This window comes from Argopecten irradians, chromosome 7 (assembly GCF_041381155.1).
Source record: "Argopecten irradians isolate NY chromosome 7, Ai_NY, whole genome shotgun sequence".
Classification (NCBI taxonomy): Eukaryota; Metazoa; Mollusca; class Bivalvia; order Pectinida; family Pectinidae; genus Argopecten; species Argopecten irradians.
The window spans coordinates 40,226,888-40,298,976 of NC_091140.1; the positions used below are offsets into that span (position 1 = coordinate 40,226,888).

Consider the following 72,089-nt stretch of genomic DNA (forward strand, 5'->3'; position numbering starts at 1 on the left):
TAACATTCTGGAGGGGGTAGGTAACATAGGTTATCTATATAACATTCTGGAGGGGGTAGGTAACATAAGTTATCTATTATAACATTCCGGAGGGGGTAGGTAGGTTATCTACTAGGTTAACATTCTGGAGGTGGGTAGGTACATTAGGTTGTCTACTACTAACATTCTGGATGGGGGTAGGTAGGGGATAGGTAATGTATCTACTATAAAACATTCTGGAGGGGGTAGGTAACATAGGTTATCTACTATAAATTCCTGGTGAGGTATGGTAAACTTAGGTAATTCTACTATAACTAATCTGGAGGGGGTAGGTATACATTAGGTTGTCTAACTATAACAATTCGGAGGAGCCGTCACCATAACATCAGGTTACCTATACTATAACATTCATGAGAGGGGGTTAGTGTAACATAGGTTGTCTACTATAAAACAATTCTGGAAGGTGGGTAGGTAACATAGGTAATGTCTACTATACATCATTCTTGAGATGGGTAGGGTAAACATAGGTTATCTACATATAACATTCTGGAAGGAGTTATTAGGGTAACATAGGTTATAACTAAAACATATAAATGTATTGATTAGTTCCCTACACAGTCAATACTGTATAATGCAGAGAATGAACATTTGTAGTAAATGCTATTTCTATACAGATGATCCGGAACTACAAACTAATCCTGTAAGGGGTAGGTGCCGGAAGGAGTCGATGACGTACCATATATTTATCAGACGTTTGCAACTCCCGAGAAAGCGTTCTCATTACACCTACTGCAGCGGTCGACAGCATGATAGCGGAAAACAGTGATCCATCAACGAGATGACCAACAAGCAGCGATCTTAGATTTTTATATTTGAAGATTGTTACTGCTCAGAAAGCACTGAAGGGATCTGTCTCCATTTACATTGTAGGTTGATTTGTCCCTGATTGTGTATATTGCATTTCGGATATGATCGCATATATGGTGGCTTACAGGCAGCCATCTTGGATTTTGACAATGGGTGTTTAATACGGCTAGTTCTTAGTACTGAAAATATATAGGTATGTAGTAGTGTCGAAAGATAGCTATCTCAGATTTTGTATATTGAATATTGTATATTGAATTGAATATCATTTCCGTTATTGTTAAAAACATGTACGAGTGAATTTTCCTTTGATGTTTGTTTGTATAGGTTATCCCTGGTCCTGAAATGCAACATAGATGTGCGTGAAAAGGAAAATTTCAGACATACTTCTAAGTTACATACAAATATGCATCTTTATTTTATTCAGAGATACATTTATATTATTAAATTCAGTAATACATCTATATCAAATTCAGAGATACATCTATATCAAATTCAGAGATACATCTATATCAAATTCAGAGATACATCTATATCAAATTCAGAGATACATCTATATCAAATTCAGACATACATCTAGATTCTTTATCAAATTCAGATATACATCTACATCAAATTCAGAGATACATCTATATCAAATTCAGAAATTCAGAGATGCATCTATATTAAATTAGGAAATAAATCTATATCAAATTCAGACATACATCTATATCAAAATACAGAGATACATCTATATCAAATTCAGAGATACATCTAGATTCTATATCCAATTCAGAGATACATCTATATATATTAGATAAGGAAATAAATCTAATATAAAATATATAAAATTCAGAGATATATCTATATTAAATTCAGAGATACATCTTTATCAAATTCAGAGATACATATTTATCAAATTCAGAGATACATCTTTATCAAAGTCAGAGATACATCTTTATCAAAATCAGTGATATTTCCACATTTACATTATACATCAAGTTCCTACGTTACAAATCTCTTAAACATGCTCCATCGCCGACGGAACATAAATGATATTCATCATTTGAACAATAATTGGTGTTTAATCGTATATATATATGCCTAAATAACACAAAAAACATAAAATAATTTATTTCGCCTTTGGTGCATGCGCAATCATTACTTTATTCCATATAAGATATAGTGCCACGGATTTTTTTCGGGATGCAATTTATTATTTTTCATATTTTTATGAAGTAAAATAAGAATCTCAAACTTTTCAATGGTGGTAATGGTGTAAAGTAAGTAACTTTTGAAACTTAAGTAAAATACTAAATCGTCTGCTCCTGTTTTAGATTGAGAAAAAATACCATTTGTCAGCGGTGGAGCATCTTTAATGGAGAAGTAACGAAGAATAAAGCAGAGATAAGATTCATGTTTCATTTGTCTAATAAAAATCATCAATGGTGGGATCTTTTGTTCGATCATGGCGACAGTGTACAAACAGCATTCAGATTTATACACGTTTTATAATACATGTATTTATACTTTGTGGTGAACACGTTTGTACAATTGTATCACACACTGATATCGGTGTATACAGGTTGTTACCATGGTAAATATCCAAAAGTGCTCGCTATATCCTAGATAAAATTGGATGTGATTAGACGCATATCTACTACGACTTAGGTCTGAATGAAATGTTTTCATAGCTGACATAGGCCTAGCATTTATAATTACATGTATGTATATATAAATTTTGTGAGATACGTATCCTGTCAATACATTTCAAACTATCATGTTAGTATTAGCTTTTCCTTTGAGCTACTAAGGTCATCGCTTTTAGAGAAGACAACTTCCGGTTCCGGTTTGTCATTGACCTCTTTTGGTCTCCTTAGAAACGGTATACTGATAACATAGTTCATCTTCATACGACTGTGAATCACGGCGCACGTAGCAACCAGTGTGGCGACGTTAGAGACAGACAGAATACTAACCAGAAGGATATATCCTATTCTCTGATTCCTCATACTTTTCCTGCTAGCATTTTTCCATGCAGTACAATCATCGTCTGTTTCTGGTACATCGCCTAATGAAAGTAAGATAAATCTTCGTTAAAAACATTGTTAAATCACAAAGATATCACTTATAAGACATCTGAAGTAATCTCCATCTTTTACTGAGTTTATATTCTGTTGGTTCTAAAATACAAATATAAGGAACACTATTCAAATGTATTTTTCGTTTTGAAATTGTATCGCTGAGTCGAGAGCACATTAAAATTTGGCTATACATCAGAAACAAGTTCTAATATAAGTTAGTTTAGTTGGTTTTACTGTGATATGCCAGGAAAAAAACCTAGAGAGAGAGTGGAGAGAGAGAGAGCGATGGAAAGGGAGAGATAGAGAGATAGCAATAGAGAGGGTAGAGGGAGGAAGGGTGAGTGAAAGAGCTGTTTTACAACCAGTATGCTCCTCAAAGTGATAATATCACCTTCTATTATGGTATTATTTTAAAATATATCATTTCGATAAAGACGACAGATATTCTAAAACCACTTTTCATTCATAACTTTCAACTTATCAATGTTCATATCATCCATCAGATATAGAAAGACGAAGTTAAAATCTATTAGACTAAATGTCTTTGGTATATTACTGAGTGTGCATGAAGATTAATTCGTTTCCTCGAGTACTTAGGTTCGTATTTCCAAAAAGTAATAAAGTGTGGAACATATGAGTTAAGCTGTCGAAATAGAATGATTCTTTGGTCAATATATGAATTACAATTAAAAAAGAAATGCTGTGGATCTTCAACTAGGGAACCGAAATAACAGTTTTGGTCTTTTACAATATTAGCTCTGAATAAATGACTACGTTAAGAACTTAAACAATTTCTTAGTTTCGTATGTATTATATTTAGATTACGGTCTCCAAAATTAAAGAAATCGGGTACTACAGGTAAGTCTTGGTTCCGGATAGCATGTTTAAAACTAGAGAAAGACTCATAATGCCTGGTGTCTATAGGCAACTGGTTCCATAAACGAATGGAAGATACCAGTCTATTATTAGGAATTGAATAATTTTCTGCATGACGAAGAAGGTGTCGGGTGTTTTCAGCAACTATAAGCAGGAGGAGTGTTTGTAGATAGTTTGGGTTAGTCTATGATGTATTTATAAAAATAATTTCAGTTTTCTACGAGACTGTCTGTTAAACTCATTACCAGTTTTACAAGACCGTCTGTTAGACAAGGACTCCCAGCCAGTTTTAAAAGACCGTCTGTTAGACAAGGACTCCCAGTCAGTTTAACAAGACCGTCTGTTAGACAAGGCCTCCCAGCCAGTTTTATAAGACCGTCTGTTAGACAAGGACTCCCTGCCAGTTTTACAAGACCGTATCTGTTAGGCAAGGCCTCCAAGCCAGGTTTTTAAGACCGTCTGTTAGACAAGGACTCCCAGCTAGTTTAACAAGTCCGTCTGTTAGACAAGGCCTCCCAGCCAGTTTAACAAGACCGTCTGTTAGACAAGGCCTCCCAGCCAGTTTTACAAAACCGTCTGTTAGACAAGGACTTCCAGCCAGTTTTATAAGACTGTCTGTTAGACATGGACTCCCAGCCAGTTTTACGAGACCGTCTGTTAGACAAGGACACCCGGCCAGTTTTACAAGACCGTGTGTTAGACATGGACTCCCAGCTAGTTTTATAAGACCGTCTGTTAGACATGGACTCCCGGCCAGTTTTACAAGACCCTCTGTTAGACATGGAATCCCAGCCAGTTTTACAAGACCGTCTGTTAGACAAGGACTCCCAGTCAGTTTTACGAGACCGTCTGTTAGACAATGGCTCCCGGCCAATTTTACAAGACAGTTTTACAAGACCGTCTGTTAGACAAGGACTCCCAGCCAGTTTTTACAAGACCGTATGTTAGGACAAGGACTCCCAGCCAGTTTTACAAGTCGTCTGTTAGAAAAGGGCTCCCAGCCAGTTTTACAAGACCGTCTGTTAGACAAGGACTCCCCAGCCAGTTTTACAAGACCGTCTGTTAGACAAGGACTCCCAGCCAGTTTTACAAGACCGTCAGTTAGACAAGGGCTCCCAGCCAGTTTTACAAGACCGTCTGTTAGACAAGGACTCCCAGCCAGTTTTACAAGACCGTCTGTTAGATAAGGACTCCCAGCCAGTTTTACAAGACCGTCTGTTAGACAAGGACTACCCAGCCAGTTTTACAAGACCGTCTGTTAGACAAGGGCTCCCTAAGCCAGTTTTACAGTATATAGGAGTGGTAAACCCCGTAACAACACGACCTGCTTGTATTTTTTCTTCTAGAATTTCTGCATCAGCGACCTACACCCACAACTCGACCCAATATTTCCCAACCTATAGGAGGAAGAATAAATAACGTTTGCTTAATGTAATGTATGTCTAGAGAGAATGAATTTTAATTTCCGAAGAAGAGAGAACTCCTAAGTTGCTTTTGTAAGAGCCACCCCAGAATAAACATAAACTCCAAGATGTCGATGACAATCAATTAAAGCCAATATTTTACATTTATTAAAACAATATCAACAAACATGGTTTAAGTTCAAAATTCTATATTTGGATTTCCTGCGTTTTTACTGGATTAAACTTCACTTACCATTTCTCGGCCCAAGACGGGATATTCGAGAGATCATTATTTATTTTCTGTTCTATTACTTGTGGGGATTTATCAGTGCAGAGTACAGAAGTGTCATCAGTGAAAAGCTTAATAGACAGACTGTCTTTATAAAAAAAAAATAATAAAAGGGGACCTAGTACAGACCCCTGAGGCACCGCTGCCTTCGTAATTTTAATACCAGATTTAGCGTTCCCCAGACATACATGTTCTATTCCTAGCATAATTAGTTAACCATATCAATAATTTCCCGGTATACCATAGCCAATTAATTTTATTTCTAATCCCCTGTGCCACACTCTGTCGAACGCCCTAAACGATTGGTTGTCTATTTACCAAATTTTATAAAATATATATATTTGAAAGGTCTTATTTGTCACCCTTTTTAAATACATTGTGTTGGAAAGGAACTCAGTGTCCAATGAGGACAGAGAGATAATTGATAGAGGTTAGGCTACTGCAGTTTTTTTTAGCATAATGTGACTAAATGAATCGTGTGTCCTACTGTTTTCCTATTTTTTTTTAATGATTTTAAGAATGTCAGTAATGTCATTTACAGTAACTGGTACATCAGATATTAAAGTCAATTCTGGAGGATTCAGCAATAGGAACGTCTGCGTCGCCCCCCCCCCCCCCCCCTTCCCTCCAGTCATCAATACAGTCTGCGGATAAGTTTCCAAATATTCCTAAGATTTGATTTACTATAGTTATCGAATAGACCATTAATATCTGCATAAAACTTTTTTTCTTTTGATTGTTTACCTTATTGCGTTGTTTTCTAAAATAATTAAGATTTAGCGATTAGATTTAGTGATTAGATTTATATTTTTGAAGCAGTCTATCTCGTTTCCTAATTTCTCGTCTCATGTCCGATTCAAACCATGGTTTATCTTCTGGCCTAATTGTTGCAATTTTGGAAAGAATATATGTGTCTGCTATACCTAAATATGTATCTGAAAAAGCTTGGCCCATGTCATCTACATTAGGTGTTGAAGAAAAAAGTTCGGTCCAGTCAGTCGTCTCTAGTTTATTGTTAAAAAGATCGAAATTTGCATCATTATATCATCAGCTTTTACGTTTATAACTTTTAGTAATCGTTGTCTCTACAGTCAATGATACAGTATCACTGTGTCCGCGAAGGTGCAAGTGTGACTACACGTGTCAGACAGAAAAATGACGTCAATAAGTGTGTCGCACGTGCGCCCTATTCTAGTCGGACTGTCAGTTACATTGTGAGGTGAAAGTGATATTTTATGTTTTATGAAAGGATGATTTCTGTCTGTTGCACGAAGGTATATATTGATATTGCCTACAATGAGTGTATATAAAGTTTCGTTAAATGCTGATTCAAGGGAGAACCGGAAGGAATTTCACAAAGCGTGGATACAATTCGGAGGTCTGTAGACTGTACAGAGAAGGTATGTTTTATTTGGAAATTGGATCTCAGTCAACACAACTTCACCAATATGGAATTTTAAGTCGGCTCTACGACGAGTGCACAGGACATTTGAAGTATATACAATAATTCCCCCACCCGGAGTCCCGCGGTCTTTACGGAACATATTGTACCTATGCATCATGCATATGTCGTCGTCTGCTATCGATATATCGAGGTGAGTCTCAGTAACACATACTATATCAGAATCTAATGCTATATTCTCTAGATATGCTAACTTATTTCTTAGACTGCGAATGCTAAGATAATAAAGATATCATTAAAGTGTGGGAGGGGCCCGGATTTGGATGAACATCATTACAGGTGATCGACAATAACTGCATAATTAAGAAGAAACATGGATTGTCGATTAAAGATGCTCCACCGCTGATAAAATGGTGTTTTTTCACTATCGAAAACAGGAGCAGACAATTTATTATTTTTCTTCAATTACAAAAGATACTTACTTTATACCATTATCACCATTGAAAAGTTTGAGCTTCTTATTTTACTTTTAAGTTTAGAATATAAAAAATAATTAATTGCATCCCGTAAAAATTCTGTGGCACTATATCCTATATGGAATGAAGTACTGATTGCGCATGCACCAAAGGCAAAATGAATTATTCTACGTTATTTTTTGTGTTAATGAGACATATAAATATTACACGATTAAACACCAATTATTGTTCGAATGATGAATATGGTCTGTCGGCGGTGGGGCATCTTTAAGTATTAATTTGGTAGAATAGTACTTCAAGCACGAACATATTCCACTTAATAATCCAAGAAGATTCATATGTAAAAAAAAAACTGACTACGTGTCAAAACGTAATGTGTACACAAGTAAAAACAACCGATCGCCGCTCGATTTGTATTATATGCGTATTCAAAGTCACTGTCGTCTGATTACAAACTATACACTTTGAAATAAATCACAATGAAAACATCAGTAAAAGGTAAACCTTCTAATGCAATTGGTAAATGAATCTTAAACTTACATTTTGTCCTATATCTTAACTTAAACACAATTTTATATGACACTACCGCTTCGGAATTTTCCGCCTGGCAACGGAGAATGATGTTGAGATAAATTTGTAGCCGCAGTCACGTATTTTTGAATAAAATGAAAGTAGAAGTGTTCTACGCTATGTATATAGTTTTTTAATGCACGCAATTCAGCAAGGCTATGATTCTAATTTGAAAATGGTTTCTAGCAGTACAGTAAGTCAATGCACACAATAAGCAAAAAGTACGAAACACATGACATCAATAAGAGATCAATCGTCTGATGGGTCAGGGGAGATAACTCTTTCGTCGTTGGAAACCCTTTATATATATGTTATATTCTACCTGTCATTTATACTGCATTGGTAACAACCATATATTACTATTTGGTAACAGTTTATTATAAACAAACCCGAACAAAACAATGGATTAATTAACTGCTGTGTTCTTAGATAAGAACATACGTGACATTGGCTCGGGTATGAGTACAACGTACATAATGTACCTGCTTAATCGTATTGGAATTTCAAACGTATCCATTTAAAACGCTTAACAATGTCGTAGAATTTATTATTATTTATATGTTTCACAAATGGCATCAATGTAATGTTCATGTACAGAACAATACATTTATGCCATATTGTGCTTCGTGGGTATGTATTAAAGTTATATTAGCCCGAGATACTCTGGCCCTGACACCAGACTTAGACATTATGACAGATATGTACATCTATCTGTCATCTAATGTCTAAGTCTGGTGTCAGGGCCAGAGTATCTCGGGCTACAGTTATATGTGCCGTAACTGGGCGTATGCCTTTATAAACGTTAATTACAAAGCAGAAATTATGTGCCGTAAAATTGTTGTTGTTATGCCTTATGTATGTTTAGATGGAAACATTCCTGCAGAAATCACTTCACAATTACTAACAACACGGTAAAAATGTGAAGTGAAATTGTAGACCACAATTCGGCTTCATGGTCTGACCGTAGGTACTCATTTCGCTTCATTATAGATGCACATATATTATTTTTGGCACTACTGCTAAAAATCAGTTTTTTGCTCTCATTTGTATTTGTAAAATTAAAACCATTGAATTGAAAGTACTATGATTTTCAAAATGTTAGTAACTTTTGGTGATGATGAATAACATATTAAAAGCCTATCTTGATTCGTGAGTATGAAAAATACGGGACATATAACTTTTTAAAACAGAATTAGCCTCACTGAATTGTCCCTTTAAGTTGTTGTACGATTTATACGTGTCCAACAGTGACTTTTTTTTCACTTTCGCTTTGAAAATATTATCACACTAAACACTAAGATAGAGTACATATCGCTGATTTTAGGTTATTGTCAAATGGGGGACACAAACATAAATCTTTATTTAGGTTCTACTTGTCTGATAACCATTGGATGAATTGATAGATAACTGGCAGCCATGTTGACAATGATGATAGCTAACACAAAAAGCTGAGTGTTTGGTCCGAGCTTATATAAGAAATCCAAGACGTTGTTATATTTAAATGAGGGTCACAAAATCTGGTGAAACATAAAATGGCCGATGTCAGAAAAAAACCAGCTTCACTCACGACTTTTTGTACTTAGTATTTAGTTATTGTGTGTACCTACCGACAATGATGTTATTCGGCGCGTTTTGTAACTAACTATTACTAAGTATTAAATACAAATTCGTGAAAGGAAGCCGACGGCCATAATAAAAACCCGAGACGCCCTAAAGGTTTCCTCATGCCTTAGCGTAATTAAATTGCTATTTTCTTATGCTTTAAACAAAGATAAACTTAATTTTGTACGGAAATACGATCCAGGTTACATGATTGAATACAAAAAAGGAGACTTTATTCTCATTTTCACATACAATTGCGGGACATATTAAAATTCTAAGCTTTCACTCTTCACATCTTTGATAGATTTCGATAAACAAATGAAATAATATCGAGTTTTTAAGCGATTTAGCACGTACTTCTCTCATTTTTTTTTGTACGATTTTTTTCGGAAGTAGATACCAAACAACCGGGGCCGGATCCCGTTACCATACAGTGGGTCCTGGGCCTGATATGGCGGTCTCGGGCTGATAAAGGGTTCGATATCAAAATTGTCATATAATAACCTCTAAAGACGGCATGAGAGCATTATTACACCTGTCGGTAGAGAAAACTATGGCATGTACGATGTTTTACACATTACATTGTAAATTATCTAGTTAGTGGAGTAGTATTTAAATGTACGTCCCAAACTTGTTCTCTAGAACTGATATCAGTAGAGATTAGTACTTGTCGGCTCTAATGCTTCAATATAACTTTAGTTTGTCTTGAAATGTGTGAATGCATGAAGAAATATGCCAATAATGCGGCCGAATACTTTCATTATGGAATCATATCTATTTCAATAACGGGATTTATTTTAACTGGATCAATCCGAAATACCTTCACAAGTTCTCACCAATTTGCATCTAACCTAAATATAAAAACATTTCAAATATTATCCCTGGTAATTTACCTAACCGTTTTAGTAGACTAGTGTTTTCCTTAATCTCTGTATCCGGCCTATACCCTCCACAGGTAGGAAATCCCCTAGGTAACGGCGGCATGTCGGTGACTTCCCCGGCCTGTAGCACCAGGCTCATCCCAAACACCTGATGGACCTCGATATGGCAGTGCATGAACCAATAACCTAAACGAATAGACAGATCATCAACCAGGATTTAACATGGCTGATGTTATATTCATCAAAGTCAAATTCTGTATTTACATATTACAGAGTTTGTGACTTCATGTGTTCGCGAGTGTAACACTGTATAGGAAAAGTATCTGTATGTAAATAATAACAAAATCACGATAAACGGCATTATAAAGACAGCAGATGAAAAACTTCACACAGCGGCAAGTGAAGCAATTGACAAGGTTACCTGGATTGTCTGCTACCATGCGCAGGACCACATATCCCTGTCTGGGTACGATCACCGTGTCCTTCCGCGTGGGACTCACGAGATCTACATCCGGTACATTACCAAATTTCCAAGAAGGATTCCTCCAGGTGGCGTTATTGCATCTAGGCGTATCACATTGGATGTCTTTAGTAGAATTTGATATCCTTCCGCGTTTATCATATTCCGGGTACACCATTTTTATGAGATGTGGGCGATGGCCATGGATATGGATAGGGTGTGCCATACCATATGGACTATCGTCTGTAAGACAAAGGTAAGTTAGCATAATGATTCAACGACAAAAAAGCTTTGATGAATTGATACATAGAAAAAGAAAGCAAAACTCGATTAAAAAGTAATGCTTAAGCGAAAATGACCCTGCGACTCGGTAGTTGTTAAAATATTCAACAAATATGTATTATGTAAACTGTTTGTATACAAACACTAACAAAAGCGCAATGCTACAATGAAATGCTTTCTACAGTAAATAGCAGTAAGATCCGCATACCATTATCTAGGTAGGATAAACTCACTTGTATTTAGTAGAACTAGCTGCACCGTATTGCCAATGCCCAGTTTAACCACGTGAGTACACGTACAGTACTCGTCGCATCGCTGTACACACTCTGTGAATGTCTCGGACAAGTCTGGATACAGCTGTGGACAATAATGAACTACAAGTAATACTTGCTGATGAAGACGTTATCGATATTTATGTTATTTTCACCTGTCAGTCCAATCGTTGATGATTCTTGACTATACTGAATTGTTGATTCTTGACTACTAAAGTAAATTGATGATTCTTGATTATACTGAATTGATGATCTCTTGATTATGCTGAATTGTTGATTCTTGATTTATGCTGAATTGTTGATTCTTGATACTGAATTGTTGATTCTTGACTATACTAAATTGATGATTTTCTTGACTATACTGAATTGTTGATTCTTGACTATACTGAATTGTTGATTCTTGACTATACTAAATTGATGATTCTTGACTATACTGAATTGTATCTTGACTATTACTGAATTGTTGATTCTTGACTATAACTGAATTGATGATTCTTGATTTATACTGAATTGTTGATTTTTTATACTGAATTGTTGATTTCTTGACTATACTGAATTGATTGACTATACTATACTGAATTGTTGATTCTTGACTATACTGAATTGTTGATTCTTGACTATACTGAATTGTTGATTCTTGACTATACTGAATTGAATTCTTGACTATACTGAATTGTTGATTCTTGACTATGAAATGAAATTGATCCTTGACTATATACTAAACTTGAATGATCCTTGACTATACTGAATTGTTGATTCTTGACTATACTGAATTGATGATCCTTGATTCTATACTGAATTGTGTTGATTCTTGACTATACATTGTTGATATCTTGACTATACTAAATTGAGTGATCCTTGACTATACTGAATTGTTGTGATTCTTGACTATAACTGAATTGTTGATTCTTGACTATACTGGAAGAATTGATGATCCTTGACTATACTGAATTGTTGCTTCTTGACTTTACTGAATTGCGAAGCGAACTCTTGTGATAGAGGTGTTCCGTAACGTTGATTTCTATGTAAATCATCCAATATCTGTAGAGTTTGGAAAACTTTCTCACAAAATTGACCGGTGAACAGGAAGGTCAACACAAGATCCAGAATCGCGCAAGACAGTATAACTAAAGTCACACTCTCGCTGTGATTACAAAAATCACACTCTCGCGTGCTGATTACAAACAAGTAACGCTTGGAAAATACAAAATGAAAACATTAGTGAATAGATAAACCTTCCAATTTAATCTTACCTGAATCTAAATGAATTACATTTTTGTCCTGAATCTTAACTTAAAAGCCGTTTTTTACGTGAGCAGTTGCTTCGGAATTTTTCCTCACTGGCAACGGAGAATGACGTTGAGATATAATTTGTAGCCGCTGTTAATTCTTGACTAAACTGACTTGCATTCAAAACTCAGCTTTTACTGGCATTTAATAGTAAAACTTAAAGATGTAATTCAGATTTCAAATTGATATGCTGGACACCAAATCAAAACAGTCCGTGTAGTGTGGTCGGATGACTGGACAGACGTAAGGACCCACCTGGAGTGGTACCGACGGCAACACGTTGACCTTGTTGTTGACCGCAGCACTAACTGGATTCCTGGTCCCTGTTATCAAAAGTTAAAGTATTTACTTGAATTGTTGCGCTCACGCTATACAGTTTGTTAGTGATATATGTTATGGGGCTAACATACTGACTCGTTATTGACGAATTGCCAGCTGTCAATCAAACCGCACGTAACTTTGAATTTTGTAATGTGTTTGCTACAATGTTTGCGCCGACATTGGATATGTACACGTGCATTTGTACGAGACGTGGCTATATTAATACACTTGGCGATCGGTCAATCGTTGCCATAGTGACGTAATTATTGATAATGATAATGTCCATGTTAATGTTGTCGTGTTTTAAACAGGGAACGGTTTAATACCATATTACATCTAAATTATCTTTATAAAACTCCAAAACAATTGAGTATTACACACATGCGAAACCAAAGTTGAGAAAGATTTCCTGGAAGGTTTCCGTGGAGCTGACATTAGCTACCGGGTAAGTGTCTTGTTCCTCACGGCTAGCCTTCAGTTCCGCCACGGACGTGCACACAATATAACTATCAGGGCGGTAACTAAAACAGAGAAAGGGTGACATTCAGTGATGTTCCGAGAGTTGTTCCGAGAGATGTTATATGAATATTACACAACGAGTGGTTGTTGAATGTGGAATATACATATGTATTTCACACGAGAGTGAGTAATGTTTATAGGGGCATGAACCGAAATAAGATCTGTGTACTAAGATATGATTTTCAAATGTTTACTGATAGTTTCATTACAATGATTGGTTATCTAAAAAAACGTCAGGAAAATGTGGGGAATACCAACTCCAACTATTTTAAAGATAGACCGTCATATTCTAGTTTTGGAACACAAAACGAAAGCTGGTCAAAAACGAGAGACAATGATGAACAACAGTATTAGCTTCCCAATTCATTTTTGAAGAATGATAATTTAAATGCTTTCACATTCAATTTAAAAGATAATCAACTTCATGATATTCATGAAAGGGCCACAAGGTTACCTTTCTGAAACAAAAATTAAAAGTATCTTAAAACAATTACAACATAATAACATTGATAACGATGGCCAAAGATGAGGTTACAACACAAAACAAATTCAAATCTATAGATAATCTATATTCACAGTTAAGATTCATGTCTCTATTTTGCCGTCTGGCGCAGTAATAGTCAACTGACGCGTGGTAATTAGGACGACTTCGGGAAACATAATACGACCTGCGTGATGAAAATTAACATTTTGAATATTTCAATAAAGTTGTTTAGAAGGTGTAATGGACCTTTTCCTAATGCTTACAAGTTTTCCGTCTAATATACAATGTACGAACATTATTTTGAATTAATTAGATTGTTTTATGAGCTTAATTTCAAGCAACGCCTTCACTGAGGTAGGATGTTAGAATTATGCGTACTGCTCCACTGCATGATAAAAGGCGACTTAATTTGGAATATTAATTTCGCGGTTATTGAGATGAAAATATTTCAATTTTTCAATCATTTCAAATCTTAAGGGTAATGTTTAGCATTTGATTTGTATTTATCACGATCTGCTTTAGATTATTACATCATAGGGTCACATTTGCTAGGTCACGTAAATAAATTAGGTCACATTCAATAAATATTATTGTCTGTCAATTAAGTATCTTCTGGATCTTCCATGATTAACGCAAGTGTTTAAGTTATTTAAGTTTGTTGTAGGAGAAAATATTAAGCAAAACCTAAATTGCAAGGATGATGATATGCGTCATTGCATACTCGAAAAAGGCGACTAAATCTGGAATCTGAATTCTAGTGGCTACCTACACTCTGTAGATCAAAATATTTTGGATTTCTGTGTCAAATATCATATCTCAAGAAAACTTTCCTGTCACTACAAACCCGTTAATAATAAAAAGATAATACTATCTTATAGTGAATAATAGATGTTAAATACATTATATTGTTTGATAAAGCCACGAGATAAAGATTCCATATTTAGTCGCCTTTTACGGTCATGCAATGGAATAGCAGACACAAAATGCTTGCAATGCAGGTGTTGGCATATGAACTATGCAAATTACAATTTCTTAAATTTCTAAATAGAAATATGAAATAGTTCAGGTTAAAGGGACTCTTTAGTTTGAAACTACATGTAGTGTGACAAGACCGTCTTTCTGTTTAATCTTCTGCTATCAGCATAGGAAAATATGTTTATTCTAGTAAATAAAATATTCAAATGGGGCAAAAAAGTAAGCACACGGACTCCCCATTTTTCTGGCAGATTTAGAAAGAACAACCCTTTCCCTATTGATATACAAAATATTAACAAAAATTTAATACCAGAAATTTTTCTATAAAGGGTTAAATTTGGCAAAAACGGCTGAAAATGGTGCATTTTGTAGGTCAAAATTAAGGGCTAGGGGTAGCTTAAGTTGTTATTCTGAGAAAAATATGAGTCTTTTTAAACACAAGCGGTATGTTTTTAAAGAAGACCGCTGGGAAGCAAATTCTACAAACATCCATACATATCAAACACATCATTGAGAAATTATGGCTTTAATCTCTTGTAAATATGGTCAAAACGGCAAAATTCATATAAAATTCAATATTTTGTCAACTAGGTAAGTTGAGTGATAATAGCTCAAAAATGAGCACACGGACATATTTTTTTCTTCGATTTTCTTTAATGGTACGAGCTCCTTTTTCAAAAATCTATATGAGAAAAAAAAGTTTAATACAAGAAAATTTTTAATGCTCAGAGGAGCACATCCTTAATTACATGTTTGAATCTTCATTATCTTTTCATGTTGCGTTTAAAATATTAGAACAGAGACTTATTGATACTCCAAAACAAAACATAATATCCAATGTAACCACGTCCCATAAATGATTTTTATACCAACACCTTATAGATAGTCATTTTGACAATTTTATTTATGAAAACTGATCGAAAATAGATACAAACAAATGTTAACTGAGTTTAGGATATCTGCTCATTAATTTAATATAGAAATAGGGAGGCATCAAAATGTGATAAGAAGAAACAGAATTTGTACCAAATGTAATTGGAGGGATATAGAAGATGAGTTTCACTTTATTTTGATTTGTCCATTTTATATTGATCTCAGGTGCCGATTAATCAAACACTATTATTACAGGAACCATCGATATTTAAACTGATACAATTGCTTAGTACAGTAAATGTTAGAAAGTTATCAAATTTAGAGAAATATTTGTATCCAGATTTTAAGAGACGATGATCAAAAATATATTTCAAGTTGATATTACGTTTCACTCTTTTGTATAGAGAATTTGGTATTTGATGTCATTCTCCATTGTCTAAACTACATTGTATATATATCTACAGTTGTACTTAATTAAATGTAATGTAAACATGTTTTGTACCTATAAGTCTAAGGACTTTTGGTAAATAAAAGATTTATTGATTGATTATATTTGAAGACTGCAATATGAGCCCTGGATCACAGGTGCACATAAAATCGAATTTTGTTTGAGCGGTTTATTGAGCGGTTTCGTGTAACTAGGTAGAGAGTCACGTGAATAAAAATGATGTTTCACTGAAAGATGGCGACAGATGCTGTTACCTCAGGAATATATCAGCGCTCAATCCTAGGGCTTATAACTATCTCTGTTACTGTGTAATCTTCTAATCGAATTCATAATAGATTTGGAGAACATTCTGCCAAAAGATTATTAGATGAAGATTCTTTACGGACAGAGGGTCATTAACTTACAAATCAACATTTCCTTTACTTTTTTTTTCACATTATTTCACATATTGATTGCCAAACATTCACAACTTATAAAAATAATGACGGTAAGATTTGTTATTTAATCATTTTTAATTTTTTCTAAGCGGGAAAATACAACTGCATAGCTATAGTGTACAATATACATATGCAGTGTACAAATGCCGCTTATTGCAAGTGATCTTAGTCGGAAGATGTTAATTTGAGTGAACATATTCAAGTAATCCTATAGGATAACCACTATTTAGCAAGTACACAATTCTTTGGTCAACCATTGCCCGTAAAACTTCCGAGTATCATTTCGTCTTTCATTAGGTCACCTGGTCCTAAGGACCAATACAATGTGACCTTATGTCATAACGTGGAGTCCGGCGTCCTCCGTCCGTCCGTCCGTCACAACCCTTTTAAGGTTAAAGAGGCGTGGCGCCTAATTTCAAAGTCATAAACTCAACCATAATGTATCGGTATTCGACTATTCTATGTACACCAAAGGAACACGTAAACTGTTATCCGTTGTCACAGACAGTGCCTTCAGTTTTGCTTCGACAATGTCCAGGGTTGGATATTAGGACAGTAATAGATGTAACTCCTATAATATTGAGAGTGCCCTATGTGATGTGGTAAGCCTAAGAAAGAATTTTTTGTTACGAGATAGACATTTTATTTATTAGTGTTTGATCTATTTTGTCTGACTTCATTGGCGTTAATCATTCTGCCACAAAATAAACAAATAAACAAAATTTAGCTGGAAAAAATGTTTAGATTCGTTTGTATATCATTGCTCCTGTGCATACTCACATGAAAGGACAGTTGAGGACCTTACACGGGTTGTTTCTGTCACAGACAGACCTCTGTGATGTTGGCAAAGCCAGTTCTGTGTCCTGGTACCAAAGAATGGCTAGTCCGGAATGTGGAGACGATGTCTGGTGAATGGAAATATATGATTGGTCTAATACGATTAGGACATGCAACACAGATTCACATAAAACAGTTTTAAATTCTTGATTTTATATAATTGCGCAGAAACTAAAGTACTTTTATCAATATACCGCGGGATATTTAGTAAAATAACGTTTATTATATTAAAAATGCCACACCGCTGACGAATGATATTTTCTTCACAAACAGGAGCAGACAAATTATTTTTCTTCAGTTACAAAAGTTACTTACTTTACATTACCACCATTGAAAAAATGAGCTTATTTTACTTCAAGATGAAAATATTAAAAATAATTAATTGCGCTCCGAAATAACACCATGACACTTTTTGTGTTTATCAGACACATATATACATGATTAAACATCAGTAATTGTTCCAACGATGGGTAGGATTTATGCACTATCGGTGGTTTTAACATCATCAGATCAGTTTTGTCATCAGGAAACATTTATTGTTATCGCATTCTCTCAAAACGTCCTGAAGGGATATTTTTGCATTTGTTCCACTGAAAAGTAGGAAAAAGCATGGATACTTCTTTCAAATAAGTTACATAGATTATTCTATGGTCTCATGTATTCTTTTGTTATCCGCTGTGGTTGTACAGTTTCAACAATACAATATGTTTTTTTCTTACCTTCCCTTGTAACGGAGTGTCCAGAGTTTCTAAGCGTATCCAATAAGATCCCGGCACTTGATCAGCTCGGACAGTGACGTCATAGCGCTCACCACTGTGTACCACGACGGATTCCACTTCAAATCCTGTGACGTCATTTCCGTCTGTAGCTATAACTGTCATTTTGTGCTGTTAAAAACATGGATACATTTAAAAAGTGTATATACATACATGTATATTGTCTCGATCCAAATATCAAGATGCTTAGAAATGAACAGTGCACTATTTCCAAAACAACAATCCAATTTTGAATATATTTTCTTATCAATTTTTTATTCTTTTGTATTTTCTCGTATTTCTTGTTTTTATTTATTTTATTGTATTTACATTTATTTGTATTGAATTGTTCAGGAAGTGATGATAAGCTCTTTATGTTAAGGTACGTATCGTTAGAATTTATTACATACAATTTTCACCAACAAACTATCGGGTAATATTGGAAACGCGAGTCGCATCACGTGACCAACATCGGCGATATCCGTACAGATCGGATAAGATCGGAATATTCCGAGCTATATTCAACGTGTAAAGATAATTATTTAATATCTTAACGTGTCGTGACTTTACAAAAGTCATTAATTATGGAAAGCTTAAATATATAGAACACATTGAAATTATCGTGCTGCTAACTGACTACAAAATTTTGGTTAAGGACAAAATGAAAGTAAGACATTTGGTCGCAAGATGCCTTTTAAAATACAAATGCTTAGGTGATAAAGAGTTGTCTATCTTCTTATAGGAATGGCATCTTAGCTTTTCAAAAATAATACACAGCGTAACATATCACTACCCTGGGTACATTTTCACCTGTATAACCAATACACAGCGTAACTTATCACTACCCTGGGTACATTTTCACCTGTATAACCAATACACAGCGTAACTTATCACTATCCTGGGTACATTTTCACCTGTATAACCAATACACACGTAACTTATCACTATCCTGGGTACATTTTCACCTGTATAACCAATACACACCGTAACTTATCACTACCCTGGGTACATTTTCACCTGTAATAACCATACACAGTGTAATTTATTATTACCTGGTACATTTTCACCTGTATAACCAATACACAACGTAACTTATCACTACCCTGGTACATTTGACCTGTATAACCAATACACACCGTAACTTACACTACCTGGTACATTTTCACCTGTATAACCAATACACAGTGTAATTTATTTTACCTACCCTGGTACATTTTCACCCTGTATATAACCAATACACAGTGTAACTTATCACTATCCTGGGTACATTTTGACCTGTATAACCAATACACAGCGTAAATTTATCACTATCCTGGGGGTACATTTTCACCTGTATAACCAATACACACCGTAACTTATCACTACCCTGGTACATTTTCACCTGTATAACCAATACACAGCGTAACTTATCACTACCCTGGGTACATTTTCACCTGTATAACCAATACACAGCGTAACTTATCACTACCCTGGGTACATTTTCACCTGTATAACCAATACACAGCGTAACTTATCACTACCCTGGGTACATTTTCACCTGTATAACCAATACACAGTGTAATTTATTACTACCCTGGTACATTTTCACCTGTATAACCAATACACAAGCGTAACTTATCACTACCCTGGGTACATTTTCACCTGTATAACCAATACACAGTGCAATTTATTACTACCCTGGTACATTTTCACCTGTATAACCAATACACAGTGTAATTTATTACTACCCTGGTACATTTTCACCTGTATAACCAATACACAGCGTAACTTATCACTACCCTGGGTACATTTTCACCTGTATAACCAATACACAGCGTAACTTATCACTACCCTGGATACATTTTGTACATTTTTCACCTGTATAACCAATACACAGCGTAACATATCACTTCTCTGATACATTTGACCTGTATAACCAATACACAGCGTAACTTATCACTACCCTGGGTACATTTTCACCTGTATAACCAATACACAGCGTAACTTATCACTACCCTGGGTACATTTTCACCTGTATAACCAATACACAGCGTAACTTATCACTACCCTGGGTACATTTTCACCTGTATAACCAATACACAGCGTAACTTATCGCTACCCTGGGAACATTTTCACCGGTATAACCAATACACAGCGTAACATATTACCACCCTGGGTACATTGTCTCTTTATATTATCTTGTTATGTCGGTTTTAGGAGAAATGAATAATACAGAAACAAAAACAATGAAATGATCAGTTTATTTTTCTTACCTGGTCCACCGATACCCGAAAGGCGTACGTCATAGTGTTGCTGATGACGCGGAACCGATACACCTTGTCCGCTGTTACATTGAATGTTTCGTAAGGTATTCCCCCAATACTTTGCGTGTGGTTGAACCTTCCTGTATGTAAAATGTTACTTAATGGACACATTGGAATTTACTTTTCATATCAAGGCTCAGAAATGTCACATAAAACAGACAACTTACATATCTCGGCCAATATTGATATTGTTATTTATTACAAACTTCCATTAAATTAAGACCACAAAGTTGGGAAAACCATGGGAAATGTCGTTTTGATGTCGAATCAAGAAGTTGTATTAGGAAAACAAATCAAGGTGTTTTAGAAGAGATAGAGTTGCTCCTTTTTAGTGACATTCGCCGTCATAGCATATTGTTAGGATCACAATCTCACATCAGCATAGTATGCTATCTGTGGCACGATTTGAAATAAACACGACAATCAAAATTATAATATTCTGTGTTGTGTCAATGGCATAAAATCACAATCCAATTCATGATCACAAATAAGGGTTGCTCGGTGACAGTATATAGTGTGCGAGTATGACTTTTCATAGGTACATTACGTAGGAATTCTAGTGTAAACTATTAAATTCATGCTAAGAAAGCTTCCTCTGCATGACCAGTCTCCCCTGTATGACCAGCCTCCCCTGTATGAACATCTTCCCTTGAATGAACAGCCTCACCTGTATGAACAGCATCCCCAGTATGATCAGCTACCCCTGTATGAACAGCTTCCCTGTATGAACAACTTTCTCTGTATGATCAGCTACCCCTGTATGAACAGCTTCCCTGTATGAACAACTTTCTCTGTATGAACCGCCTCTCTGGTATGAACATCCTTTCCTGTATGAATATCCTCCCCTGTATGAACAACCTCCCCTTTATGAACAGCCTCCCCTTTATGAACAGCCTCCCCAGTAAGAACATCTTCCCCTGTATGAACAGCCTCCCCTGTATGTCCAGCTTCCCCTGTATGAACATCTTCCCCTGTATGAACAACTTCCCCTGTATGAACAACTTCCTCTGTATGGCCAGCCTCCCTGTATGAACAGCTTCCCTGTATGAACAACTTTCTCTGTATGAACCGCCTCCCTGGTATGAACATCCTTTCCTGTATGAATATCTTCCCCTGTATGAACAACTTCCCCTGTATGAACAACCTCCCCTTTATGATCAGCCTCCCCGGTAAGAACATCTTCCCCTGTATGAACAGCCTCCCCTGTATGAACATCTTCCCCTGTATGAACAGCATCCCCTGTATGAACAGCTACCCCTGTATGAACAGCCTCCCCTGTATGAACAGCCTCCCCTTTATGTGTAGCGTGGATGTGATTGTGTGATAAGTGTTAATAGGATTTGTTATGTATGACACTAAATACATGTAGTTATGAGATAAGGGAGATAACTCCTATAGCTTTTTTTATCAATACATCCTATGAAGGTCATATCATTAATCTAGGTTATAGAACTTTCTAGAATATAATCATGTATAAACAAATATGTTTGTAAACATGTTGATTTTAAGTAGAGATCTAGAATGATCTATGTCCAGAAAGTTATGTGTGTTTATTTGTTTACTGCTTTTAGTTAGATATTTCTAGAAGTAGAAGGTTCTCCAATATTCTTGAATTAGGGTTTAGCTATATATACTCCAGCTGTCCAAGGCTAATCAGAACTGTAATGAGACCTGTAATAAGACATATCAAGAATTGTACAGCGCCATATAAGACTCTATTGGGAGAGCTATTGTGACTTTATCTGTGGATTATTACAACACTTTGTGTGGATTTATTCATATTGCCTGGAACTTTACAAGTCATCGGTGGACATTCAATTTCCTTGTGGATTTGTGATTATTGTTAATTTGAAACCTGGAAGGATCAAGGATTATACCAGGACATTCGCATACAGATAAGTAACACTTTCAATCATCGTATTACTCTTGTACCACCACCAATTACTTTAGATATTGTAAACCACATCTGTATAATATTGTATATATAATTAAATTGTGTTTTGAATTTAGCTGCTGGTTTCTCATTTCTGTTATTCGTTCATGTAACAGAAATTGGGGGCTCTTGTCCGAGATCGATATTTTATTTGTGAAATCTAACTTGGAAAAATTAATTAAGAAATTTGCAAAATTTGTGTACAAACTTGGAGTTTACATTTGAAACCAACAGCTAGATAAACATGACTTCTATGCAGGTAGAACAGTTTGTTAAAGCGCCATCCCTGGAAGTTCTTTTGCAAGTTAGTAAGAAGGATTTACTGTTATTGAGTAAACATTTAGGCCTTACTATCAAAACTAATTTGAGAAAAGCTGAAATTAGGAATGTAATTATAAGATATTTTGTTGACAATGGCAAATTTGACTCTAGTGCATTAGATAGTATAGAGGAAACAGTCAGTTCAGAAATTCAAATTAGACAAATGGAACTTGAACATGAAATGAAACTAAGACAAATGGAAATAGAGAAGGAAATGAAAGAGATGGAGTTAAGAGAAAAAGACAAAGAAAGAGAGTTAAGAGCAAAAGAAATTGAAAGAGAATTAAAAGAAAAAGAGATCGAGAGAGATCAGATGTTAGAACTAGAGAAGCAGAAAATTCAAGCTGAAACAGAACTTAGAATGAAAGAATTAGAGCTAGCTTCTCAAGACAGTTCAAGTAATCTAACTTTTAGGGGTTTACAAGGAAACAGAGGTTTTGATGTTAGTAGAAACATTAGGTTAGTTCCTCCTTTTCAAGAGAAAGAAGTTGACAAGTATTTTCTGCATTTTGAGAAAATAGCTGATAGTATGAAATGGCCTGAAGATAAGCTTACAATGCTTCTTCAGAGTGTCTTGATTGGTAAAGCTAGAGACATTTATTCTTCTTTATCTGTAGATGAGATTTCAAATTACCACGTAGTCAAGAAAGCTATTTTGAAAGCTTATGAGTTAGTTCCAGAGGCTTACCGCCAGAAATTTCGAAACTCGAGAAAGAGAGATGAACAAACTCATGTAGAATTTGCCAGAGAAAAAGAACAATTGTTTAATAGGTGGTGTGATTCTAAAGAAATTGATGAGGATTTCGGTAAATTGAGGCAATTATTGTTGATAGAGGAGTTTAAACGTTGTGTCCACACAAACATAAAAACTCATTTAGATGAGAGAAAAGTTGAAACACTCAGTGAAGCAGCTACAATGGCTGATGATTACGCTCTCACCCACAAAGGCTCATTTGTTAAAAACAGTTCTCAAGACAAAAACAGTACCACAGGTACTAGTAAATTTGGTCAGCCTAGGAACCCAACCTTTAGTGGCCCTTCTAACGACAAACCTAAATTAGGTGATAAGACTAAGTCTGATTCTAAAACAGATCATAGGGCAGGTGTGGGGTCTCCTTCTGGTCCTGTTTGTAATTACTGCAAGAAAGTAGGGCATACTATGTCTGAATGTTATTCCCTCCAGCGTAAGGAGCAAAGGCGTAAACAGCCAGTTCCTTCTGTGTTAGCTATGTCAAAGCCTAGTCAGAAACTTAGTGATATTGTGGAAGATTCTAAAGTGTCTGTTGAGATTAAGAGCTCAGAGTCTGATAGTGTCTTGGAGAAGTACTCTCCCTTCATTTCTGAAGGTTTTGTTTCACTTACTAGTGATATCACCAACTTGAAACCTGTGAAGATTTTGAGAGATACTGGGGCTTCTCATTCTTTAATATTAGATGGTGTAGTGCCTTTGTCTGAGGAGACCTCATCTGGTAGTAGTGTTTTGCTTCAAGGTGTAGAGTTAGGTTTTGTTAATGTGCCTCTCCATTGTGTTTATTTAAAGTCAGACTTGGTTACTGGGCCTGTCACCATTGGTGTTAGACCGGAACTTCCGATAGAGGGCGTGTCGCTCATTTTAGGCAATGACTTGGCTGGAGAGAAAGTTAGGGTAGATCCCTTAGTGTCCAGTATTCCTGATAAAACAGATGATGCTGAGACTATTCAACAGGAATTTCCTGGTATTTTCCCTTCTTGTGCTGTAACTCGTTCAATGAGTAAGAAGGTTTCTGATGTTGCAGTAGTTGAGGATCATTATAGTCCAGGGTTAGGTGACACTTTCTTGGCTCATGATATAGTGGATGTCGGGAGCAAGTGTGATCTTTTGAGCAATCCTGTAGACTTTGATAGTGATAGAGTTGTTCCTAACAAGGGTACTTCTTTGTCTGACATGATGAATAAATCATCTTTGTCTAGAGAGGAGCTTATAGTAGAACAGGAGAAAGATCCTGAAATCTCCTTATTGTGTAATCGGGCTTTGAGTGAGAAAGAGGCTGAGAAAGTCCCGGTTTGTTACTTCCGTCAGTCAGGTGTGTTGATGCGCAAGTGGCGCCCCCCTGATGTGTCTCCCGAGGAAGACTGGAAGGTTGTTAATCAAATAGTTGTCCCACCGAGGTATAGGCAAGATATTCTGAGTTTGTCTCATGACGTACCTATGGCAGGGCATTTAGGTGTGACCAAGACTTATAACAGCATCTTAGATCACTTCTTTTGGCCCAAGTTGAAACGGGATGTGGCTGATTTTTGTAGGTCTTGTCATACTTGTCAGGTGGTAGGGAAACCTAATCAGAAAATCCCTGTTGCACCTTTGCACCCCATTCCAGCATTTGAGGAACCATTTAGTAGAGTCATTATAGACTGTGTAGGTCCTCTACCCAAAACTAAGTCTGGGAATGAGTATCTTTTAACTATTATGTGTGCTTCCACACGCTTTCCTGAAGCCATTCCACTCAGGAATATTAAAGCCCCTAACATAGTCAAGGCTTTGGTTAAATTCTTTACATTGGTTGGTCTTCCAAAAGCTGTCCAATCGGACCAAGGTTCGAATTTCATGTCTGGTATTTTTCAACAAGTCATGTACCAGCTCCAGATCAAGCAGTATAAGTCTAGTGCTTATCATCCAGAGTCTCAGGGTGCTTTAGAACGTTTTCATCAGACATTGAAGAATATGATGAGATCTTATTGTTTTGAAAACAAAAGAGATTGGGACGAAGGTATACACATGTTGTTGTTTGGCGTTAGAGAATCTGTACAAGAATCTCTTGGCTTTAGTCCCTTTGAACTTGTGTTTGGACATACTGTACGTGGTCCTTTGAAAATTTTGAAAGACAAAATTTTGGACGAAGATTCTAAAGTGAATCTCTTAGATTATGTGTGTAACTTTAAGCAAAGGTTGACAAGGGCATGTGAATTGGCAAAAGAAAATTTGGCCCTTACTCAAACCAAAATGAAAACATGGTATGATAAAGATGCCCGTGCAAGAAGTTTTGATCCAGGTGACAAAATTTTGGCTCTATTACCAATACCGGGTCAGCCTTTGCAAGCTAGATATTTTGGACCTTATATTGTTGAGAAAAGGGTTGATGATGTTAACTACATTATACAAACTCCAGGGAGGCGCAAGAAAACTCAATTATGTCATGTTAATATGCTTAAGAAATATGTAGATAGAGAAGAGAGCAAGACCTCTCAACCTATTGCTACTTTGGCCTCTGTACCATCACAAAGTGAAAGTACAGCTGATATTTGTAAATTAGACTTAGATGGTGGTGTGCAAGATGTAGGTTTAGACTGTGGTCTTAAGTTACGGAACTCAGATGTGCTCGCGAACTTGGACAAGAAACTATGTCATCTATCAGAAAAGGAACGCAATGAACTGAAAGATTTGATACTTGAGTTTAAACATTTGTTTCCGGATACACCAGGCAAAACAGATGCTATCTATCATGACGTGGATGTAGGTGATGCGCCACCTGTCAAGCAACATCCTTACCGTGTCAATCCTTTGAAAGAAGAACACTTAAAGAAAGAAATTCAATACATGTTGGACAATGATATTATTGAACCAAGCAAAAGTGAATGGAGCTCTCCATGTGTTCTGGTACCAAAGCCAGACAAGACATACCGGTTCTGTACTGACTTCAGAAAAGTAAACTCTGTCAGTAAAACAGACTCTTATCCAATTCCAAGGACTGACTCGTGTATTGACAAAGTTGGCAAAGCCAAGTATGTTAGCAAGTTTGACCTGTTGAAAGGATATTGGCATGCCATTAACAGAAAGAGCTAAAGAAGTGTCGGCATTTGTAACCTCACAAGGTTTGTACCAGTACAAAGTTATGCCATTTGGTATGAAGAATGCCCCGGCAACATTTCAACGTCTTCTTAACAGCGTGATATCAGACCTGGAAGGCTGTGATGGATACATCGATGACGTCATCAACTACCACGACACGTGGGAAGACCATCTACGCGGGATTCGTGAATTCTTCGAAAGACTCACTACCCTGAAATTGACTGTAAACTTATTGAAATGCGAATTTTGTCATGCAACTGTTGAATTTTTAGGCCATGTTGAAGGACAGGGGCAGGTTAAACCTGTTCAGGCCAAAGTAGAATCAATTATAGATTTTCCAACTCCTGGAGGCAAGAGAGAGCTGATGAGGTTTCTTGGTATGGCTGGATACTACAGAAAATTTTGTCAAAATTTCTCTGTTATAGCAGCTCCACTTACTGCTTTGTTAAAGAAAAATGTCAAATTGGTCTGGTCAGACGAATGTAAGTCTGCCTTTGAGAAATTGAAAGCCATACTATCGAACTCACCAGTTCTGACTGCTCCAGATTTTAATAAACAGTTTAAACTGTTTGTTGACGCCAGCGATGTAGGTGTTGGTGCTGTTTTGATGCAAGAAGGTTCTGAACAAATTGACCATCCAATTTGTTATTTCTCGAAAAAGTTTGACAAACACCAGAGAAATTATTCCACCATTGAGAAAGAATGTTTAGCGTTGATTTTGGCCTTGAACCAATTTGATGTATATCTCTGCACTACAGTTGTGCCTGTGTTGGTCTTCACCGACCACAACCCTTTGACATTCATTGGGAAAATGAAAAACAAAAACCAAAGAATTCTCAGGTGGAGTTTGACTTTGCAAGAATACAATCTTGACATCAAACATATCAAAGGGAAAGACAATATTCTAGCTGATGCTTTATCAAGGATTTAAATATTACTTGATATGTCAAGAAAGTTTCCTTTTCAAGAAAACTTTCTTTTCTTTAAGGAGGGGTGTGTTATGTATGACACTAAATACATGTAGTTATGAGATAAGGGAGATAACTCCTATAGCTTTTTTTATCAATACATCCTATAAAGGTCATATCATTAATCTAGGTTATAGAACTTTCTAGAATATAATCATGTATAAACAAATATGTTTGTAAACATGTTGATTTTAAGTAGAGATCTAGAATGATCTATTTCCAGAAAGTTATGTGTGTTTATTTGTTTACTGCTTTTAGTTAGATATTTCTAGAAGTAGAAGGTTCTCCAATATTCTTGAATTAGGGTTTAGCTATATATACTCCAGCTGTCCAAGGCTAATCAGAACTGTAATGAGACCTGTAATAAGACATATCAAGAATTGTACAGCGCCATATAAGACTCTATTGGGAGAGCTATTGTGACTTTATCTGTGGATTATTACAACGCTTTGTGTGGATTTATTCATATTGCCTGGAACTTTACAAGTCATCGGTGGACATTCAATTTCCTTGTGGATTTGTGATTATTGTTAATTTGAAACCTGGAAGGATCAAGGATTATACCAGGACATTCGCATACAGATAAGTAACACTTTCAATCATCGTATTACTCTTGTACCACCACCAATTACTTTAGATATTGTAAACCACATCTGTATAATATTGTATATATAATTAAATTGTGTTTTGAATTTAGATGCTGGTTTCTCATTTCTGTTATTCGTTCATGTAACACACCACATCGATTTGTCACCACACGATAAGGACGTGCCAAGTGGATGAAAGCCAGATGAATAACAACCCATCAGTAGTCAGTACCTGGCAACTGTTCCATAAGGGATTCGAATTCACATTCCATAGGTGGAGTAAGGTAATATGTCGGGACATCTTCTAAAACCAATTAATACTTGGCCACCGCGATTTTGTACTACATACTACATATGAAGTTTGAGAAAGATCTCTTCAGTACTTTCTGAGATATGGCGGTAACAAAATCAAAGATGGCGGCTTGTCGGCCATCTTGTTTACCGACCGGTCTCAATATGCAATTTGCAATCAAGGGCCCTAGGGGAACCTACATATCAAAATTGAGACATATCTCTTCAGTACTTTCTGTGGTATAGCGGTAACATATTTGAATCATCAAAATCCAAAATGGCGGCCTGTCGGCCATCTTGTTGACCGATCGGTCACAAAATGCAAAATGTATGTATACTGTTGGGGATTTTAAGGATAACAAACCTTTTCCGTTAATAATAGCAGACTCAAACGGGACATCTGAGATGATTTCCCCATCCGGGGCCTTTGATAAGGTACTGCAGCCATCTTGGTCAAGTCCGTGGTAAAATCTGTAATGTACATCATGTTGATAAGGGATTTAAATTAACACAATATATATTTCTAAGTGCACTCGCCAATGCGAGTGAGTTGGTCAGTGATATAACTGTAGATATACGTACGGAGTGAGTTGACCAGTGATATAACTGTAGATATACGTACGGAGTGAGTTGGTCAGTGATATAACTGTAGATATACGTACGGAGTGAGTTGGTCAGTGATATAACTGTAGATATACGTACGGAGTGAGTTGGTCAGTGATATAACTGTAGATATACGTACGGAGTGAGTTGGTCAGTGATATAACTGTAGATATACGTACGGAGTGAGTTGGTCAGTGATATAACTGTAGATATACGTACGGAGTGAGTTGGTCAGTGATATAACTGTAGATATACGTACGGAGTGAGTTGGTCAGTGATATAACTGTAGATATACGTACGGAGTGAGTTGGTCAGTGATATGACTGTAGATTTCGTTTCCTGTACTATAGAACCAGTCCTGTAGGAACATCACATACTCTTTTTCTATATCGGCAGTCGCCTGTAAAATATTCATAAAATAATTGTTATATGTAATCAAAAGAGCATACGAAATACAGAAAAAAAATTTTAACATGTTGGGAATCACCACAAATCTTGCTTTACAAAGATAACCAAGTAATGAGGTCATTCTCGAGATTCCAGTTACCAGGCAACAGTCACCGGACATCGCTGAACGGGCTCTGAAGTATATATACAATTTAAAACCTACTGCAGTAGGACAGTGTAAAAAGATGTAAAATTTATATTTATTTTACATACTCATTATATAAATAGCATAAAATGCACATATTATGAATTAAATGCACTTGCATTTTTGTGTATTGAAATTTGACACTTTTCCCGGGTAAAGGAGGCATGGTACACTTGCAGTAAAAGTTGCCCCATTTCTTAAATATTTCATATTTTTGAAAAAAATCTTTTGATGTGTACTTGGTATAACATACTGCATAGGTTTGCGTAAAAATTTTGACAATCAGTTACAACAGGGTTGTAAAGGTAAGACACCTATAAATAGAATGTGATTGGCCCAAAATTAATGTTGATGGCTCGAGACTGAACTTCATGTTAGAGGGTTGACTATTGGCTTAAAATAAGCCATTTTTTGTCAACTAATGCCATAGATATTAAATGCATGTTTTCTACTCCTTGAAAATAATATGTGAGCATTAATTTTTGCGTTTGGTAGATATTTAGTGTAATTTTGAAAATTTGACAATTTCCTGTGTTTTCACTTGGTACATTTATATTCTATGCAGGACTGCTGTATGTCAGACGAGCATGGATTTGTAAAGAAGTTTTACTGGTGAACACCCTTTTTTCACTTCGTTACTGTATTCGTGACTGAATTACCTTTCCAACAAGTATAAGTAAGTTATATTTGTATGAATAGAATTTTAGATACATTCACTTATTAATGCTGGCATTGTCACCTATGGGAAATCAATACGCTAGTCTTACCTATATGACTGTATTTTCATAATGTTTCGTTAAAGTATGGGAAAAAAGAATGAAACATAGGTCTGTCAGGTGGACAGGGATATCTCAACCCGAGTGAAAGATTTTAGCTTGTCATTCCAAGTCTTGCCACCCCCATCGGACAGAGGTATCTGAACTTCTGGTGAGTATAAGATTTCTCTGTCTTCCTCAAGGCAAGACACCCTGCACGCGTAGAACATGTTCACATGCTGACCCGGAAGTTGTAAAACGTCATATGCAAATAATCATTTATTTGTGCAGTCCAATTGGACATTTCATATCAACTTTGACCTCAAGCTCATGCTTCACGCGCGTGCTGAACTTTGACCTAATGCTCGTCACAGTCGGAAATCAACCTGCCCTCATATATATATTGCTGATGTTTACTCGATGAAAAGACTATGTCTTAATTGTTTTGATATAATATATGTTAATATTTCTTTGACTTTATGTTTTTCAAAATAATTTAGATTAATGTTTGTCACAAACAGTTTAATAGTGTTTTTGACAGAATAAAAAAAAATACAATTTCATAAATTATAAAATAAATATTTGTCTCGGTTTTTTTGATATCGCGTTTTATACTTTTTTAACATCTTTTGGAAATTCCAGTGGCAGAAAAAGGATCATCCCCTACCTAGAGAGTAGGACAGTGAAATCTCTACCCTCGGAGGAGATTCACGGCAGTCTAACCCTCGGCAAGCCTCGGGTTATACAGTCGGGGTTAATTTCCAGAAACGAACAGTCGAGGGAAATCTAAAACTGTTACAATGTAAGTTCCGTATAAGGACTCCACAGTTAACAATCCTTTAGTCCACAATAATTCGCCGCGCTCTATTGACGAATTGTGTCCTCTGTTGTCAAATACTGACCTTATCCGCCCTATTAGTGTCCCGTGGCAGGACTATTACTGGACCAGCGATGCCCTCTGCTCTCAGCATACCATGATGAGCGTGATAGAATGAGGTGCCCACGTCCTCCGCTACAAACCTGAAAATGGTAACATTGTCAAATAATACCCAAATCTATAGTCTATGACATATTTATACAATATTCCTTGTAAATATACATGTACATGTACCACACTTTTAACTGCTTTATAAAGTATATTCGGTGGAATAAGGAAAGAGAACGATATGCATTCAGGACACACCACAGACATAGGGAAGAGAACGATACCCATTCATTTAACATCACAGACGAAGGGAAGAGAACGATACCCATTCATTACACATCACAGACGAAGGGAAGAGAACGATACCCATTCATTACACATCACAGACGAATGGAAGAGAACGATACCCATTCATTACACATCACAGACGAAGGGAAGAGAACGATACCCATTCATTACACATCACAGACGAAGGGAAGAGAACGATACCCATTCATTACACGTCACAGCCGAAGGGAAGAGAACGATACGCATTCACTTCACACCACAGACGAAGAGAAGAGAACGATACGCATTCACTTCACACCACAGACGAAGGGAGGAGAACGATACCCATTCATTACACACCACAGACGAAGGGAAGAGAACGATACCCATTCAGTTACACACCACAGACGAAGGGAAGAGAACGATACGCATTCAGTACACACCGCAGACGAAGGAAAGAGAACGATACCCATTCATTACACATCACATACGAAGGGAAGAGAACGATACGCATTCATTACACATCACAGACGAAGGGAAGAGAACGATACCCATTCATTACACATCACAGACGAAGGGAAGAGAACGATACGCATTCATTACACATCACAGACGAAGGGAAGAGAACGATACCCATTCATTACACACCACAGACGAAGGGAAGAGAACGATACCCATTCATTACACACCACAGACGAAGGGAAGAGAACGATACCCATTCATTACACATCACAGACGAAGGGAAGAGAACGATACCCATTCATTACACATCACATACGAAGGGAAGAGAACGATACCCATTCAGTACACACCACAGACGAAGAGAAGAGAACGATACCCATTCATTACACACCACAGACGAAGGGAAGAGAACGATACCCATTCATTACACACCACAGACGAAGGGAAGAGAACGATACCCATTCATTACACACCACAGACGAAGGGAAGAGAACGATACCCATTCATTACACATCACAGACGAAGGGAAGAGAACGATACCCATTCATTACACACCACAGACGAATGGAAGAGAACGATACCCATTCATTACACATCACAGACGAAGGGAAGAGAACGATACGCATTCATTACACACCACAGACGAAGGGAAGAGAACGATACCCATTCATTACACACCACAGACGAAGGGAAGAGAACGATACCCATTCATTACACACCACAGACGGAGGGAAGAGAACGATACCCATTCATTACACACCACAGACGAAGGGAAGAGAACGATACCCATTCATTACACACCACAGACGAAGGGAAGAGAACGATACCCATTCATTACACACCACAGACGAAGGGAAGAGAACGATACCCATTCATTACACACCACAGACGAAGGGAAGAGAACGATACCCATTCATTACACACCACAGACGAAGGGAAGAGAACGATACGCATTCATTACACACCACAGACGAAGGGAAGAGAACGATACCCATTCATTACACACCACAGACGAAGGGAAGAGAACGATACCCATTCATTACACACCACAGACGAAGGGAAGAGAACGATACGCATTCAGTACACACCGCAGACGAAGGAAAGAGAACGATACCCATTCATTACACATTGCAAACAAGGGAAGAGAACGATACGCATTCAGTACACACAACAGACGAAGGGAAGAGAACGATACCCATTCATTACACGTCACAGACGAAGGGAAGAGAACGATACGCATTCATTACACATTACAGACGAAGGGAAGAGAACGATACCCATTCATTACACACCACAGACCAAGGGAAGAGAACGATACCCATTCATTACACACCACAGACGAAGGGAAGAGAACGATACGCATTCATTACACATTACAGACGAAGGGAAGAGAACGATACCCATCCATTACACATCACATACGAAGGGAAGAGAACGATACCCATTCATTACACGTCACGGACGAAGGGAAGAGAACAATACGCATTCACTACACACAACAGACGTAGGGAAGAGAACAATACCCATTCAGTATACACACCACAGACGGAGGGAAGAGAACGATATCCATTTATTACACACCACACACTAAGGGAAGAGAACGATACCCATTCATTACACATCACAGACGGAGGGAAGAGAACGATACCCATTCATTACACACCACAGACGAATGGAAGAGAACGATACCCATTCATTACACACCACAGACGGAGGGAAGAGAACGATACGCATTCATTACACACCACAGACGGAGGGAAGAGAACGATACCCATTCATTACACACCACAGACGAAGGGAAGGGAACGAAACCCATTCATTACACACCACAGACGGAGGGAAGAGAACGATACCCATTCATTACACACCACAGACGAAGGGAAGAGAACGAAACCCATTCAGTACACACCGCAGACGAAGGGAAGAGAACGATACGCATTCATTACACATCACAGACGAAGGGAAGAGAACGATACGCATTCATTACACACCACACACTAAGGGAAGAGAACGATACCCATTCATTACACATCACAGACGAAGGGAAGAGAACGATACCCATTCATTACACACCACAGACGAAGGGAAGAGAACGATACGCATTCATTACACACCACAGACGGAGGGAAGAGAACGATACGCATTCATTACACACCACAGACGGAGGGAAGAGAACGATACGCATTCATTACACACCACAGACGAAGGGAAGAGCTCGATATCAATTCATTAAACACAACAGAATGCATAACACAATATACAATATCAAAATTCAATGAGAAAAGGCATCTGATTACAGTCCATTTGGACGACTGATCTGCCAACATTACAATACATGTAACTTTATGACTTTTGGTCTTCCTCCCTAAATGAAATGTTCTTAAACTCAATTACTATATTACTATTCAGGTATACCCGTACTATATAAAGCCTGTTGTTGGTGGTAACGACAGTCGTCCCTCTCTTACTTATTATTGACTGTATGCTACTAGTCTATTAAACCAGCTTATATTATTAAGTGGTTTTTTTTGCGTACGGTACTTCAGCGGCATATTTGTAATTGAATACACATATACCTATTCATTGGGATCTTATGTACACCACTGCCCCCATGTTACATACCATTCATGAAACAATGAAACACTTCCGAGAACCCCCTCTTTTACAGATTTTACATGGCCGCGAATTACACACTTGGTTGAATAAACCGACAGCCTATCACAATCGGTAAACTAGAAACGTTTCCTTGAGTTTTATTTTTAGAATTATTTCCGTTGAAGTAGCGCAGGTCAAATCAGTCCTACGATTTCATGTTTTTGATAGGTAACGCGAGCTGACTATATATTAGGAACACCTAACTCCCCCCCATCAACCCCCTTCTCCTGCCCAAAAACAACTAATAATATAGGCAGGTTCTGCGGACAAGTATGCCACTGGTCCATATAACAGTAATGTTCGGTTTCTCCCTAGTCCTAATCCAGTGTATAGTCTCCGTGCAACATTTTATAACTTTTTCATTCCTTATCAGTCAACAGTTAAAAATTGATTTCCCGAAGTGTTTGTAGCGACAGTGTGAACTATTATCCGAGGTACATGGTCGGTACCATGGGAACTGTTGTCATGCGATCATTAGCACCTTACCGGTACACAAACGATGATCCTGGATCTATCGGGCACTGGGAGATTGAGCCGGTTCCGTCCATCCAAGGGGTATCATGCTGGCCTAGTCCGTGCCAATGGATTGTTACTCCGTCAGCCTCCAGTTTGTTTGCTACGTGAACAATAACCTGTTGTAAGAAACGGTCACGTGGTTAGGTTAAGGTAAAATCAAAACTGACGAAAAATGAAGAGTTGAAAAATGTTCCAAAATCCCACAAAACATAACAATAGCATACAGTACCCTCTCGAACATCACAGAAACATAATAAATACATACAACAGCCTCCAAGTTACCACAAAACATCATGAAAAAAACATAAAACTGCCTCCAGGTTACCACAAAACACAATGAAAACATAAAACAGCATCGAAGTTACCACAAAACATAATGAGAGCATACAACAGCCTCCAAGTTACCACAAAACATAATGAAAACATAAAACAGCCTCCAAGTTACCACACAATGTAATGAAAACAAACACAGCCTCCAAGTTTCCACAAAACACAATAAAAACATAAAACAGCATCCAAGTTACCACAAAACATAATGAAAACATAAAACAGCCTCCAAGTTACCACAAAACATGAAAAAATAAAACAGCATCCAAGTTACCACAAAACATTATGAACAAACATAAAACAGCCTCCAAGTTACCACAAAACAAAATGAAAACATAAAACAGCATCGAAGTTACCACAAAATATAATGAGAGCATACAACAGCCTCCAAGTTACCACAACACATAATGAAAAAAACAGCATCCAAGTTACCACAAAACATAATGAAAACATAAAACAGCATTAAAGTTACCACAAAATGTAATGAAAACAAACACAGCCTCCAAGTTACCACAAAACTCAATGAAAACATAAAAAGCATCCAAGTTACCACAAAACATAATGAAAACATAAAAAGCATCCAAGTTACCACAAAACATAATGAAAACATAAAATAGCCTCCAAGTTACCACAAAACATAATGGAAAACATAAAACAGCCTCCAAGTTACCACAAAACATAATGAAAACATTAAACAGCTTCCAAAATACCACAAAACATCAAGAAAACATATAAACAGCCTTCAAGTTACCACAAAACATAATGGAAACATACAACAGCCTCCAAGTTACCACAAAACATAATGAAAAAATAAAACAGCCTCCAAGTTACCACAAAACATAATGAAAACATAAAACAGCCTCCAAGTTACCACAAAACACAATGGAAACATACAACAGCCTCCAAGTTACCACAAAACACAATGGAAACATACAACAGCCTCCAAGTTACCACAAAACACAATGAAAACATACAACAGCCTCCAAGTTACCACAAAACATAATGAAAACATAAAACAGCCTCCAAGTTACCACACAACATAATGAAAACATACAACAGCTTCCAAGTTACCACAAAACACAATGGAAACATACAACAGCCTCCAAGTTACCACAAAACATAATGAAAACATAAAACAGCCTCCAAGTTACCACACAACATAATGAAAACATACAACAGCTTCCAAGTTACCACAAAACACATTGGAAACACACAGCAGCCTCCAAGTTACCACAAAACATAATGAAAACATTAAACAGCTTTCAAAATATCACAAAAAAATGAAAACATATAACAGCCTTCAAGTTACCACAAAACATAATGGAAACATACAACAGCCTCCAAGTTACCACAAAACATAATGAAAAAATAAAACAGCCTCCAAGTTACCACAAAACATAATGAAAAAATAAAACAGCCTCCAAGTTACCACAAAACATAATGAAAACATAAAACAGCCTCCAAGTTACCACACAACATAATGAAAACATACAACAGCTTCCAAGTTACCACAAAACACATTGGAAACATACAGCAGCCTCCAAGTTACCACAAAACATAATGAAAACATTAAACAGCTTTCAAAATATCACAAAAAAATGAAAACATATAACAGCCTTCAAGTTACCACAAAACATAAAGGAAACACACAACAGCTTCCAAAATACCACAAAAACAAATTGTAATGAAAACAAACTGTAGCCTAAAAATGGTGTATTTGGTTTAGTTATTTAAACTAAAAAGAGTTTGACCTGTTGAAAAGGATATTGGCAGGTTCATTTGACAAAGAGCTAAAGAAGTGTCGGTATTTGTCACATCAAAAGGTCTATACCAATACAAAGTTATGTATACATTGGTATGAAGAATGTCCCGACAACATTTCAACAGCATGACATTAGACCTGGAAGGCTGTGAAAGACATTTGATGATGATGTTAGGTTAGGATGGTTATTATATATAGTTGCAGACGATGATTGACTCATACCGGTTATCTTGTATTGTAAATATTGTATTTGGTTTTCATGTTATAGATAAACAAAATGGTAACACATTGTTGAGAATAATATCCAACTTCATTATTTCACTATTTTGTAAAATGTATTTTCTAGGACAGATTCATCGATCACTAAATACCACGACACGTGGAAAGACCATACACACAGATACTCCCATGACATTGGTTGTATTAACTTAAAGTTATATACTGAAACCCATATTATTAAACTGGCCAGTCCTGATGAATTTAGATCCGCTTGAAACAAATTGAATGAACTGTTGATTTTATTAGAGGAACTCAATTCATCACTCCATGAAATCGACTAAAGCAAGATTCAATCCTTCTATTTCAATTCAATCGTATTTAGTTTTAATTTTTATTCTATTAAAAAGCGTTGCGAGTCTCTCGGGACTTGTGCAAGTCTACAACGAGAGATGTAAAAATAGTCCGTAATTAGAATGCAACTGATTAAAATAAAAAGCGCAAATATTGCAATTTCCAAACCATTTATTTAGAAATAATTATCTTATCAGTGTAATCCAGATGAAAAATAAAATATTTACACTCGATTCAGAAATAAATGCAAAAATCGTCTGCCAAAGCTGCAGAAGGATAACGTCAAACTGTGTGATACGGTTGTCTCCCGCTTCGATTCAAAATGGAGAGTCACGTAAGGTGATGGGACCGGCATTTTTCTGGTGGTTTATGTAGCCTTTATCCTTGGATCAAGTTAAACAACTGATTAAAGGTAAATCAACCTTCATTGACTGTTATATTGCATTTCTTATCGTCGCTGTTATATAGCATTTCTTATCGTCGCTTCCGCTTCATCGTTGATTGTAACGGAGACGTTCTGACGTACATTAGGCCTAGGTAAGGCCCAACGACACACGTCACACAGGGATATGACACATTTTATTCTTCTTTGGACGTCGGTACCGCTACGTTGCTCGATTCGAACGATAAACATGGGTCAATTACACGGTAACAGGATAGAAATTGGGCCGATATCCCCAATCGAAGCGTAGCTGAACCTGTGTAGAATACCAATGTAGACCTAATGATTAGGCCTACAACATCCCCCTACTCCCCTCTCCTTCAAAATAGGTAGCACGTCTCTCCTTTGATGACGTCATGAACAAAACTAATGCTTTAATTGCTAAAAGATAGTTCGTGTAAATATTTTTGAACTTGTAGGAATCTGTCCGTGATATCTGCACTTTTTTTTTAACAACCACTGTTTAGATCTAGGCCTAGACCTAGTAGGAAGCTACACCTGCTTAGGCATAAGTAGGTCAAGAAATTTTAATTGCGCGAAGACCGATGCTAACATACAAGTTCATGAGCAAATGGAATAGGATTTACTAAGTAGTTTCATTGAGTCCAAATTCAGTAAGAATTGAAATATTACCAGTTCAAACACTTTGTTGATGCGAGTGATGTAGGCGATGGTGCTGTGTTGATGCAGGAAGATTCTGAACAAATTGACCAGACATTTTCTTTCTCAAAAAATTGACAAACACCAGAGAAATTATTCAATCATTGAGTATGAAACAAAATCGTATTGATTTTGACCTTGAAACCAATTCGATGTATATCTCTGCACTACTGTTGCACATCTATGTTGGATCTTCATCGATCACTGACCACAACCCTTCAACATTCGTCCCACTACAAATTCCAGATAAATTAACTCATGTGAAAAGAAGACAATACACATAAAACTACTAAAGGACATGGAAGCAAGCTATACAAAATAAGTTTTATAGAAAATAATAGTCTTGTACACATACTGTTACATTGGTCTCTATATTAATTTTGAATTTATGTTATGTTTTAGAAACTAAAGAAACCCAGATTTAATTCGATAACTTGTTAAGCACAATTATTATATGAATTCCAACAGTGAGTTTACTGTTTTCTTTGATATGAACTGGTCCCAGAACCAGGTTGCTGCCATTAATACTTTTATACGTACGGTAAGAAATCAAGTCTGTAAGACCACTGTTATAGTACAATGTAAAATACAGTTACTGTTATTGTAAAATTTACAGTAATACTGGTTATTTAAAATAACAACCAGTTAATACTGTTACACTATGTTCACCAGTACTGTAATTTATACCAGTTAACTTTACACTGTTAAGTTGATAGAAATAACCAGTTAATACTGTTATAGCGGTTTATAGAAATAACCCGTTATTACTGTTACGTAGTTTATAGATAATAACCAGTTAATAATGTTATAGTTTATAGAAAAAATGAATCTGTTAACTACAGTTAAAGTTTATAGACTATAACCAAATTATTAATGTTATCAGTTGTATAGAAATACCAGTTAATACTGTTAGAGTTTATCAGAAATAATCAGTTTAAATGTTAGAGTTTTTAGAATATTTTTAGTTAATGTTGTTTCAGTTTATAGAAATTAACCTGTTTAATTACTATTAAAAGTTTAAAGATGACATTAATAAGTTAATGTTGTTACAGTAATATATAAATATTATGTTAATGCTCGATTATACAGTTTATAGAAATAATCAGTAAATAACTTATACAGATTATCAGAATAATCATGCTTGATTACCTGTTACAGAATAAAGAAATAAACCAGTTAATACTGACTGTTACAGTTTATAGAAATAATACAGTTATCAGTTAATAATGTTACAGTTTATAGAAATAACCAGTAATATACTGTTACAGTTTATAGAAATAACCAGTTAATACTTGTTACAGTTTATAAAATAACCAGTTAATACTGTTACAGTTTATAGAAATAACCAGTTAATACTGTTACAGTTTATACGAAATTACCAGTTTAATACTGTTAAAGTTTAATAGAAATAACCAGTTATACTGTTACAGTTTATAGAAATACAGTTAATACTGTTACAGTTTATAGAAATAACCAGTTAATACTGTTACATTTTATAGAAATAACAGTTAATACTGTTTATAGAAATAATCAGTTTTACAGTTTATAGGAAATAATCAGTTTAATACTGTTACAGTTTATAGAAATAATCAGTTAATACTGTTACAGTTTATAGAAATAACCAGTTAATACTGTTACAGTTTATAGAAATAATCAGTTAATACTGTTACAGTTTATAGAAATAATCAGTTAATACTGTTACAGTTTATAGAAATAATCAGTTAATACTGTTACAGTTTATAGAAATAATCAGTTAATACTGTTACAGTTTATAGAAATAACAGTTAATACTGTTACAGTTTATAGAAATAATCAGTTAATACTGTTACAGTTTATAGAAATAATCAGTTAATACTGTTACAGTTTATAGAAATAACCAGTTTAATGCTGTTACAGTTTATAGAAATAACCAGTTAATACTGTTACAGTTTATAGAAATAATCAGTTAATACTGTTACAGTTTATAGAAATAATCAGTTAATACTGTTACAGTTTATAGAAATAATCAGTTAATACTGTTACAGTTTATAGAAATAACCAGTTAATACTGTTACAGTTTATAGAAATAACCAGTTAATACTGTTACAGTTTATAGAAATAATCAGTTAATACTGTTACAGTTTATAGAAATAATCAGTTAATACTGTTACAGTTTATAGAAATAATCAGTTAATACTGTTACAGTTTATAGAAATAATCAGTTAATACTGTTACAGTTTATAGAAATAACCAGTTAATACTGTTACAGTTTATAGAAAATAATCAGTTAATACTGTTACAGTTTATAGAAATAATCAGTTAATACTGTTACAGTTTATAGAAATAACCAGTTAATACTGTTACAGTTTATAGAAATAATCAGTTAATACTGTTACATTTTATAGAAATAACCAGTTAATACTGTTACAGTTTTAGAAATAATCAGTTTAATACTTTACAGTTTATAGAAATAATCAGTTAATACTGTTACATTTTATAGAAATAATCAGTTAATACTGTTACAGTTTATAGAAATAACCAGTTAATACTGTTACAGTTTATAGAAATAACCAGTTAATACTGTTACAGTTTTATAGAAATAATCAGTTAATACTGTTACAGTTTATAGTTCAGTTAACTGTTACAGTTTATAGAAATAACCAGTTAATACTGTTACAGTTTATAGAAATAATCAGTTAATACTGTTACAGTTTATAGAAATAATCAGTTAATACTGTTACAGTTTATAGAAATAATCAGTTAATACTGTTACAGTTTATAGAAATAATCAGTTAATACTGTTACAGTTTATAGAAATAATCAGTTAATACTGTTACAGTTTATAGAAATAACCAGTTAATACTGTTACAGTTTATAGAAATAATCAGTTAATGTTGTTACAGTTTATAGAAATAATCAGTTAATACTGTTACAGTTTATAGAAATAACCAGTTAATACTGTTACAGTTTATAGAAATAACCAGTTAATACTGTTACAGTTTATAGAAATAATCAGTTAATACTGTTACAGTTTATAGAAATAACCAGTTAATACTGTTACAGTTTATAGAAATAATCAGTTAATACTGTTACAGTTTATAGAAATAATCAGTTAATACTGTTACAGTTTATAGAAATAACCAGTTAATACTGTTACAGTTTATAGAAATAATCAGTTAATACTGTTACAGTTTATAGAAATAATCAGTTAATACTGTTACAGTTTATAGAAATAATTGTTACAGTTTTAGAAATACTGTTAATTGTTACATTTATAGAAATAATCAGTTAATACTGTTACAGTTTATAGAAATAATCAGTTAATACTGTTACAGTTTATAGAAATAATCAGTTAATACTGTTACAGTTTATAGAAATAATCAGTTAATACTGTTACAGTTTATAGAAATAAACAGTTAATACTGTTACAGTTTATAGAAATAATCAGTTAATACTGTTACAGTTTATAGAAATAACCAGTTAATACTGTTACAGTTTATAGAAATAATCAGTTAATACTGTTACAGTTTATAGAAATAATCAGTTAATACTGTTACAGTTTATAGAAATAACCAGTTAATACTGTTACAGTTTATAGAAATAACCAGTTAATACTGTTACAGTTTATAGAAATAATCAGTTAATACTGTTACAGTTTATAGAAATAATCAGTTAATACTGTTACATTTTATAGAAATAATTCAGTTAATACTGTTACAGTTCATAGAAATAATCAGTTAATACTGTTAAATTTTATAGAAATAATTCAGTTAATACTGATAAAGTTTATAGAAATAACCAGTTAATACTGTTACAGTTTATAGAAATAATTCAGTTAATACTGTTACAGTTTATAGAAATAACCAGTTAATACTGTTACAGTTTATAGAAATAATCAGTTAATACTGTTACAGTTTATAGAAATAACCAGTTAATACTGTTACAGTTTATAGAAATAATCAGTTAATACTGTTACAGTTTATAGAAATAATCAGTTAATACTGTTACAGTTTATAGAAATAATCAGTTAATACTGTTACAGTTTATAGAAATAACCAGTTAATACTGTTACAGTTTATAGAAATAATCAGTTAATACTGTTACAGTTTATAGAAATAATCAGTTAATACTGTTACAGTTTATAGAAATAACCAGTTAATACTGTTACAGTTTATAGAAATAACCAGTTAATACTGTTACATTTTATAGAAATAACCAGTTAATACTGTTACAGTTTATAGAAATAACCAGTTAATACTGTTACAGTTTATAGAAATAACCAGTTAATACTGTTACAGTTTATAGAAATAATCAGTTAATACTGTTACAGTTTATAGAAATAATCAGTTAATACTGTTACAGTTTATAGAAATAATCAGTTAATACTGTTACAGTTTATAGAAATAATCAGTTAATACTGTTACAGTTTATAGAAATAATCAGTTAATACTGTTACAGTTTATAGAAATAATCAGTTAATACTGTTACAGTTTATAGAAATAATCAGTTAATACTGTTACAGTTTATAGAAATAATCAGTTAATACTGTTACAGTTTATAGAAATAACCAGTTAATACTGTTACAGTTTATAGAAATAATCAGTTAATACTGTTACAGTTTATAGAAATAATCAGTTAATACTGTTACAGTTTATAGAAATAATCAGTTAATACTGTTACAGTTTATAGAAATAATCAGTTAATACTGTTACAGTTTATAGAAATAATCAGTTAATACTGTTACAGTTTATAGAAATAATCAGTTAATACTGTTACAGTTTATAGAAATAATCAGTTAATACTGTTACATTTTATAGAAATAACCAGTTAATACTGTTACAGTTTATAGAAATAATCAGTTAATACTGTTACAGTTTATAGAAATAATCAGTTAATACTGTTACAGTTTATAGAAATAAACCAGTTAATACTGTTACAGTTTATAGAAATAACCAGTTAATACTGTTACAGTTTATAGAAATAACCAGTTAATACTGTTACAGTTTATAGAAAAAATCAGTTAATACTGTTACAGTTTATAGAAATAATCAGTTAATACTGTTACAGTTTATAGAAATAATCAGTTAATACTGTTACAGTTTATAGAAATAATCAGTTAATACTGTTACAGTTTATAGAAATAATCAGTTAATACTGTTACAGTTTATAGAAATAATCAGTTAATACTGTTACAGTTTATAGAAATAAACAGTGAAATACAATACTGTTACAGTTTATAGAAATAATCAGTTAATACTGTTACAGTTTTATAGAAATAATCAGTTAATACTGTTACAGTTTATAGAAATAACCAGTTAATACTGTTACAGTTTATAGAAATAATCAGTTAATACTGTTACAGTTTATAGAAATAACCAGTTAATACTGTTACAGTTTATAGAAATAATCAGTTAATACTGTTACAGTTTATAGAAATAACCAGTTAATACTGTTACAGTTTATAGAAATAATCAGTTAATACTGTTACAGTTTATAGAAATAACCAGTTAATACTGTTACAGTTTATAGAAATAATCAGTTAATACTGTTACATTTTATAGAAATAATTCAGTTAATACTGTTACAGTTTATAGAAATAATCAGTTAATACTGTTACATTTTATAGAAATAATTCAGTTAATACTGTTACAGTTTATAGAAATAATCAGTTAATACTGTTACAGTTTATAGAAATAATCAGTTAATACTGTTACAGTTTATAGAAATAATCAGTTAATACTGTTACAGTTTATAGAAATAATCAGTTAATACTGTTACAGTTTATAGAAATAACAGTTAATACTGTTACAGTTTATAGAAATAATCAGTTAATACTGTTACAGTTTATAGAAATAATCAGTTAATACTGTTACAGTTTATAGAAATAATCAGTTAATACTGTTACAGTTTATAGAAAATAATTCAGTTAATACTGTTACAGTTTATAGAAATAACCAGTTAATACTGTTACAGTTTATAGAAATAACCAGTTAATACTGTTACAGTTTATAGAAATAATCAGTTAATACTGTTACAGTTTATAGAAATAATCAGTTAATACTGTTACAGTTTATAGAAATAATCAGTTAATACTGTTACAGTTTATAGAAATAATCAGTTAATACTGTTACAGTTTATAGAAATAACCAGTTAATACTGTTACAGTTTATAGAAAATAATCAGTTAATACTGTTACAGTTTATAGAAATAATCAGTTAATACTGTTACAGTTTATAGAAATAATCAGTTAATACTGTTACAGTTTATAGAAATAATCAGTTAATACTGTTACAGTTTATAGAAATAATCAGTTAATACTGTTACAGTTTATAGAAATAATCAGTTAATACTGTTACAGTTTATAGAAATAACCAGTTAATACTGTTACAGTTTATAGAAATAACCAGTTAATACTGTTACAGTTTATAGAAATAACCAGTTAATACTGTTACAGTTTATAGAAATAATCAGTTAATACTGTTACAGTTTATAGAAATAATCAGTTAATACTGTTACAGTTTATAGAAATAATCAGTTAATACTGTTACAGTTTATAGAAATAATCAGTTAATACTGTTACAGTTTATAGAAATAATCAGTTAATACTGTTACAGTTTATAGAAATAATCAGTTAATACTGTTACAGTTTATAGAAATAACCAGTTAATACTGTTACAGTTTATAGAAATAACCAGTTAATACTGTTACAGTTTATAGAAATAATCAGTTAATACTGTTACAGTTTATAGAAATAACCAGTTAATACTGTTACAGTTTATAGAAATAACCAGTTAATACTGTTACAGTTTATAGAAATAATCAGTTAATACTGTTACAGTTTATAGAAATAACAGTTAATACTGTTACAGTTTATCAGTTAATACTGTTACAGTTTATAGAAATAACCAGTTAATACTGTTACAGTTTATAGAAATAATCAGTTAATACTGTTACAGTTTATAGAAATAATCAGTTAATACTGTTACAGTTTATAGAAATAACCAGTTAATACTGTTACAGTTTATAGAAATAATCAGTTAATACTGTTACAGTTTATAGAAATAATCAGTTAATACTGTTACAGTTTATAGAAATAATCAGTTAATACTGTTACAGTTTATAGAAATAATCAGTTAATACTGTTACAGTTTATAGAAATAACCAGTTAATACTGTTACAGTTTATAGAAATAATCAGTTAATACTGTTACAGTTTATAGAAATAACCAGTTAATACTGTTACAGTTTATAGAAATAACCAGTTAATACTGTTACAGTTTATAGAAATAACCAGTTAATACTGTTACAGTTTATAGAAATAATCAGTTAATACTGTTACAGTTTATAGAAATAACCAGTTAATACTGTTACAGTTTATAGAAATAATCAGTTAATACTGTTACAGTTTATAGAAATAATCAGTTAATACTGTTACAGTTTATAGAAATAATCAGTTAATACTGTTACAGTTTATAGAAATAATCAGTTAATACTGTTACAGTTTATAGAAATAATCAGTTAATACTGTTACAGTTTATAGAAATAATCAGTTAATACTGTTACAGTTTATAGAAATAACCAGTTAATACTGTTACAGTTTATAGAAATATCACAGTTAATACTGTTACAGTTTTATAGAAATAATCAGTTAATACTGTTACAGTTTATAGAAATAACCAGTTAATACTGTTACAGTTTATAGAAATAATCAGTTAATACTGTTACAGTTTATAGAAATAAACCAGTTATAATACTGTTACAGTTTAATAGAAATAATCAGTTAATACTGTTACAGTTTATAGAAATAATCAGTTAATACTGTTACAGTTTATAGAAATAATCAGTTAATACTGTTACAGTTTATAGAAATAATCAGTTAATACTGTTACAGTTTATAGAAATAATAACCAGTTAATACTGTTACAGTTTATAGAAATAATCAGTTAATACTGTTACAGTTTATAGAAATAATCAGTTAATACTGTTACAGTTTATAGAAATAACCAGTTAATACTGTTACAGTTTATAGAAATAATCAGTTAATACTGTTACAGTTTATAGAAATAATCAGTTAATACTGTTACAGTTTATAGAAATAACCAGTTAATACTGTTACAGTTTATAGAAATAACCAGTTAATACTGTTACAGTTTATAGAAATAACCAGTTAATACTGTTACAGTTTATAGAAATAATCAGTTAATACTGTTACAGTTTATAGAAATAATCAGTTAATACTGTTACAGTTTATAGAAATAATCAGTTAATACTGTTACAGTTTATAGAAATAATCAGTTAATACTGTTACAGTTTATAGAAATAATCAGTTAATACTGTTACAGTTTATAGAAATAAACAGTTAATACTGTTACAGTTTATAGAAATAACCAGTTAATACTGTTACAGTTTATAGAAATAATCAGTTAATACTGTTACATTTTATAGAAATAACCAGTTAATACTGTTACAGTTTATAGAAATAATCAGTTAATACTGTTACAGTTTATAGAAATAATCAGTTAATACTGTTACAGTTTATAGAAATAATCAGTTAATACTGTTACAGTTTATAGAAATAATCAGTTAATACTGTTACAGTTTATAGAAATAACCAGTTAATACTGTTACAGTATATAGAAATAATCAGTTAATACTGTTACAGTTTATAGAAATAACCAGTTAATACTGTTACAGTTTATAGAAATAATCAGTTAATACTGTTACAGTTTATAGAAATAATCAGTTAATACTGTTACAGTTTATAGAAATAACCAGTTAATACTGTTACATTTTATAGAAATAACCAGTTAATACTGTTACAGTTTATAGAAATAATCAGTTAATACTGTTACAGTTTATAGAAATAACCAGTTAATACTGTTACAGTTTATAGAAATAATCAGTTAATACTGTTACAGTTTATAGAAATAACCAGTTAATACTGTTACAGTTTATAGAAATAACCAGTTAATACTGTTACAGTTTATAGAAATAACCAGTTAATACTGTTACAGTTTATAGAAATAATCAGTTAATACTGTTACAGTTTATAGAAATAATCAGTTAATACTGTTACAGTTTATAGAAATAATCAGTTAATACTGTTACAGTTTATAGAAATAATCAGTTAATACTGTTACAGTTTATAGAAATAACCAGTTAATACTGTTACAGTTTATAGAAATAACCAGTTAATACTGTTACAGTTTATAGAAATAATCAGTTAATACTGTTACAGTTTATAGAAATAATCAGTTAATACTGTTACAGTTTATAGAAATAATCAGTTAATACTGTTACAGTTTATAGAAATAACCAGTTAATACTGTTACAGTTTATAGAAATAACCAGTTAATACTGTTACAGTTTATAGAAATAACCAGTTAATACTGTTACAGTTTATAGAAATAACCAGTTAATACTGTTACAGTTTATAGAAATAACCAGTTAATACTGTTACAGTTTATAGAAATAACCAGTTAATACTGTTACAGTTTATAGAAATAATCAGTTAATACTGTTACAGTTTATAGAAATAATCAGTTAATACTGTTACAGTTTATAGAAATAACCAGTTAATACTGTTACAGTTTATAGAAATAATCAGTTAATACTGTTACAGTTTATAGAAATAATCAGTTAATACTGTTACAGTTTATAGAAATAATCAGTTAATACTGTTACATTTTATAGAAATAATTCAGTTAATACTGTTACAGTTTATAGAAATAATCAGTTAATACTGTTACAGTTTATAGAAATAACCAGTTAATACTGTTACAGTTTATAGAAATAATCAGTTAATACTGTTACAGTTTATAGAAATAATCAATTAATACTGTTACAGTTTATAGAAATAACCAGTTAATACTGTTACAGTTTATAGAAATAATCAGTTAATACTGTTACAGTTTTTATAGAAATAGAAATAATTCAGTTAATACTGTTACAGTTTATAGAAATAATCAGTTAATACTGTTACAGTTTATAGAAATAACCAGTTAATACTGTTACAGTTTATAGAAATAATCAGTTAATACTGTTACAGTTTATAGAAATAACCAGTTAATACTGTTACAGTTTATAGAAATAATCAGTTAATACTGTTACAGTTTATAGAAATAATCAGTTAATACTGTTACAGTATATAGAAATAACCAGTTAATACTGTTACAGTTTATAGAAATAATCAGTTAATACTGTTACAGTTTATAGAAATAATCAGTTAATACTGTTACAGTTTATAGAAATAATCAGTTAATACTGTTACAGTTTATAGAAATAACCAGTTAATACTGTTACAGTTTATAGAAATAACCAGTTAATACTGTTACAGTTTATAGAAATAATCAGTTAATACTGTTACAGTTTATAGAAATAACCAGTTAATACTGTTACAGTTTATAGAAATAACCAGTTAATACTGTTACAGTTTATAGAAATAATCAGTTAATACTGTTACAGTTTATAGAAATAACCAGTTAATACTGTTACAGTTTATAGAAATAACAGTTAATACTGTTACAGTTTATAGAAATAACAGTTAATACTGTTACAGTTTATAGAAATAATCAGTTAATACTGTTACAGTTTATAGAAATAATCAGTTAATACTGTTACAGTTTATAGAAATAACAGTTAATACTGTTACAGTTTATAGAAATAATCAGTTAATACTGTTACAGTTTATAGAAATAACAGTTAATACTGTTACAGTTTATAGAAATAATCAGTTAATACTGTTACAGTTTATAGAAATAATCAGTTAATACTGTTACAGTTTATAGAAATAATCAGTTAATGCTGTTACAGTTTATAGAAATAACCAGTTAATACTGTTACAGTTTATAGAAATAACCAGTTAATACTGTTACAGTTTATAGAAATAATCAGTTAATACTGTTACAGTTTATAGAAATAACCAGTTAATACTGTTACAGTTTATAGAAATAACCAGTTAATACTGTTACAGTTTATAGAAATAATCAGTTAATACTGTTACAGTTTATAGAAATAATCAGTTAATACTGTTACAGTTTATAGAAATAACCAGTTAATACTGTTACAGTTTATAGAAATAACCAGTTAATACTGTTACAGTTTATAGAAATAACCAGTTAATACTGTTACAGTTTATAGAAATAACCAGTTAATACTGTTACAGTTTATAGAAATAACCAGTTAATACTGTTACAGTTTATAGAAATAATCAGTTAATACTGTTACAGTTTATAGAAATAATCAGTTAATACTGTTACAGTTTATAGAAATAATCAGTTAATACTGTTACAGTTTATAGAAATAATCAGTTAATACTGTTACAGTTTATAGAAATAACCAGTTAATACTGTTACAGTTTATAGAAATAATCAGTTAATACTGTTACAGTTTATAGAAATAATCAGTTAATACTGTTACAGTTTATAGAAATAATCAGTTAATACTGTTACAGTTTATAGAAATAATCAGTTAATACTGTTACAGTTTATAGAAATAACCAGTTAATACTGTTACAGTTTATAGAAATAACCAGTTAATACTGTTACAGTTTATAGAAATAATCAGTTAATACTGTTACAGTTTATAGAAATAATCAGTTAATACTGTTACAGTTTATAGAAATAATCAGTTAATACTGTTACAGTTTTATAGAAATAACCAGTTAATACTGTTACAGTTTATAGAAATAATCAGTTAATACTGTTACAGTTTATAGAAATAATCAGTTAATACTGTTAACAGTTTATAGAAATAATCAGTTAATACTGTTACAGTTTATAGAAATAATCAGTTAATACTGTTACAGTTTATAGAAATAACCAGTTAATACTGTTACAGTTTATAGAAATAATCAGTTAATACTGTTACAGTTTATAGAAATAATCAGTTAATACTGTTACAGTTTATAGAAATAATCAGTTAATACTGTTACAGTTTATAGAAATAACCAGTTAATACTGTTACAGTTTATAGAAATAATCAGTTAATACTGTTACAGTTTATAGAAATAACCAGTTAATACTGTTACAGTTTATAGAAATAATCAGTTAATCCTGTTACAGTTTATAGAAATAATTCAGTTAATACTGTTACAGTTTATAGAAATAATCAGTTAATACTGTTACAGTTTATAGAAATAATCAGTTAATACTGTTACAGTTTATAGAAATAACCAGTTAATACTGTTACAGTTTATAGAAATAACCAGTTAATACTGTTATAGTTTATAGAAATAATCAGTTAATACTGTTACAGTTTATAGAAATAACCAGTTAATACTGTTACAGTTTATAGAAATAACCAGTTAATAACTGTTACAGTTTATAGAAATAATCAGTTAATACTGTTACAGTTTATAGAAAATAATCAGTTAATACTGTTACAGTTTATAGAAATAATCAGTTAATACTGTTACAGTTTATAGAAATAACCAGTTAATACTGTTACAGTTTATAGAAATAATCAGTTAATACTGTTACAGTTTATAGAAATAATCAGTTAATACTGTTACAGTTTATAGAAATAACCAGTTAATACTGTTACAGTTTATAGAAATAATCAGTTAATACTGTTACAGTTTATAGAAATAACCAGTTAATACTGTTACAGTTTATAGAAATAACCAGTTAATACTGTTTACAGTTTATAGAAATAACCAGTTAATACTGTTACAGTTTATAGAAAATAACCAGTTAATACTGTTACAGTTTATAGAAATAACCAGTTAATACTGTTACAGTTTATAGAAATAACCAGTTAATACTGTTACAGTTTATAGAAATAACCAGTTAATACTGTTACAGTTTATAGAAATAACCAGTTAATACTGTTACAGTTTATAGAAATAACCAGTTAATACTGTTACAGTTTATAGAAATAACCAGTTAATACTGTTACAGTTTATAGAAATAACCAGTTAATACTGTTACAGTTTATAGAAATAATCAGTTAATACTGTTACAGTTTATAGAAATAATCAGTTAATACTGTTACAGTTTATAGAAATAATCAGTTAATACTGTTACAGTTTATAGAAATATCAGTTAATACTGTTACAGTTTATAGAAATAATCAGTTAATACTGTTACAGTTTATAGAAATTCAGTTAATACTGTTACAGTTTATAGAAATAATCAGTTAATACTGTTACAGTTTATAGAAATAACCAGTTAATACTGTTACAGTTTATAGAAATAACCAGTTAATACTGTTACAGTTTATAGAAATAATCAGTTAATACTGTTACAGTTTATAGAAATAATCAGTTAATACTGTTACAGTTTTATAGAAATAACCAGTTAATACTGTTACAGTTTATAGAAATAATCAGTTAATACTGTTACAGTTTATAGAAATAATCAGTTAATACTGTTACATTTTATAGAAATAATCAGTTAATACTGTTACAGTTTATAGAAATAACCAGTTATACTTACTGTTAGAAATAACTTTACTGTTACAGTTTATAGAAATAACCAGTTAATACTGTTACAGTTTATAGAAATAACAGTTAATACTGTTACAGTTTATAGAAATAATCAGTTAATACTGTTACAGTTTATAGAAATAATCAGTTAATACTGTTACAGTTTATAGAAATAACCAGTTAATACTGTTACAGTTTATAGAAATAATCAGTTAATACTGTTACAGTTTATAGAAATAATCAGTTAATACTGTTACAGTTTATAGAAATAACAGTTAATAAGTTAATACTGTTACAGTTTATAGAAATAATCAGTTAATACTGTTACAGTTTATAGAAATAATCAGTTAATACTGTTACAGTTTATAGAAATAATCAGTTAATACTGTTACATTTTATAGAAATAATCAGTTAATACTGTTACAGTTTATAGAAATAACCAGTTAATACTGTTACAGTTTATAGAAATAACCAGTTAATACTGTTACAGTTTATAGAAATAATCAGTTAATACTGTTACAGTTTATAGAAATAATCAGTTAATACTGTTACAGTTTATAGAAATAATCAGTTAATACTGTTACAGTTTATAGAAATAATCAGTTAATACTGTTACAGTTTATAGAAATAATCAGTTAATACTGTTACAGTTTATAGAAATAATCAGTTAATACTGTTACAGTTTATAGAAATAACCAGTTAATACTGTTACAGTTTATAGAAATAACCAGTTAATACTGTTACAGTATATAGAAATAACCAGTTAATACTGTTACAGTTTATAGAAATAATCAGTTAATACTGTTACAGTTTATAGAAATAATCAGTTAATACTGTTACAGTTTATAGAAATAATCAGTTAATACTGTTACAGTTTTATAGAAATAATCAGTTAATACTGTTACAGTATATAGAAATAACCAGTTAATACTGTTACAGTTTATAGAAATAATCAGTTAATACTGTTACAGTTTATAGAAATAATCAGTTAATACTGTTACAGTTTATAGAAATAATCAGTTAATACTGTTACAGTTTATAGAAATAATCAGTTAATACTGTTACAGTTATAGAAATAATCAGTTAATACTGTTACAGTTTATAGAAATAACCAGTTAATACTGTTACAGTTTATAGAAAATAACCAGTTAATACTGTTACAGTTTATAGAAATAACCAGTTAATACTGTTACAGTTTATAGAAATAATCAGTTAATACTGTTACAGTTTATAGAAATAATCAGTTAATACTGTTACAGTTTATAGAAATAATCAGTTAATACTGTTACAGTTTATAGAATAATCAGTTAATACTGTTACATTTTATAGAAATAACCAGTTAATACTGTTACAGTTTATAGAAATAACCAGTTAATACTGTTACAGTTTATAGAAATAATCAGTTAATACTGTTACAGTTTATAGAAATAACCAGTTAATACTGTTACAGTTTATAGAAATAATCAGTTAATAACTGTTACAGTTTATAGAAATAATCAGTAAGTTAATACTGATTACAGTTTTATAGAAATAACCAGTTAATACTGGTTACAGTTTATAGAAATAACCAGTTAATACTGTTACAGTTTATAGAAATAACAGTTTGTAAAGTTTATAAAATAACCAGTTAATACTGTTAAATACTGTAATACACAGTTTTATAGAAATAACCAGTTAATACTGTTACAGTTTATAGAAAATAAAGTTAATACTGTTACAGTTTATTAGAAATAACCAGTTAATACTGTTACAGTATATAGAAATAACCAGTAATACTGTTAACAGTTTATCAGATAAATAATCAGTTAATACTGTTACATAGTAAAATAACCAGTTAATACTGTTTTACAGTTATAGAAAAAATTACTGTTACATACTGTAAAATATCATCACCAGTAATACTGTTACACTATGTAAAATATCACCAGTTAATACTGTTACACTGTGTAAAATATCACCAGTAATACTGTTACACTATGTAAAATATCACCAGTAATACAGTTTACACTGTGTAAAAATATCACCAGTAATACTGTTACACTGTGTAAAATATCACCAGTAACTGTTACAATATGTAAAAATATCACCAGTAATACTGTTTACACCAGTAATACTGTTTACACATGTGTAAAATATACCAGTAATACTGTTACACTATGTGAAAATATCACCAGTAATACTGTTACACTATGTAAAATATCACCAGTAATACTGTTACACTATGTAAAATATCACCAGTAATACTGTTACACTATGTAAAATATCACCAGTAATACTGTTACACTATGTAAAATATCACCAGTAATACTGTTACAACTATGTAAAAAATATCACCAGTAATACTGTTACACTATGTAAAATATCACCAGTAATACTGTTACACTATGTAAAATATCACCAGTAATACTGTTACACTATGTAAAATATCACCAGTAATACTGTTACACTATGTAAAATATCACCAGTAATACTGTTACACTATGTAAAAATATCACCAGTAATACTGTTACACACTATGTAAAATATCACCAGTAATACTGTTTACACTATGTAAAATATCACCAGTAATACTGTTACACTATGTAAAATATCACCAGTAATACTGTTACACTATGTAAAATATCACCAGTAATACTGTTACACTATGTAAAATATCACCAGTAATACTGTTACACTATGTAAAATATCACCAGTAATACTGTTACACTATGTAAAATATCACCAGTAATACTGTTACACTATGTAAAATATCACCAGTAATACTGTTACACTATGTAAAATATCACCAGTAATACTGTTACACTATGTAAAATATCACCAGTAATACTGTTACACTATGTAAAATATCACCAGTAATACTGTTACAATGTGTAAAATATCACCAGTAATACTGTTACACTATGTAAAATATCACCAGTAATACTGTTACACTATGTAAAATATATCACCAGTAATACTGTTACACTATGTAAAATATCACCAGTAATACTGTTACACTATGTAAAATATCACCAGTAATACTGTTACACTGTGTAAAATATCACCAGTAATACTGTTACACTATGTAAAATATCACCAGTAATACTGTTACACTATGTAAAATATCACCAGTAATACTGTTACACTATGTAAAATATCACCAGTAATACTGTTACACTATGTAAAATATCACCAGTAATACTGTTACACTATGTAAAATATCACCAGTAATACTGTTACACTATGTAAAATATCACCAGTAATACTGTTACACTATGTAAAATATCACCAGTAATACTGTTACACTATGTAAAATATCACCAGTAATACTGTTACACTGTGTAAAATATCACCAGTAATACTGTTACACTGTGTAAAATATCACCAGTAATACTGTTACACTATGTAAAATATCACCAGTAATACTGTTACGCTTTGTAAAATATCACCAGTAATACTGTTACGCTATGTAAAATATCACCAGTAATACTATTACGCTATTTAAAATATTACCAGTAATACTGTTACGCTATGTAAAATATCACCAGTAATACTGTTACGCTATGTAAAATATATCCAGTAATACTATTACACTATGTAAAATATCACCAGTAATAATGTTACACTATGTAAAATATCACCAGTAATACTGTTACACTATGTAAAAATATCACCAGTACTATTTGTAACACTATGTAAAATATCACCTAGTAAGTAATACTGTTACACTATGTAAAAATACAATACCTGGAGTACATATTTATTAAAGATTTAAATAAAAATAACGAAGCAATGCACAACCAAATAATAAGTGATAATAAATTATGTATAAATATGTTATCAATTTGCAATCGATTTGCGCAACCATAAATAAATCGGAGGAATGGTTCTTAAAATATTACCCTTTTTCTTATAGTGCATCGCTATATCAGATCTAGCATACTGCAGGCATTCAAAAGCTGTGTTAATATTGCTCAAACAACAAAATAAGTTTCTCAATCCATTTCCAAATAGGCCGCCTAAAGTGAAATGAAATTCAGCAAATGTGTGCACCCATCCGTATAACACATACACGGCAGCAGTTGTGTATCCCACATGATCGGTATTTAAATTTGTTGTCACGAGAAGTGTGACCGTCTACAGATTCAGATGTAGGACACTTTATCGTCAGCCAGTGAGCGTAGTCACGAGTCAGCTATCGAAGCTCATGTAACTCAACACACCAAAGGAATGTTGTCAATAGAATTTAACAATTTACCATTTGGGTTCTCTCTTTTGGCAATATGTTCTATATATATATATCGTCAACTTTATCGGCAATTCTCTTTATCGTATCAGCCAGTGAGCGATATAGTCATTCTTGTTTGAAAATTATTCTATATTTTTCTTGTGCATTTTTAAGTTTCTTTTTTTTCGTTTTTGCTTTTGTTTTACTTCAGTTTTATTTTGTTTTTCTTTTCTAAAATATACACAAAACTAAAATAAAATGATATATACCTTTGTCAGTCATACGTTTGATGACGTCACAGGTGTCGCGTCTGTAGAGCGTGTCATTGACCACGACAACAGGTTGACCCGCGTGACCCTCATTTGCATAGTATACCATGGTTTCTTTGTAGTCAATTGTCCAGTAGAATTCGCATGTTTCCGCTTCCGGTCCACAAGACGGGACAACTTCGTTATCGAAGTAGGGCCCCATCGACAGTCAGTACTAACCAAATTAGGTGTAATAGTATGGCCATTACGATCTGAGGGAAAATAAAAATAAGAATACTCGATTTTCACTAACTTAGAATTACATTAATAAATAAATGATGATGAAAGCAACAAAGACATACACTTAAATGTTAATATCATTCTTATTGGGATATTCCATATACAGCTTTGCGTGTGTTTGTGCAATATTCTTTAATTTGAATATGATTTTTGATGTTGGGAAAAGGATGATATAATGTTTTAAGTGACATCAAAAGATTGAAAATTTCCGTTAATGTACACATCAAATTCGCCAACGTCTTTTAATTGACAGTACTCTAATAAATTGTCTCCAGTTTAAAATTCACAAGTCCGTTGATACAATGAATAAGACATTTATGTGAAACCAAGGTTACCATTATCCAGAAATATATTGGTTATATTAACTTACCTTTCAAGAGAATACAAAGACAGACCTTCACACTGCCTCATCCGACCTGAAATTCGTTGATGGCAGAAAAAATATAGGTACACACATGCGCAATAAAACAGTAAGTCACGAGATGATTTTCCATCCCCAGGCCACAATAGACAGCATTATGTTAAAAATAACATCACGCGAGTATGTTTGTAATGTTTCCTACGTCAAGAAGCATGTCATAGCATTCATACACGAAACTAGAAATCTATGGAAACTCATTTACATGACAACGGGCTTAATTAACGTGATCACACAGCGGTCTATAATGATCCATATAACAGAATGTTGTCCATCATCATCATCCACGGGTATGTATACTACCGCTTATAGCCCGCATTGTGTGGACGAGTTTATTCTCAAACAAGTTTAAACTAAGTGTTGCAAGCAACACACGTATCCTGCTGTCAATTACATTTTTCTAATCTATGGCCAGTTATTATTGCTTAGTTATGTTATCATTAAATGAATTTGAACGAATTCTATCTCAAGTTATCCTCCGGAATTTTTTTTTTGTGAAACAAACTAATTTTAGTAACGGTGACCTTTTGACCCCAAATTCAATCCCAAGCATTGTTATCCCCATGTTACCTTTGTATGAAATTTGAACACAGTCCGTTGATGTGTTTCCTCAACTTATCATCCGGAAACTAAAATTTGTGAAACAATCTATTTTTTAGTAAAAGTGACCTTTGTATTTGACCTTTTGACCCCAAATTAAATCCGAGGCTGTTTTTTCTCATAATGCTAACATTGTGTGAAGTTTTTCAAAATACGTTGATATTTTCTCAAGTAAACTTCTGGAAACTAATATTTTGTGAAACAATCTATTTTTAGTAACAGTGACTATTGTAGTTGACATTTTTAACCCCAAATTTAATCCCAAGCTGTATTTTTCCCCTATGTTACCATTGTGTGAAGTATGATAAAAATATCCGTTGAATGTCTTTTCAAGTTATCGTCCGGAAACTAAAATTTTTTTAAACTATTTATTTTTAGTAAAAGTGATCCTTTGTATTTGACCTTTTGACCCCAAATTCAATCATAAGCTGTATTTTTACGCATATGCTACCATTGTGTGCAAAAGTTGATCCAAATACAAATGTTCGTTAATTTTTTCTAAAGGTTTTCGTCTGGAAACGAATTTTTAAACAATCTATTTTTAGTAACAGTGACCGTTCGTAGTTGACCTTTTAACCCCAAATTCAATCCCAAGCCTATGATTTCCCCTATGTTACCATTGTATGAAGTTTGATCAAAAATTCGTTGATGTTTTCCCAATTTATTGTTCTGGTTAACTAATATTTTGTGGGTAAAAAAAAAAACCTATTATAGTAACAGTGACCTTTTTTAATTGATCTTTTGACCCAAAATCCAGCACCCAAGCTGCATTTTGACATAATTCTACCATTGTGTGAAAGTTGATCAAAATCTTGTTGATTTGTTTCTCAAGTTATCTTCTGGAAACTTATATTTTGTGGAAAAAATCTTATTTTTAGTAACAGTGACCTTGGTAGTTGACCTTTTGACCCCCCCAAATTCATTCCCCCAAGCTGTATTTTCACATTTTACTACTCTCACTGTGTGAAGTTTGATAAAAAAAAACGTTGATAGTTTTTCTCAAGTTATTGTGTGGTAAACGAAATCCGGACAGACAAACAGACATACAGAACAGACGGACAGACAGAAGGGAACAAACACTATAGTCTCCTCCGGTGTCAAACGCAGGGGACTTATAAAGTCTATGACATGTTCACTAAATAGCAAACAAAAAAACCTTTCTGATTCACATAACTAATTGTTAAAACATAGTTGTGATGTCATCTATTGTTGTTTCTGTACTTTAACTCCGGGATCATGAGGGACCAATACCCTGTAACTGTCCTATATGTTACCTTTTACAGTCTTATATGTTACTCACATTAATATAAGACAGTCCTACTTATAAGGACAGTAAAAGGTTAACTTATGGCGAGAGTTACACAATGGAGGAGTGGTGTATATGTCCCTCCGGGCATAATCCCCAAACAAATCATGTTAGCACACAAACACGCCGGGAACAATATTCGATAATTTTTAAAATCCAAATTACGAATAAAAATCCCACACAATGAATATGAAAGATAATTCCTAATCTTCTACACCCTTCCACCCTCCCCCCTCCAGAACCATAAACATATAAACAAAATCACACCCTGTATCCCCCATACCCCCACAACTCCTCCCCACACTCGAGTTTTCTCGTTAACTCAACTTATAAAAACCCCAATTTTAACAACTCCCCCTACTTCTTATAGCACCCCCTCTCAAACTCCCAATCTTCCCGCTTTCTGGAAAACCCATTTGTTTTTGTTACACCCACTTTTGATTTTAAATTTTCCTTATTCGATTCCCCCCCCCCCCACGTCATTGTAGTTTACTGTAGTTTTACACTTATGTTTGAATATTGTGTTTCAACCCAAAATTTCAGGGTATTTCACCCTATATATTCACATTGGGCTTGTATGGAATAATTTGGGGAAAAACTTGCACCATGGTATTAATAAAATCCAACGGATTGTCCCTAAGGATACAAGAAGTCGAATATTTTTAATCCTCGTGATTGCCAATGTAAGGTCTCTTGGGGCTACGCCGCCCCCCCCCACCCCGGCCCCCGACCCCTGTTTTGACCACGCCATGGAAAAATCACTAATCTCTGCCGATTAATTTTAGGCAAGGACGCTTTCCCATAACACGGCCACCCCCCACCCACGCCCTTCCCACCCCCTCCCACCCCCCCCCCACTCCCAACACACATAAATAAACAACCCCTCCCGGCATAGATCCCCAACTACCACCCCACCCAAACCCGCTTCCTCCACTTCCTCCGCTGCACTTTCTGTGAATACCCCCACTCACCTCCCACACATTCACCATCGGCTCAACCCGCTGGGTCTAGAATATGTCCTTCTCAGTTCATAAACCAAATGCAATAAAAACTGGTTTAATTATAGAAACAATAAAATAAGTATACTTTATTCAACACTTGCTCAGGTTTTTAAGTTTAGGGACTTTGGAATCTGCTATACAGTTCTTGTCTCCAAACCATATTGTACAGTTTTCGGGTTTATTACCCCATAACATATTACAATGTTTTTTACCATCTTCTTTGTTGTTAATTCTAAAGGGACAATGGAACCTAAATAAACCATGGTAATTTTGAGGGTATTAATAATTGCATATTTATGACTCGATGTAAGATTAACTCTTACTAAGTGCAGTAACATTATATCTATATTTAGTATTCTTATTATGCAAACCTCGTGTCAAATTACAACTTAATTATAATGCGAAACTTTCCTTCTCCTATGTATTTTGAAACGGCCACGGGTCGAATTTTGTACCGTTAGTATTAGTGTGTGTTGAAACTTTAGTGTACCTCCCACAACTGCATCTGCTCATGTATACAACTAAAATGGGTGGAACGTCAAAATTACACGTTATCGTTGGTGATGCGAACACTATATCGAATTCACGACTAGAAAAACAATGAGTACGTCTAGATTCAGTAAGGTACGTGACGCAGATTATGGGGACTATAAAAAGTAAAGGTAATATAAAAGATCACTGACAAATGCAAGAGGACACAGGAGCAATACATCCCAGTACTTTTATACCTTGAGTGGCTGTCCATTATGTGCAATATAAGTCTAGGAACCCCTTCATTCGCGGTTGCCCTGTCGAATGATTAATAAGCTAGTTTTGAATTTTGAAATTATCATTCTTACGCTTACCGCTAAATACAAATTTTGCGTTTTTATACAAAAAATATGGCCCTTTTCCTTTCCCTTTTGAAACTTCATTTTTTTTAAAACAACAATCGTTTAAAATTTTAGGAGAGAAAAATTTTCTTAAAAATGGTGGGAAGGAAAACTAACTATTCTTGTCATTCTGTGGGGCAGCAAGTCTGAGTTTGTGTAGTTTTTTTGTTTCTTCATTATAACCTCGCCTTTCGCCAGCCAGCTTTCGTTTTGTGTTCCAAAAAAAGAATATGGATGGTCTATTTTTATCATTTTTGAGGTAGGTATTCCCCACGTTTTCCTGTCGTTTTTCGTTTTTGATAACCAATCATTGTAATATAAAATATTCAATAAACATCTGCAAGGAAATGGAAAACCAATATCTAATACATACAGAACAACTTATTTAAGGTTCATTGTCCCTTTAAATAAAATGCACTTAACGTGTTTAGTTTTCTGTGATATTAAGGAATAAAAGAAAAGTAATCGATCGTGTATGGCACAAGCGGACGGAATGTTAAACCACGGTGGTAGGCATTTTTTGGCTCCATCACATAGGGACATTTTTTTCGCTCTGCTCTCTATCCCTGATATATGTAAACACTGTGCTGTGTCCAAAGTCTATAACTCAGCCGGCTATATAACACACTACTTAAGGATTAACCTTGAATAGATTTATTATGTTATGGAGATATAACACAAAAATCTGAGTGGAACACTAAAAAAATAAACACGAACTGGTTTCTTTCTATATGATGAGAGTACAACTTTCAGATTTTTGTGTTATAATCTCCATAAAAATAACCAATTTATTCAAATTAATCCTTTATAATTTATTTTACTAAAAGATAATCTCTTCAATACTCAAATTCATGTTGGAACCCTATACTCTTTTTGTCTATAAAAAATTATTACGCCGTCATCTCAGCCAATCTCAGTCCAACGTCAGAAGCAACCATCAACAACACTTTTACGGCCGACGACCATTATTTTTTCCTTTATGGGAATGGATAAAGTAATTTTTCATTTTTCCAATGACCAATAATGAACAAAAATGCTACAAGTTAATGCTCGTAACAAACAATAGGCAAAATTAGAATTATTCAATTTTATAAAAAGTCTTAATTATTATTAACTATAAACGTCTATACGATTGTGGGGCGAAGGAAATGGAAATACTCTCAATCGCACAGGACAGCCCAAAGCCAGATAATTTTATCTTTAATTTCGGTATATGACATAATGTATATCATGCCACCAGAGGGTAAACGGTAAGTTTATTTTCTACACCAAACATTTTTTTCGAGCTACCCATGCCATTAGTTGTCAAACTCTGGCGTGAAATCTGGCTGTTTTCCGATGTTTCTGGATACCCAGTGACATTAATACGGCATGAATGATAATATTGTGTCATATACCAAATTAAAGATCAATTATCTGGCTTGAGAGTATCCCCATTGTCACATCTTATACGGGTTATAAATAATCAATACTTTTTTCTTAAATTGAGTTGTTCAGTTAGTGCTTATAAGGCCGGCTGAGAGTTATCAAGCATTTACTAGACTTTGACACTGTATTACATAAATATATATATATATATAGACAAAAATGTCTATAGAGCCAGACGCAAATGGTTTAAACTCCCTCAAATTATGGTTCAGGTGGTAAAATTGTTAATTTGGATAAAAATTACATATTATATATTAATCATATGTCTGACAACCTTGAAAGCCATTTTAAAGTATTTGCTAATGATACTTTGTTGATATGCGCTGGACCATTGGTTACAGAAAAAGAAATTAAAATTAACGATGACCTTATGGGAATTCATATTGTACAGAAAAATAGTTATTTCAAGTACGAAACATAATCACTTTATTGATATTAAACTCAATAAAAGTAAGTGTAGATTTTGCAGATAACCTTACACACATAGGTGTAACTCTAGGGGTTAATTGTTCATGGGATATAACAATCGAAAACTTAAATATGATACCTTTACCACGAAATCCAAGTTTGGACAATTTATATTTACAATCTTTACATCAAGTTTGGACGCTGAGTTTGCGACCATCAACGGAGTCGAAAGCTTTTTTGTAGTCGACAAAACAGCAATATAAGCGTTTACATGAGCTCAAAGATTTTGTGATAATTGTATGTAGGGCAAAAATAGCATCCACTTCACTAAACCCAGAACAAAAACCAAACTGTGCATCAGTTATAATATCATTTGAATCTGCTCATGCGTGAAGTTGTCCACACTAGAGTTTATAGCTTCTTGTGAAAGTTCACCTTCAATTACAGTTGACCTAGTAATTTTTTCCAATGTTTTCACTTAATGCACCTAAACACTGTTCTGTACAATCACTGTTCCATTTATAAGCTGGTCTACATACACCTGTTGATTCATCGCTGACTGGCTCTTCATGTGAAGATACAATTTTAAGCATTACATGTAGAGGGGCGTAGTCAGAGCAGAGTATTCAGTAAAATTACATACAATGAAATTTTTCACATATTGAAAAAGTATCCGATGCACAATAAAATAATCAATTGTACTCATACCATTTGTACCATTGAAAGTGTAGCCATTTGAAAAAGGAGATCTTCCATTCATAATTCTTAGACCAGTGGCCTTAAAAAATTGTATCTTATGTTGCAAAATATTTGCTAGCATATCATTTTCAATAAAATCAACATTATTTCGAGTTCTACTGTTAAAATCCCCTATCAACATTACATCATCAGATGAGGAGTATTTTGCTATAGAATATTCTAATAAAAAATAAGTCACAATTGTATTGAACGTAATAATTTGATCTATTGGGTAGAATGTAAACACCCACAATAAAAACATCTTTGCCGTGATCAAATAAAACTTTATCTAACTTCAACCATACTATAAAGTCATACAAAATTTTATCAATAGTAACATGGCGCTTAAATTTATCTCGAATGAGGATTACTATGCCTCCACCTTGAGTATGGTTTGATAAAGATCTTGGTATACAAGTAGTCGAAAACCCATCAATATCAAAAGCATAATCCTTCGTTAACCAACTATGTAGTAATATAGTTAATAAATGCAATGTCATCGACTTTACTACAAAAGCCGTCATTAATGTTCCAGGATATTATCCTGAGATTACCATCCTCTGTGTATCCCTATCTACTTCCATGGGAGGGACCTGAATCCTTGTTAGGCTTGTGCGCGGTAGGGGGCACGGGCCCCTAGCTATATAACTCACCATCGATTTACAGGTTATCTATTATCATTACCGCGCGTTTGTCGTTGTCGCGTGCCTGTTGACACACAGGCCACATTTTTTTTCCTCGTTTCCTGAACACATTTGGGGAATAGTTCGGTTATGTAGATCCTGGTTCCCTTTAACATTTTGGAACTTTTCCGTGTGATGTCACGTTGTTTTTCTGCGTTAAATTTCATTTTGATGGGTCGGGTTTTCCCAGTAGATTTATGGCATATACGCTGGGCATTCAAAAATAAGATTTCTTCTTGAATATCCATATATTCGGCTATTGTTTGAATACTGTTGTGGGGTTTGGGGTTGGAGCTCTCTTATTGACGCAGAAAAATAGGAAAATCTTCCGCTCGAGTCTTTAGAATAATCACCGGTATATAGTCTTTTTTACAAATTCACTATACACGGAAATCGGTCTACAGCAACTTACTACACGTCTTTCTCGTAGAACTACATATTTTACAAATAAAGAAATAACAGAATTACTCCCAACTATTTCTATTCGTTGCTACCCCTACTAGTATAAAAAAATTCTTCATATAACTTCGAAATGCTATCAATATTTCTTCACCAGCATCGCCCTGCAAGTTTTTGGAGTAGACCTAGAATGGAAGGAAACCTATGTGTAGATTTTGGACGCCATAATTGCTATAGATGTGGAGGACACATTCTCCAAAACTATCTTAGCTTTTGTCCTGCAACAAACGTTTGTTGTTTCCGTTATAGAAAGATTGAACATTTTTTGCAGATGTGTGTTTCACTCGGCCTAATCGAACATGTGAAGTAAATACTACTTAGACCGCATCAACACTAGTGACATCGCCCAGTGCTTCACGATTGAAAAAAAACCCCGCGCCTAGCAGAGGAGAGATTCTTTACGGCTCAAGGAATTCACAGAAAGGAAACAGGTACAATCAATTTTTCCTTTTCAAACAACGATTGGACAATTTGGATATTCTAGAAAAAACCAGAATGTGGCGTGGACACTTTAGCACAAACTATAAAAAAGCTATAAAGAAACGCGACAAGAAAATGAAAGCTACAGACATCGGAAAAAAAGCATATTAGGAATAGATTTAGACCGTGCCAGAGAAGACTACGCAATGAAGAATGACAGGTTGGCAAGTGAAAACTACAAACTAAGACGAAGTCGCATCTTAAAAAAAATCGGATCTGACAAAAATACATCAAGTTCCCTCTGCCAAACTCGTGAACAGTTCATCTCACCAAAATCATCAAAACCACACGCAACAATCGAGACCACGTAACGGTAATTACGCGTGTCGTGGAAATCGTCAAAAGAGGACTGCTGCCCGTAGCTTCTGGTGGTGTGATAATACTCGACTTATTCAACCAGGCTTTGTTCCAAACTTTAAATCGACAAATCTAAGATGAGATGAGGACGTCTCATTTTCGGAAGGCGGAGGGAACTTGTCATAAGAATTTTTAGTGCTATTCTGTGATAAAACAACATTGCAAAACAAAGGACATTGAACGCACACTTATAATTTGAACGGACAGGTGTATGTATAAAACTATTTCGATCGCTACTACATTTGACATTGCTATACTAATTTCTTCGATTTATTGTTGTCGGAGTAACCGGAATAATCATATCTGTTTGTCACTTAAAGGTAATTAAGTGATATTACGTACACTGGTCCAATCACGTATGACACTTAGCCCCAGGACAATTTGACACACTGGTTATAAAATTATCATACATTGTACCCGTCTGAGAACTGACCAGTGAGATTAGAGTTGTAAGTATCAGATGTTTAACTTTTGTGTCGTTTCTTCATTTAAGGTTATGTTTTATGCTTTGTAAAATCAGCGAAAGCCACAACAAACGAACGGACAACACGGCACTATCTTGGAATATCCTGGATATGCGTACCATTAATGGCCAAAATACAAGTATTGAAGGTATTGTAGATATAGACATTCATGTTGATCCATCATTTAAATTCTCTCTCAGTACTTAACAATCGAAAACCACAGGAATAGAATTTCCTGTAGAATTCTGAAATCCTTTCAAATCTTGTAAATTTTTCCGTTTCAAAATGTGTTTTCTCTGATCGTTTGAAATATGCTCAAGTAACCCCTATTTTTAAAAAAAATGACATTTTGGATAAAAATGCATACTTCCAAATATTAAAAAAAAATGAGGGAAATCTGCATGTTCAGTTTTCTACATTTTAAATAACATATTTTATCCATTTTAGCGGCTTTTATGACGGGCCAGACCATATTACTGTGTATGTTGGAGGACTGGCGACAGGTCTATATACAATGTATATACATTCTTGGGCCATTCCAATCGATCTTTTCAAGGCATTCGACCGTGTTCCACGTGACCCGTTCCTCAGGAAGCTGCAGTCATACGGTGTTTCTTATGATCTATTATTTAATCTCCTCCCCCAACGATTTTGCCACAAAGCTTACAAATAACGATATATTATACCATCCTCTACATAAGACGTCAGACAATTTGAATAAGAATTCCACATGAATGACATTGTTTCGTATGATTGTAATTTCCCATAAATATCTTTTATTTAATTTAGAAAGGAAATAGCGTTTACAAAAGCGTAATTATCTTACGATGATAGTTCACTGTCGATCTTACAATATGGTGTCGGTGATTTGCATATAATTTCAGGAGAGGTGGGCGTGGCACCTAAAATATTGACGCAACTATTTTCTCCGCGTTGGTGATTCAAAACGTATGAATGTAACTAGCCTGGCACTGATATGATAGACCCTATTAAGAAGAACGCTTTATTTTTATAAATGTCAGATAAAAAATCCATGTGTGTTGTAACCTTGACAATGATCGTAATTACTAAAACCTCCCCCAAACTGTTAAACTGCTAATTAAATCAATAAAACCCGCTTTGTTTTAATGAAGACAGAGGATTGCTAATTAAATGGCAAGTGGTACCACCGGTATCTGTTAGGGACGACACAATCTTGGTCTCAGCTTGTCAATCGGTCATCTTAATCTGACCAATAATGACTGGTCACAATCAAGGTCTGTGGATCAGATGTCTCATGAGGAGACAAGTGGTTCAGGTGTCTCATGGCAAGACAAGTGGTTCATGTGTCTCATGGCGAGACAAGTGGATCAGATGTCTCATGGCGAGACAAGTGGATAATGTGTCTCATATGGAAACAAGTGGATCAGGTGTCTCTTGAGTGGACAAGTGGATCAGGTGTCTCTTGAGTGGACAAGTGGATCAGGTGTCTCTTGAGTGGACAAGTGATCAGGTGTCTCATGGCGAGACAAGTGGATAAGGTGTCTCATGGCGAGACAAGTGGTTCAGGTGTCTTATGGCGAGACAAGTGGATCCGATATCTCATGGCGAGAAAAGTGGATCAGATGTCTCATGGCGAGACAAGTGGATCAGATGTCTCATGGTGAGACAAGTGGACCAGGTGTCTCATGGCGTGACAAGGGGATAAGATTTTCACAAATAGCAATAATAATAAAATCAAACTTAATTTATTGAGGATGAATTCACATGTTAAGTCAAAGGCATATCTACTACATGGTCCGCCTGGTGGTAAAACACAATATCATTTAGTAGTTAAAATAGCAGACAAATTAAGCAAATTTATAAACAATCACAAAAAATATCACAGAAAATATACTTAAAATTATCACAGGATGCATAAATCTCATGCATAATTATTCCGTCATATGCCTTGTATACATATATGCTAATATATCAAATAATAAAAATTCACATAGTTACATGCTAATATAGCATAATCTAAAAAAAGTATACATAATATCATAAGCAATAATTGAATTCAAATAAGAAACTCAGATAAAAAATGATTAGACATCACAATAAAATACAATACTGGTATATAATAGTGATGTACAGTACTGGACAAGATTTTGTTTAAAGGTTAGATAGCTTTGAATTATCTTCACGTCATTTGGTAAACAAATCCAATCATTGATGTTGTTAACAAGAAATTGCTTTGAATTAAATACACTTCTGTGTTTAAGCACTATACAATTATTTTGACATGAGAATCTGGTATTTCTGTTACGACTCTATCGTACAAGGGACAAATAACCTGAATCCTACATCACGTACTAATCTGGATACATGTTACATCACGTACTAATCTGGATACATGTTACATCACGTACTAATCTGGATACATGTTACATCACGTATTAAACTGGATACATGTTACATCACGTACTAAACTGGATACATGTTACATCACGTATTAAACTGGATACATGTTACATCACGTATTAAACTGGATACATGTTACATCACGTACTAATCTGGATACATGTTACATCACGTACTAATCTGGATACATGTTACATCACGTACTAATCTGGATACATGTTACATCACGTACTAATCTGGATACATGTAACATCACGTACTAAACTGGATACATGTTACATCACATACTAATCTGGATACATGTTACATCACGTACTAATCTGGATACATGTTACATCACGTACTAATCTGGATACATGTTACATCACGTACTAATCTGGATACATGTTACATCACGTACTAATCTGGATACATTTTACATCACGTACTAATCTGGATACATGTTACATCACGTACTAATCTGGATACATGTTACATCACGTACTAATCTGGATACATGTTACATCACGTACTAATCTGGATACATGTTACATCACGTACTAATAAACTGTGTACATGTTACATCAATACTAATCTGGATACATGTTACATCAGTACTAATCTGGATACATGTTACATCACGTACTAATCTGGATACATGTTACATCACGTACTAATCTGGATACATGTTACATCACGTACTAATCTGGATACATGTTACATCACGTACTAATCTGGATACATGTTACATCACGTACTAATCTGGATACATGTTACATCACGTACTAATCTGGATACATGTTACATCACGTACTAATCTGGATACATGTTACATCACGTACTAATCTGGATACATGTTACATCACGTTCTAATCTGGATACATGTTACATCACGTATTAAATCTGGATACATGTTACATCACGTACTAATCTGGATACATGTTACATCACGTACTAATCTGGATACATGTTACATCACGTACTAATCTGGATACATGTTACATCACGTACTAATCTGGATACATGTTACATCACGTATTAAACTGGATACATGTTACATCACGTATTAAACTGGATACATGTTACATCACGTACTAATCTGGATACATGTTACATCACGTACTAATCTGGATACATGTTACAATCACTAGTACTAATCTGGATACATGTTTACATCACGTTACTAATCTGGATACATGTTACATCACGTTACTTATCTGGATACATGTTACATCACGTACTAATCTGGATACATGTTACATCACGTACTAATCTGGATACATGTTACATCACGTATTAAACTGTGGATACATGTTACATCACGTACTAACTGGATACATGTTACATCACGTACTAATCTGGATACATGTTACATCACATACTAATCTGGATACATGTTACATCACGTACTAATCCGGATACATGTTTCATCACATCATTACTAATCTGGATACATGTTACATCACGTACTACTAATCTGGATACATGTTACATCACGTACTAATCTGGATACATGTTACATCACGTACTAATCTGGATACATGTTACATCACGATTAAACTGGATAATGTACATCCGTACTAATCTGGATACATGTTACATCACGTACTAATCTGGATACATGTTACATCACGTATTAAACTGGAGATACATGTTACATCACGTACTAATCTGGATACATGTTACATCATGTATACTAATCTGGATACATGTTACATCACATACTAATCAGGATACATGTTACATCACGTATTAAACTGGATACATGTTACATCACGTACTAATCTGGATACATGTTACATACGTACTAATCTCGGATACATGTTTACATCACGTACTAAACTGGGATACATGTTACATCGACGATACTAATCTGGATACATGTTACATCACGTACTAATCTGGATACATGTTACATCACGTATTAAACTGGATACATGTTACATCACGTACTAATCTGGATACATGTTAACATCACGTATTAAACTGATACATGTTGTTAATCTGGATAACATGTTACATCACGTACTAATCTGGATACATGTTACATCACGTACTAATCTGGATACATGTTACATCACGTACAAAACTGGATACATGTACATGTTACATCTACGAATATACTTAATCACGGATACTGGATACATGTTACATCACGTACTAATCTGGATACATGTTTACATCACGTACTAATCTGGATACATGTTACATCACGTACTAATCTAATACATGTTACATCACGTACTAATCTGGATACATGTTACATCACGTACTAATCTGGATACATGTTACATCACGTACTAATCTGGATACATGTACATCACATATTAATCCGGATACATGTTACATCACGTACTAATCTGGATACATGTTTCATCACATAACTGGATACATGTACATCACTAATCTGGATACATGTTACATCACGTACTAATCTGGATACATGTTACATCACATACTAATCAGGGATATACATGTAAACATCACGTATTTAATCTGGATACATGTTACATCACGTACTAATCTGGATACATGTTACATACACGTACTAATCTGGATACATGTTACATCACGTATATAATCTGGATACATGTTACATCACGTATAATACTTACTGGATACATGTTACATCACGTACTAATCTGGATACATGTTTTACACTAACTGGATACATGTTACACATTATTAATCCGGATACATGTTACATCACATACTAATCTGGATACATGTGTACATCACGTACTAACACTGGATACATGTTACATCACGTACTAATCTGGATACATGTTACATCACGTACTAATCTGGATACATGTTACATCACGTACTAATCTGGATACATGTTACATCACGTATTAAACTGGATACATGTTACATCACGTACTAATCTGGATACATGTTACATCACGTACTAATCTGGATACATGTTACATCACGTACTAATCTGGATACATGTTACATCACGTACTAATCTGGATACATGTTACATCACGTACTAATCTGGATACATGTTACATCACGTACTAAACTGGATACATGTTACATCACGTACTAATCTGGATATATGTTACATCACGTACTAATCTGGATACATGTTACATCACGTACTAACTGGATATATGTTACATCACGTATTAATCTGGATACATTACATCACGTATTACATACTAATCCGGATACATGTTACATCACATTACTAATCTGGATACATGTTAAATCTGTACTAATCTGG

The 72,089-nt window shown here is 33.3% G+C and overlaps 1 protein-coding gene across 1 annotated transcript; it reads right to left on the minus strand.

Moving 5' to 3' along the window:
- Positions 1-697: 697 nt before the first annotated feature.
- LOC138327220 (uncharacterized) lies at positions 698-39,645 on the minus strand. Its single transcript, XM_069273200.1, has 15 exons — positions 39,601-39,645; positions 35,333-35,478; positions 31,440-31,557; positions 29,490-29,590; positions 28,952-29,058; positions 20,611-20,741; positions 18,323-18,490; positions 17,547-17,671; positions 13,412-13,551; positions 12,965-13,032; positions 11,381-11,504; positions 10,827-11,108; positions 10,418-10,591; positions 2,802-2,893; positions 698-1,183 (listed from the first exon to the last, which is right to left on the minus strand). Exons 1-15 carry the CDS (start codon positions 39,643-39,645, stop codon positions 1,172-1,174), a joined length of 1,833 nt encoding a protein of 610 aa, XP_069129301.1. The 3' UTR covers positions 698-1,171.
- Between the last annotated feature and the right edge of the window lie 32,444 nt (positions 39,646-72,089).

Excerpts from the sequence above, each read along its gene's own strand:
- LOC138327220 (XM_069273200.1), bottom strand. The coding sequence starts at position 39,645 with ATGGCAGCAACCTGGTTCTGGGACCAGTTCATATCAAAGAAAACA. Across the intron at positions 13,552-17,546 it reads GTCCTCAACTGTCCTTTCAT|TTACCGCCCTGATAGTTATA; the intron begins GTGAGTATGCAC and ends TCTCTGTTTTAG. Across the intron at positions 11,109-11,380 it reads GCTAGTTCTACTAAATACAA|ACGATAGTCCATATGGTATG; the intron begins GTGAGTTTATCC and ends TTTGTCTTACAG.